This window comes from Elaeis guineensis, chromosome 3 (genome assembly GCF_000442705.2).
Source record: "Elaeis guineensis isolate ETL-2024a chromosome 3, EG11, whole genome shotgun sequence".
In the NCBI taxonomy this organism is placed as follows: Eukaryota; Viridiplantae; Streptophyta; class Magnoliopsida; order Arecales; family Arecaceae; genus Elaeis; species Elaeis guineensis.
Genome location: NC_025995.2, coordinates 106266191 through 106338279, shown reverse-complemented (window position 1 = coordinate 106338279; position 72089 = coordinate 106266191). Strand labels below are relative to the sequence as shown.

The window sequence follows — 72089 nt, the reverse complement described above, 5'->3', positions numbered from 1 at the left end:
ACGTAACAATAACTTTCTGAGGCAAAAAGCATGCATTTTAACTAGGGGTTAAGATTTGTTGTTTGCCATTCATTTTTATGAAGTGTTGTTACACTCTGCTGATGCAAGATCTTTCAAATTTGCTTTCACAGCCTGGACATGGCTTTTATAGTGCTTCCCGGTTTGTCTTCCTTCTCTACAAGAAACCAAATCCTTCACTTGGCAGGGCCTTTGCTGGTCTCTGTTTCATATGCCCTAAACATCTCTGTCAATTCTTGACCATACTACCATCTCTTGGTGGAATTCTTATGGTGAGTCTCTTCTGGTTCTTTCTTTCATAACATCATCAGACATGCTATTGATATATTTCACAAAAAGAAAAAGAAAAAGAAAAAAGAGTTGGCTAAGACATGTTAGTCCAAGGCCTTGATGTTGTAATTCCTTATAAATTTCATCATGTACATGTATATGTGGAGGCATTTTACTTGCTACTGTATATGATCTAATAAAAATATTTAACATGACATCATATGTGTTAGGATTGCTAGGAGTTCTGTCTTACAGCAATACTTCTGCATCTAATTAATGAGTTTGCAGTAGCCGTAGCACAATATAATTTTGGCCATGCACACATTAGCTACAATTACATGCTTTGTTATGGAGTTATTTCAGTTCACTTCATTTTGTTTATGATGTTGTTTATCTCCATACCAAAAGGTTGCCCTATCACTAAAATAAGCTTTATGCATCGTTTGTTAGAGCTATTAATAAAGTTTTTGATTTTGTCGTATATTCTTCTTATCCACAGTCAATTCCTCCACCTCCTTTTTCTTTTTCCCTCTTTTCCTTTTTTGGAGAAATGAATTTCCTATACCATGATGTGCCTGTTAAGTTCATTATTCTTCAGTGTTTGCCAAAATATCTTTTTCCAGTCTAGCATCCATCATACATTTCTCTATACCTCTTCTTTACAGTAATCTTACAGTTTATAAAGCTCTTTTCATTGTCTTCGAATATTCTTAGAAACAGAGAGCAATGTAGATAACACCATCTTGCTTATGACATGACCGTATATAAAGAAAAGCTTTCTTATAAGCGTTGTCTTCTTCAGTAATAGTTTAGTTTCACTGTTATTTCTCTTTGGCTGTCTTCCAGATAACTTGTTTTAGGGAAGTTATCAGGATAAGTGATATTTTGCTGCATATGGCTGTTCTTCTTGTTTTCTTCTGTGCACTATAGAGAACCCGAGCTTGTCATTGCCTTCTCTCAATAATAAATTTAGAATCTTAGATCTTTGTTGAGAGTACTCTGCTCTTAATGGACATCGCAAAGCTATCTGAACCTACCAAATTCCTGTTTGGTCCAATACCTAGTGTGTCATTTTCTTGGATGTTCCATGAGAGCTTTAGAAACAGTTTCAAGCCTCCTGCTTTGTCCTGTGCTTATGTGTGTAATGACTTATGAATCCATAATGGCCATCACATGGACGTTATGATTGTTATGAAAATGGAATCCCCATTGCAGGTCAAAAAGAAAAATGATCAAGGAATTAATTGACTACGTTACAAAGCAGCAAATCCCATAATTGTAACTAACAAGATTTGGTACTGTCTTTGGAGATTAAAAAAGGCTTTTTGACAAGTTTTGTGTCTTAGAGTAAAGAAAGGGTGTTAGAGCCAATACTTTATGGCACAGCTGAAGATATGGAGCGAGGAAAGTCTTGCTATTGGACATGTTCTTTTCCAAATTTGTCGATGTCTCCGGAAAGATATGGCCCAGCAGTCAGTAACGTGTTCTCTTTGGAGAATCAAGAGGAAATTGTGTAGATTCTTTTTCACTTGCTATGCACTCTTGCTTCTTTAACAATAGCCGAACTAGTTAGAGCATATACTTTATTAAAATTTCAGCATAAAGAGAAGTTTAGAGAGCATGGATAAAGCCCCAGAATAATTTCCATTACAACAGTAGAGATTATGGAGTAGATGTAAGTTCACTGCACTTGCTAGTCAGGCATATAAAACTGCTCACTGTGATAAGCTGCTTTTGTCTCCACGTGGAGGATCCCATGGTGTATGCTTGGAGCCATAATCTGTGAACGTGTTTGAGTTTTTTTAATTATTATTATTATTATTATTTTGAGAATATTGAACGTGGCTAGGTTATGTATAGGGGATCTTCCATGATTGTTGTGCGATCTTTTAGATGGAAGATCGTGATAATTTATTAATCGGAACCCAGATAATGAAAAAGGTATTCTGCTCTAATGCTTGTGATCATGGCAAAATTCGTTTTGCTAGGAGTGTTAGCAGACGTTGCCAAGTGCCTTTCCCATGTTCCTGTATGTCTGAAAAGGAGTAAAAATACTTGTACATTCTTTTAAATGACATATAATGCCAGTCTTTTTTTTTTTGTTGTTTTCATGGTGGGAATTATTCAATTCTTTTGATGATTAACCAATACTTAAAACTCTTTTTTTTTTTTTTTGGGACATCTGGAGGGGTTAATCCCTATCTTCTACTTATACCAATCGCATTTCTTAATGACTCCAACTGGAATTGGATCCAAAAATCTCTTGTTTATCTTAGCTTTTGGACTTTAAGCATATTGCGTAACATTATGTTGACAATAATGCAAACTTGTTAAGGCAACAATAGCACCATGTACTCTATGTTTTGTTGCGTATACCAAGTTGGTGGAATCTCTTGGTCTGAAGTTGAATCGGGGACGGGCTTTGGGCTGGGTTCTGAACACCACTTCCGGATGCTTTTTAAGACATTTCATCAACAAAAATGCTTTTAAGACCGGCGTGCCGCATTCTAGTTAAAGAGCCGAAACTACGCTTGACCAAGCCCGTTTGGGGTCTGGGTAAATTCTTATTTTCAGAAAAACAAATTGAGGTATGTCATTTCCTCCTAACCCAACTTCACGCCAAGGGATCCGTGCACGTTGAGTATTCTTGGGAAAAGTATGATACCTATAGGTTAGGTTAGCTGATTAAGCTAGGTCCAGTTCTCCAACCATATTGTATATTGGTTTGTATCCACCATGCACACCACATGGTCGCGTGCCACACCAATCAGTGACGCATTTTGGTTCCGTTTATCATGCACTTGTCTCAATTAAAAAATTATTTGACGTATTTGATCCACTATAGACTTAGGAGTTAAGATAATACCATCTTAGGCCATGTTGCTATTACATATAAAAAAAAGAAAAAAAAAAATTAAAAAACTTTCATCATCTCAATAATTAATTAATAATTTCTCATCTCAGTAATTAATTTATAATATTTTGATGATTAGTACGATGCATGACTACATAAGTGCACATTATATATATATATAAAATAAAATTTTATAAAAAAATATTGGAGTGTTGTCAACTCAATTTCTCAAATAAATTTTGTTATGCCACCTAGAAAAAATATTTATTCACATTACATTATGTTATTAATGTATGATGTTATTATATTTTAATAATTAAAATTTATTTATATAGATAATTGAGAATATGAAGTGTTTTTAAAAATTTCAATAAATATTATTTTATTATTTATATATAATTTTTTTTTTAATTTGATCAGATTTAAAAAAAAAAATTTATATATTCAGTGCATGTACTGATCTTCGATTAATTATATATGATATAAATATGGGACGGTGCTATGTGTACCCGTAAAAGCTCCCAGCAATTGATGTAAACCCGGATTTTTGTTGCGCCATGTGGCAGCTTTGTCTTTTTTTTTTTTTTTGGTAAAATATGACCGCTTTGCCTTTTTCTTTTTCTTTTTTTTATTGGGTAAAATATGGCAGCTCTTGCCTTTGATCCTTCAAGAAAAACCGGAACATTTTCCTTATACAACAAATGCATCTTATAAAATTCCATCGCGGTAATGGTTCGAAGGGAGAGACTTTTTCTAAAAACAGCCCCTGGAAATTATCTCATAATTCATGTCAAAAAAAAGCTGGCCGAATTTTTGCATTCACATCCTTCATAGAATGTGGCACGCTTTCAATGGGCCCGTGCCTGATGCCACGCATTCTGTATATCGTATCTGTCCTCGTGGACGGCAGGGACATTTGTCATGTGAAGCGCCGTGCAGGTGGCGTCCTGCTACATGCCTGTTTGATTGGAACATGTCAATCACAAGCTTCTAAAAAACAATATATCGCCTATCAGAGATAACTCTAAATGGACGTAATATTATTCAAATTATTATTATTATTATTTTGAACATCAGAGAGAGCAGACACATTATAAATGGAAGAAAGGTAATCCCACTGCATCGGCTCTAATGGACTCAGCTAATAAAGGAGGAAAAACTTGTAGCCACTTCAATACAAGTCATGTTTGCCAATCTATCAGTCACTTGATTTGCTTCCGAAGAACATGAGGGCAGGTAAAAGAATTCTAATATCTCTCAAGATTGGATGTTATGAATATTCCTTTCCATTGATTCATGTCATCATTTTATTTGAATCCTCTTCTGACACAATTTTGTCATGCTGAACCACAGTGATTGCTATTTTCATCTAGTGCCAGACAACCATTAATTCAGCTATAGTGATTGCTCTGATTTTAGGCACTTCATTTAACCCTTTTTTTTTTTTTGTCCAAACCCCGCGAACCAGTATAGTAGATTCAATCCACATGTATCAGCCTTCAGCTAAACCCATCCTTATTCGCCAAGTTTGAACGAGATCCATTGATCCAATTAGTCAGTTGGTGATAGCCTTATTTTCCACACAAAAATAAATGAAACCAAAGACTCTACTTTCCGATAACTAGATCTTATTCTTCCTTGCCTTTTTGCCATGAGATAAGGCCAACCCAATTATCCTCACCAAACCAATGCATTTTCCCTTTCTCAGTCCAAACTACATTAAAGGGATTGATGCAACAAGACATCTACTTTTTCGCAAGAAAGATGCTGGCTTTGTTTGAGAGTAGAGATATAGTTTTCATGCCCCAAAAGTATTCACCTCCCCATGGCCAACCAAAAGGAGAGAAAGATGCAATTGAACATTAAAATGAGAAAGTCAGTTAGACAGGGCTTTCATGAGGCCCACACCCCTACACCTACTGCTTTCCCACTAGGCTTGTCCCTTCTCGTGCCTGAAATTAGGCAGATTCTGTTGCCAAATTCAAACGCCGATCCCCTCTTTCCGGGCCTTATCTAGCAACACCATAATTCTGTCTCGGTTAAAGGTGGGGCGAAACTTTTGTTTGTGAAAGTTAGATGCTGCCGGCCCACTAGATGGTGGCACCACAAGAAGCTCCTTGGCCACGCTCAAACTTAGCTTGGTTGTCAAAGAAAATGAGACAAAGAGAAAGAAAGAAGAACAGGAAAAGAAATGAAGAATATTTTTCTATTTGATTTAACTGATTATTTTTTTCCTTCAATTAAGAATCAAGCCTAATAAATTATATATTTTTCAAAAAAAAATCAGCTTATCATAATTACACATTCCTTTGCAAATGCACAATAATGTTAATATGGTGGAAATGCATAAATAAACCATGCTTTGAAATGTGGTGACCATTGTCACCATTTCCATCAAGAAAAATAAAAAAACAAATCATTTATAAGATGTTTTTAAGGTATCCAATCTTGGTATATAAGCCTCCTATAGATTTTCCAGTACCGTGAGTTATAAAATTTTAAACAAATATTATTTTTTAAAAAAAATATAAATAAAAATAGAGATTGTTATTTATGTTACAATAGTAAATTATAATGAAAAATAATGACAAAAATCAAGATTATTATCTCTATATCTTTTCGATATTTAGCTCAATAACAAAATAAAGAATTGCCGAAATCATTATAGTAACCATTATAATGGTTATAATATCATTACTTGAAACCATGATTTGGACAGTAATACTGTTCTCCACAAGTGTTAATTTTGCAGGTTTTTAATTTAATTATCTTCTCAGAAATGCTAAAAGGTTTTTCCTCTTACCATCATCCACGGTTGTGCAATGTAGTTTATGATTACTTTGATAAAGCAATATGCTGGCCAAGTTCGATAATTCTACTAGTGACGTGGTTTTTTTTTTTTTTCCCGTGCAGTCCACTACCATGGGCCTCTTTTTCTCTGTTTTTTTTTTTTATTTTTATTTTTTTTTTTAACAGAAGGGAGGAAGGCCTGCGGCCTTGGGGAGTGAGGAACCCCACCAAACGCACCGCGGCTCATGGTGCGTTACGCCGTACGGAGATGATCATGCGGCGGGACCGTGGGGCCCACTGTTGACCGGTCAAACAGACAGAAGATCTATCGCTGGATTGTGGGCTCTGACGACACAGTAGTGGGCCTCGTTCGGGTCCCCACGTCACCGTGAAAGACGGGGAAACCGTGCGCCCGCCTGCTACTCCGGGCCCCACTCTTGTCTCGTCCCACAATTTTTTCTCACCTACTTTTTTTTTTTTTTCTCTCCTCCCTATTTCTGCTCTCGCCGTCAACTTCCGCCTTGTAGAGATGTCCTGCATGCATTAGGTAGACCATTACTCATGTACCTTCCATGCGCTTACTCCGGAACGGAACGGAGCATGTAGGATTCTGGGATGCGACAGAGCGGGATGGTTAGAATTAGATGAGATGGATCATAATACAATTTTTTCTACATGTACAAATTATTTTTTTATTTTTTAAAAAATTATAAAAAATAATATATATTCAAATAAGATTTTGGATGGACTTTACCTGCATACTGCTTAGATTAGATGCAAGTCAGTAAAATCTATCACAATAAATTTGATAAGATAAGTATCCGAAGGAGTAGAATAGATTATCACCTCTATCCATTTTTGATCTTAAAGATCAACATCCCGTCCGCAAGCAAGATTTAAAATAATGGCCATCTCATATGTATATTACACCAATCTATATATGAAAAATAGATAATATCCACTACAAGCCTCCGAGTTATACCAATCATATTGCCATATGGCAGATGCAGACATACATTTTTCATAATATATTTTTTTCAATAAATATGATGTATCTTTTAATATTATAAATGAAAAAATAATAATTTTAAAATCTAATTTTTTATCAAAATATTCATACCATCAAAAATAGTTTTTTTTTTATAAAATAAACAATTGGATCATAACCTGAAACAATATAACAAAAAAAACCAATGATGCTATTTCTTACTAATGAAATGATATATTTTTCTTGGATTCTACCATCTTGAAGAAAAAAAATTAAAATAAATATTATTTTACAGAAAAAAAAGTATGAGAAAAAATAAAGACCATTTATATATATATATATATATATATATATATATATATATATATATATATATATATATATATATGTTACAATAGTAATTTATAATAGAAAATAATAATAATAATAACCATCATTATATTTTCCACTATTTATCTCAAAAATGCAGTAGAGGATTGTCATAATCATTATAATAACATTGTGACTAAATGATTTGAATATTAATATCATCATCTGTTCAGATAGCATTTGATATCTTGATTATAATACCATTAGAATAATTTTAGGTTATTTCATATTTTATTTATTATCTTTATTATAGTATCATATATTATAATAGTATTTATGTCGTCACTAATAGAAATAAGAGTTTCACTGATGAATAATTCTATCAGAAAAATTTATAAAATCTATCAAAAATATATTTTTGATAGATTTTTTTATGGATTCTCATTTGTTAGAAAAAATGATGTTAGTAAATTTTTTCTGATAGATCGTATCCGTCAGAAATTATTCTGATAGATTTGTAACGGATAATCTATTAGAAATATACTTTTCATATTCTTTGATAAATATTAGTTTTTCGACAGAAATATAATTGTGATGGAATTTTTTGATAGATTGTCCGTCAAAAATTTTTTTGGCAAATAGATTTTTCATCAAAAAATTTTTTGACAAAATATCTATTAGAAATCTGTCATTATTATGTTTGAATTTATTCCCATTCATTAATAGATAATCCGTCACAAAATTTATAAATAAAAAATTAGTAAAAAATCCATCAAAAATTTATTAGAAATCCATCAAAATTTTACAAATTTGAAATGAATATCAAATTTAATAAAATAAAATATTAAAATTCACTTGTTAATATTCAAATCAAAAAGCATGATTCAAAAGTTCTCTACAAAATAACAAAACAGATATTTTAATCAATCCAAATCCTATCGCATTCATTGAACCATCCACCATACAAGATTCACATCCTCCCCAAATAGTACACAAATTTTTTGGGACATAAATATCAAAATTTTTTATGAAAAAGAAGAGAAAACTCGTACCAAGAATGGTGCGAAGGCACTTGATGTCCTCCGGGGTTGGAATGACGTTGGCTCCACAATCGGTGAATACCTCCTTGTAGGTATCAAACAACCTCTGGATGATAGTCAGTATCGACAACGACTTCTTTTGCCATCGCTTGCTAGCTCTTCTTCGCCGACTTGCTCTCCTCCTCGCCACCGCCTCCTCCCTCATCACCTCCTCCTTCCCCTTCCAGTTTGCCAACCTCCAGAAACTGGAAAGGGTGTGAGGCTTGGAGCGGCCAAATATAGATTCTTGGGATGGTGGGAGGCTTGGAGTGGCCGAATAGAGAAGCTGGGACATTGGCTAGGATTGTGGGCTGGTGAACAAATAAAAAATGTGACAGCCGAATAAAAAAGCACAGTTGGATTTTGAGACATATTTATAAGAGTTTAACTAGTATAAACAACTTATCAATCATCGTAGAAATAGATTTTGATTAGACCTAGATGGTTAAGATAGTGAATAGACTATCTAAGAATTTGAAGTTTAAATCTTTTCATTTATTTATTATAAATATATTTTATAAAAAAATTATAATATTAGTTTCTGATAAATTATTCATCATAAAATTTATTTTTATCTGTTAAAATATTTCTAATTATCTTTCCACCAAAAATAACTATTCTAATAATTTAAAAATTATTTAAATTATGCTTCTGAGATTTTATTTTCAAACTTGTAACGCCAATTTCTGACAGATTATTTATCACAAAATCTATTTTTATTGGTTAAAATATTTCTGACCATCTTTCCATCAGAAACAACTATTCTAATAATTTAAAAGTTATTGAAATTATGCTTCTGATGAAAATTTTTATCAAAAATATTACTGAGAAAAAAATATATCACAAAATCGATCACCAATATTTTTTTATATTTTTTTAGAATTATTTAAAAAAAAATTCTGATAGATTTTTTAATGAAGTTGTTTCTAATAAATAATCTATTAAAAATTTATTAAAAATTTTTAGATATATTAATTATATTTTATCACTCTTTTTGTGACAAAAATCTGTCAGTGATCCATCAGAAATTTCAGATGGATCATGTCCATCACAAAAGTTCGTCGGTAAAGTTCTTATTTTTAGTAGTGTATTTGCTATTACAATAACATACAGGATGAGATAAATAATAGTTGGTGTAAATATTGTAGTGGTCAAATTTATTTTGGGTGGTTTACGGTTAACTTATAACAAGATGATGTTGTTTTTTTTTTGGGGGGGGGGTTCATAAGAAACAAGATGATGTTGTGAGAAACCTTCTTCACAACAAAGAGTTACATCTCTAGTGAATTAATTATATCTTTTATTTTTTTTCTTTTTGAAAAAAAAATAGTGTCAAACTATCCTCTTATCGAACTAATGACAGGGGAAAACAATTTAATTAGGTTTACAATTTTGAACTTATGGATATGGTTGAAGCTAATCGAGCTGAAATTAAATTAGATTCCTATAGGTCCAGTTAATTTTGAAAATTAATTAAGAGGACCAATTCGACCCATGAGAACAGACTTCAAATATGTGAAAGATCCAAACTAGGGGGCCTAAAGCTATTTCTCATATTTACATAAAGCCACAAGTATTTATGCAATAATATATAGAAAAACTTAAAAGGCCATGAAGCAAATTAATAAATTGTCACTAACGTCATTGTAGTTTGTTACATGACTTTTGTTGTAGAATATGTTTAATTAGTTATAGTGCATCGTGAGGAAGGATTTGCAACTTTGCACATATCTTTAGAGTTTCTATATTTAGAAGTCATCTTATACATACTTCACAAATATTCTCTTGAGTAAAAAATCTCCTCTCATTATAAAATTATAATCTTTCAGTCTCTCAGCTAAAAAATCATTATTTCGCAATCCACCGATGGTTGGCAATGTCGAGATAGATTTATTTCAAACATGCATCAGAGAATCATTATCCACAACTCTACATCAATACTTAGAATGTAGATCCTTTGCTTCTTAGGGAGGGTAATCCCCTTCGAACCAATACTCAACTCATTCGTCTTCATATTATTTCATCGCGAGAGAAAAATGAATGGATTGGTTCATCTTGCTGCTCTAAAAATATCTGTTAATGAGATAACCTCGAAAAAAAAAAACTTTTTTAATTAATACCTTGGAACTTGTTAATGGCTAAGAAAATTAAATGCTCTCCTACATTCTCATCCACATATAATCAAACAAAAATCATATAGGGTGGGCATTATAACATATCATATGGGATGATCTTAATAGTGTATCACATGTCTTTTAATACTAATATTAATGAATAAGTCTAAAAGTCAAATTTTTTTCTACTAATGGAGTTATTACTCCCATGATTAAGGCATTCTCTTTCTCATTTTCAGTATATAGCAATACATACTATATGACCATATAATACACACTAAATGTATAACCAAGTGATATATACTATAAATTTTTTTGATACATATCCTGTAACGATTCAATACATATTTACAGTGAAATTGATACATATTTTATCAAACTTAATTTTATCAGTATACAGAGTATATAATTAGTTGATATACATCTGATAAAATATTCATCCAACATCCTAATACACATCTTTAGATAAAGTGTTATATAATTTTTAAAATATAGTATTTATCAGCACATAGCATGAGAGCAAATGATACATATTAGATAGCTTATTAATACATACTATAAGCTTTTTTGATACACATCTAGTAATGATCCATACTATAAGAATTTAGACTTTTATTGATAAATTTTTAGTAACGAAACATAAGTCTAGTCACTAAAATCTCATATTTAGTGATGATAATAAAAAATGATCATAACAAATTATTTTGATTAATATTTTTAATGATAAAATAAGATTTCATCATAAGATATATGTATTTTTGATTATTTTTAAATTTATCATAAATAATTCATCATTAAATAAAGCTTTTTATGGTAAAAAATACTTTTAATATCAAAATTAATTTTGATCAACTCATTAATGATAATTTTATAATTTATCACTAAAGCAATAACTAAAACTTATCTCTTTAGTGATGATATTTTAAAATGAACATTGTAGATATATACTTTTAATGATAAAATTTATAAAGTAGTCATTAAAAATTTATATTTTTAATAATAATATGTTATGTTATCATAATTTTAGTGTCAATATCAATACTGGTCAAATCACTAATCATAATTTTATAATTCATCACTAAAACTTATATCTTTAACGATGATATTTTAAAATGGTCATTATGCATATATCTTTTAATGATAAACTGATAAAATGGTCATTAAAATAAATATTAATCAGTGTATTAACAATAATTTTATGATTCATCACTAAAGCATATTCTTTTATGATGATATTTTAAAATAGTCATCATAAATATATAATATTAATATAAGACTATGGAGCGGTCATTAAAAATCTATGCTTTTAGTATCAATTATTATGTTATTAATAAAATCTTACATACTATGATGAAATAATGATATCATCAATAAAAATATTAATTATAATAAAATTTGAATGATGCATATATTAATCACTAAAATAAGATGTAGACCTTGACTTTTGTACATAATATACCATAAAATAAAGCCAATTATCATGAGAATTAGAGTAAGATTAGAAAATAATAAGATGTATCTAATATCACATGATTTTGATTAGAAACTTGATAGGTTTTTCAAATATATTAAACTATAAAAATTTATACACCATATTAGAATTTAATTTAATTTAATTGATTATATATTTTATATTTAGCTAGAATTTTTTGATGGATCAAATATTTATTTTCAACTTGATTTGATCTAATCTATTTAATGAATAAATTATATAAGTTAAAATAGTTTAACAAGTAGAGAAAAATAATTTTTGCTATGAAATATATCTTCAATATTAGAAGTAACATACAAAAATCATATAATAGTTTAAAACATAATTACTAAAAATTTTTATGAAAATCGATTAAACTAATGATTTAGATCACCAATCTAACTTAAATAAAATACATAATATAAAGTATTAAAAAATATTCTATATTAAATACTATTACTTGTTAATTACAGTATAAATAAAAAGAGTCATAAATTATCTATTTTTAAAGGATTTTAGAAAAAGAAGATGATTCAATTGTTCTCAAAAATTAACTAGTAACAAATAAAATATGCCATAATATATTTGAAATAAAAAAATTTATAACATAAAAAGTTTTAAATAGGTATAATAAGCTATGACTTCATACTAAAAGCTAATATTGTTATATTTGTTAGGTAGTAAGTAAATATCTAATAGATCTTAGATTCAATCCTTTATAGAGATTTATATATAAAATATATATATTTAACAGATTCATAAGATTTTATTTGAATCTAGTTGGAATAAATATAGATAGAAATGGTACAATCCTAATTTATAATAAATAATTTTTATTTTAGTGGGTTATTTATAAAAATTTTTAAATCTTTTATCATAAAAAAACATCACAAATGCTTGCCTTTAATGATTATTTTTGTTCCATCACTAATTATATCATCTTATTGTGATCAATAAAAATTCATCATTAAAAAATTTTAGCAATGATATTAAGTGCTCATTAAAATTTATTTTTGATCATTAATTCTTTATCAAGTCATCATTTTTTAGATCTTTAATAATCACTTTTTAATCTTTTGCTACAAATATAATCATCACTAATATTTATCTTTAATGATCATTTATATTTCATCATTAAATATAATAATTTTTTGATGATTTTATATTTTGGTCACTAAAATTTTTAACCATGGTACCTTTATCAATCACTGAGTGATAAAATATTTATGATCATTAAAAATTTTTACTGATGAAAATAGAAAGGTTGTGACCAAATTTTTCATCGTTAGAAATCTAAATTCTAGTAGTGTCAATACTCATCTATAAATAAATTAATATATAGTTTACTGAACTTAGTATACACTAGTACACAGTATATATATTCAGTTGATACACATCTAGTAAAATATTCATCCAACATCTCAATATATATTTTTAAATAAAATATATATTATTTTCATAAACTTTTAGATACAAAGATCTTTTAAAAAAAGAGAAATTTGAAAGAGGAGAAAGGATCTCGAAGTATGTATTGGGTCATTATCTGGTGTGTATCAAAAGAGCTTACAGTATGTATCAATAAACTATCTAGCATATATTATTTACTCATATACTATATACTGATGAGTGCTATATTTTAAAATCTATGTATCATTTTATCTAGAGGTGTGTATTAGAATGTTGGATAAATATTTTATTAGATATGTATTAACTAGTCACATACTGTGTATTGATATATTAAGTTTGGTAAACTATGCATCAATTTAGCTATAGGTGTGTATTGAATCATTGCTAAATGTGTATCAAAAAAGTTTGCAGTATATATCACCTGATTATATGTTTAGTGTGTATCATATGGTCATATAATATATAGCGCTATATATTGAAAATGAGGAAGATAGAGAATGCTTTAATCATAAAACTAATAACTCTGTCAAGAGAAAGAATCTTTGACTTTTAGACTTATTCTTTAATATTAGTATTAAAAGATATATGGCACGTTGTGAAGCCCACCCCGTATGATGTTTTATAGTGCCCGCCGCATATGATTTTTATCCCATATAATCTAGGAAAAAGAGGTTTTTTATTTTTTTAATGTGGCTTTGTTGGGGTGGAGATCTTAGGATCGACCAACTAATCAAAATAGACTCTCAAAAAATTGTCACCTCTTAAATTATTCAATACCCCTATGATATTTGAATTCAAGTACCTTATTGCAAAGCAATGGCCTAACAGCTGCATAAACCCAAAAAGTAAGACAACTCATCGCAATATATATAAAAATTGGGGCCTCCCAATGTGGGGACCCTTGAGATTTGCTTCCATAGCATCTTCACGAATAATCCTCTTTGAAAGCATGTCCGTTTAATTCACGATACTTGTTTTGGCAGGACTACCCGCCTAGTTATTAAATTGTGATTGACATAAGTATTATATGGATTCGATTAGGAATGGATTGGGGCGGCTAGTGATGGCATCAAACAATTATTTGTCACCTTCCTTTCTTGTTGTTAATCGCCAGCCTTGGAGTGTAGATTAGAGCATAAAATTTTCATTGCATGACTTTGAATCTGCTTATAGCTAAGGGCTATTGATATGATTTGGATTTATCAGCTTATGACTATTACTTATTAGAATGATCAGTTAGAACATCCGACTAGAATAGCTGATCAGTGCAATCGACTAGATTAGATCAATCGATGAGCAACAACAAGTCATATATCTTGGATTCAAATTGCTTTAAAATGATTAAAAAATCTATTAAAGAGATGGTTATAGTCTCATACACATATGAGGTACATTGCGTAGTGATTATCGTCCAACATATTGAGCAGTTATTTCATAACTAGACAGTTATTACATATTCGATGATTACAACATACCATACCAATCTTTTTGAATAATAGCTCTATGCCCTCATTACTGTATATATCAAATCTGAGGGACTTTCAGGTAAAGAAATTCTATGCTATTCTCTTTTACTCATAGCTCTATTAAATCTTTACTATTTCCTAAATCTTAATCTGATCTAGGTTCCATCAATTCAAGTAGCAACTTTCAATATTTTTCCTCCTAATTGCATCTCAAATCTTTAGCTCCAAGTAGATGATCTATTCGTTTAAGTAGACCAATCCATATAAAATCTCTAAATATAACCAAGCACTCGTAGTTTGTCAGCTCATCCAGTCTTGTCAGCCAAATTTTGGTGGCAACAACCATAAAATAATGATTATATATATATATATATATATATATATATATATATATATATATATATATATATATATATATATATATATATACACACACACACACACACACACACACACACACACACACACTGTAGAAGCTAGACAAGTCATTGTCATCTAATCTACTTACACCAATACTTTGAGTTTTTTCTCTTTTTTTCTTTGCCAACTTTTTTTTTGATAAAAAGGCAGGTTTTCCCACCCCCTTTTATTAATGAAAGATATTTATAATGAGGTGATTTACAAATAGATCTGGTTGTGCTGTTGCTAAGTTTACACAGTTATTACTAGATACGGTAAAAGAGAGACAAGGGGCTCATGGGTGAGAATAAGGTGTTCTCTGCTTTTGCCAAAGTTAAAAATCTTATTTAGTATACAAAAAGTCAGAATTAGATTTTATGCCGATATTGCTATGGAGCATGTCTCCTAGATAATATGGATACAAGGGGACTCTAGCACTCTATTTGACATGAAGATGAACTGGATAACAGATGGATAAGAGAGGGAGGATGTAAGAGAAAGAGGATAGATTGATTTTTCATTTATTCTTTCGTATTTTTGATGAAACATAAAAGCATAGATAAAAATAATTTTTTTTCTGTTTTATACAGGAGGAATAAAAAGAAGGATGAATGATATTTATATGTCATTTTTGCTAAATTATCTTTTGATAAAAAAATATTATTATTATCAATTTATAATATTTATTTATATGAAAGAAATTAAACAATATATAAATTTATAATCTTCATAATTTATAATCTTCATAATTTATTAATTAAAATTTAATAGATAATTTTATGAATCAATTATATATGAATACATTTATTTATATATTAATTATATAAAAAGCTAATTTATAATTAAATTTAAATAGTTAATTAATTTTATTCAAATAGATAATCAAAAAATAGTGAATATACAAAAATAGAAGGCAATTCTAATTATCTACTTATAATTATAAAAATTATGTGCTAAAATTAAAATAATTAATAATAAAATTTAATATTATATAGGGTAAATAGGATGGGTAATATATATATAGTGAATGAAAATGTAAAGTATTCAAAAAGTTAATATAGGATAATTTTATCAATATAAAAATTCACCTCCCATATGCTCCATCTATCCTAAATTGATAGATTTGGATAGATAGACAATCCCTTCTTTACATCTATTCTTTCTATTTTTTTTTTTTTGAACCAAACAATGGATGAGGGATATCCATTTTTTCAATCCCATCAATCATTCCTCTGATCAAATGCCAACTAAACATGATTGCAAGTTAAATCTTTTGCGCAAAAGAATGATCAACCTTCTTTCATGATATGAGCTATTAATTGTGTTTTGCATAGTTTTTAAGGTGCTACATATGCTTCATAATCTATACTAATAGATAGAAGGGAGAGGTTGGAGGATTTTAGAAGCTATATAAAGTGCAATCTAGTGATTCATGCTATGAAAAATGATCGATCGTTCCTTCGCATGAAAGAGACAACCCGAACCCATCAAGCATAGGGTAAGTATATCTAAGAGGAGGGTTGAAATTTACTTTTGTTTGGTTGGAGTTCCATTATTTCGGAGACTGAATTGGCTTCAAACCTGAATACTCTAGGCATTTTTTTCCTTCTACAAACACACATGGCCATAGAGGCTAAGCTGTCCCATAATTATTTTGATATGAGCTTCTTTTCTAATTATTCTTAACTTTGGTAGTATTTGGTTGGGTAATTATGGGTAGAATAAGGGCTTGTTCCATCTTATTCTCTCAAACAAGTGAAAAAATGGTGGTGGGCCATCCTGGTTTAGTAATTCTGGTAACCCTCCCTAATTCTAGAATATGATTCCATGATGGATCATGAAATTGGTAATTCCAGGTCATATTGAATATTAATTAGAATAACGCTACATTAATTTTACTAGAATAAAGGTGGAATACCAGATTTTTAATCAAACAGTAATCTAGAATAACAAGGATGAATAGCTATTCTCTGAGAATTCGTATTTCTATTTCAGAAATAAAATTTGAGTATCCAAATACTACCAAAGGGGAGAATTACAGGACTATCCAAGGTTGGTTTCACCCATATATTTGAATGAGAATAACAAAAAGTTTTCTCACATGTGCTATAATGTCGCATTTGCTAGAAGCTTGGGCCCAAGAAAAATAAATCAGATAGAAAGGCTACCTTGTTGTTTAGAATGTACTTAATTAATTAATATATTATTGTTTCTTAATTAATTTATATAGTATTAGTCTTGTTAGGCGGACTCTTGAACCACTCATCCACCTCCTATTTATCTCTCTTTTTTGTTCTCATTTTCTTAAAGACAAAACAATTTGGATGTTCTTCGAACATTCTATTGCTTTAATTATCACGCAATACATGATGGACCTTCCAAGAAGGATGAAACAAAAAAAAATTAACTCATCATAACTTTCATTTCTAATTTAGTCACTCTATGTACCAGAGAAGATTAGTATGGACAAAGAAGATAACCACGAGTGGAGTATATCACAAGATAGCTTTATTCTGCTGGAGTGGAAGTTTCTTTCTAGTAGTCCTAGTTCTTTGTATGCCAGATTCTTACAAGCAAAAAGCTAGTACACGCCGTCGTTACAGATATTTACGATTTATTTTAAACCCCTAGAACTTCCCACATGACGTTATAAATGGCAGACCATTGGCCAGACTACGTACAGAAATACCTGCCTACAACCCTACTCCCATCCAGAGAGAGAAGACAGGTAGATATGAGAGAAGAGTTAGGGATGTGGGAGTCCACCAGACATGTGAGTATGATCAGGAGGAAGTCAGAGGAATCTATTCAAGCCTCTCCCCGAGGCTCCCTCTAGATTTGAAGGGGGGGGGGGAGGGAAAGGTAAAGAATGACCCCCGGCCCTCCTCCACTCTTGCCAACCTTCCAAGCTCTACTCTTCTATAAGAACACCCCCTCTTCCCTCACTTTCCATCTCCCTATAATTAACTTCTACCAGCTGAATTAGTGCCTGCTTTGCGCTTTGTTCCCATGTGTTGGATTTAAGCTTGTCAACAGTTTGGATGATGATATCGCCTTCAGGGTTTCTGGCTTTTGGTTCTCTCTCTCTCTCTCTCTCTGGGTACAAGCTTTTGGTTCTCTTTACATATGTGCTAGCAACATGTTTGCTTTTCTTCTTTCTGAAAAACAAGTTGGCTTCTTTCTGGGTTTCTGGGGATATAGGCTTTGAGGTAGAGCTCCTTGAGATCCAAAGAAGGGGTCTTGGACGGGTGGATCTAGCTGCTGAGTCATGGATGCCACTCACCTATCCCATGGTTTTTTTTTTGGATGCCAACGATGATGGAGAGAGAGTTCTTTTGGAACCTGGAATAGGCTTGTGGTTTGCATGACCCAGGAGCTGCATTAGCCCTTCCTGATCTTTGTTTGGATTGAAGGGAGCTCTATGTCTACACCCTTCACCCCTTAATTACCACTCTCTTTCCACCCATTGTGGGTCTCCTTGTCCTATGCGCCTCTGTTTTGCAGGTTAATTTAGGACATGTTAGAGCCTATATATAGAGGACCAGATTCCATGGCAAACTTGCGCCTTGTTGCAGGACTTTGGCGTTTTATTTTTGTTGAGTGGGGGCTGGTGTGATGTTATGCTCACTAAACTACTGTGGCCCTACTGTTGCACTTGGTGGTGGAGCTCCCAATATTCCGATTTGTAGTCATTTTTCGACTATATTTCCAGCTACTGTTGGTCTGCGTACTAGATTTCTTGCATTCTTTCTGGCTGCTTAGATTTGAACATACGGATCTATATTTTTGGTTTAATAATAGAACATATATTTTGTGTGCAACTTTTACAGCTTTTTCCGCTGCTATAGGTTCGGCAAGGTTTTTTGCAATGGTTTTGCCTATTATATCTTTACTATTATATTATTGTTATATATATTTTTTCGAGAAATATTTTTGTAAGCTTTACACTATTAAGGCTTCACACACTGGGTTTGCTCGTGACCTTTATATGTTCCTGTTTACCCCCTAGCTTTGTATGAAGTATATAGTCTAATGTCTCACATGGATTATATATTGTTTGTTCCTTCTAATCATAAGTGCATTGTTTCATATAAAACTTTGAAACTGAGTGGAATATTAATTGTTGCTGCAAATTATACTTTTTCTCCGCTTTTTCTTAGTTCAAAACTGCAGATGGGATGAGGCCAGGTGCAAGTTGACGAAGCTAGCCAGCTTTTGTGCCAAGCCAAGGGATGCGTAGAGGCTATGCAGGAAATCAGTGCTGGTATCTAAACCATGGGAGTTATGTGTGCTCTTTTTTTGTTTCCTCCTAAGTTTTGCTTATTGTTTTGTTATTCTAGAAACCATGTAAACCGTGACTTGAGGTTGTGTTTGGTTTCCTTTCATCTTTTTTACCTTTTTTTATGTATGGAATTGGATTTTACAAATGCAGGAACTTTAGGAATGTTTTCCAATACTTTAGTCTGTTAAAATGGAATGTGCTAATTAACCTTTCTCCAAAAAGAATATTCTAACCATTTTGGCAACTTAATTAATTTGTATCCATCCACCTGTACTCAATTTTGGATTGTAGATTCAAGGTTGGACAAGAAAAATAATAGTGAAAGAAAGGTGCACGATGGTTAAAGTGTCATGCGTATCGGGGAATTGTACATGTTTATCGCTAATATATTATAAAGATTCCGTAATTTGATCCGTCTTGGGCTTCTCCTGGATGATGGACTGCAGGATGTAAGCTAAACTCTATGGATGCATTAAATGGGGAAGTTTGCAATTCCAGACACCCAGATGCTTTACAAAATGTAAGGGCAGGGCTGTCCATAGGGATTTATATATAAAAACATAAAAGAAAGAAAGAAAGCAAGCTCGCTGGTGCCTTTCTTCTTCTTCCTCTTCTTCATTTTTTTTCTCTTTTTTTTTTTAAAGAAAATGGTGCAACGTCACATTAGTTAAAGTAATTAGCCATCACAAAAGGACAATCTTATCAATTACATTCTTGGATCATACACACCCACCCCAATGGCATTCAACATAGGTGTGATGACTGGCCAGTCCATCTGGACTGAACGTAATCTATTTAGATGTGATAATTACTCCACTCCATCGGATATTCCATCCGACCCCATCTTGGTGCGGCAGGTTGTACTTGACCCACAGCAAATGCATGGTAGGTATGGGTAATAGTAAAATCCGATCTGGATATATATATATATATATATATATATATATACAATTCTTCACAATCCCCTCTTTGAAGCAAAAAAAAAAAAGCATTGTATGTCCAAAAAAAAGAAATTATAGTTTTACTCGGCCTAATCCGTCATACTCACTTTGTCTCACCCCAAGGCAAAAATAAAGCAGGTATGTAAACATGTTGCCATCCCTAGATCTATTTATTTGAGAGGGGTCTGGCCCTCTCATTAAACATCAAATAGGACAGAGGGCAGACAATTCCCAATTCCACCAATTCTAGAGAGGCCAATGATAGCATGGCCATCTGTTTGGCTGAGCATGGTCTTCTAGAGGGGTGTGCCCCTTGCTCTATTGCGCACGCGCTCTCTCTCTCTCTCTCTTTCTCTCACCTCCCCTCACCATCACCATTGCGATCTCTCCCGCTTCCCTTCTTTTTCTCTCTCTATCCATGCATAAACCATGAACTTTCCTCTCCCTCTATCTTCTACTTTTCTCTCCTCCTTTATCTTCTCTTATATCACCAATATTAAGATTTGATGTCTTGAGATTCAATCCATATTGAACCCACAATAAGATCTGCAACGACAAATGGAGTCCAAGAACCTAAGATCATCTTAAACAGAGTTCAGATGATCGAAATACGCTCGATTGAAATTAGCATAAAGTCCAAAACGGTGGAGGATCGGCGGCAGGCCTGCCCAGTGCGTGCACGGGCCGGTCCAGCGCGTGCAGGCGCCCAGGCCAGCATCCCTGCACGATCCACCATAGACCGCGGGGCACTGGTGGTCCATTAGAGCCGCGTGGACCAAAGTCACGGTCCACGCGCGGTTCAGATAGTTTTTTGTGTGATCCGATAGCCTAGATCGCAGCCGATCGTGATCCGATGGCTGAGGACAATTCCGAATTTGATCAGACATGATCAGAGACTATTTTGCACGATCGGACGGCTTTTGTGCGAGCCAGTCACGATCGGACGGTCACGGATGGTTTTAGACTTAATTGAGACTCTGTATTCATACTGAAATAATATTTTTATGATTCTGGAGCATATATAGCTCCGATTGACGAACCATTTGTTGCATTGGAGAGTTGGTGACGTCCTGGAGGTGCAAAAAAGCTTCAACAGAGATTTTAGAGAGATTTTGTGAGGATTTTGGAACTTTTTCTTGAGAGACCCTTATATAAGGATTGAGTGGTGAGTTCCTCTTGTATTGGTTTTATTTTATTCTTTCATAATGAAGTTTGCACGCCCCGTGGAGGTAGGCTTGAGATTGATCCATGTACTTATATTGTGTTTCTTATTTTATTTTTTCTTTCTTCCTATTGCATCTTGTGGTATCAGATCCTGGTGGCACAATAATTGGTATCAAAGCGAGGTGGTGCCAGAGCGTAGGTTGCAGCGGTGGTGATCGAGATAGAAAATAGAGAAGATAAGCACGATCAAGATGAAGATCAACAGATTTGATGGAAAGAGCAATTTTTTCTTATGGCAGACCAGGATGAAAGACGTGCTCATCCAATAAGAGTTGATCGATGCTCTCTTGTGCGACGAGAAGCCGACCACCATGGAGATGCAGGATTGGAAGCGGCTCCAGATACAGACGGTGAGTACGATTCACTTGTACCTAGCAGATGAGATAGTGATCCATATGCTTAGCAAGACTTTCCGACGATGCTGTGGTCGAAGCTCGAGGAGTTGTACATGGCGAAGTCTTTCACCAACACTCTATTCCTCTGAAGGCAGTTTCATTAGCTACGGATGATTGAGAGGCAGAGCATGCAGGAGCATCTCAGCCACTTTCAAAAGATCCTTACCGACCTCTTCAGCATTGTCGAGAAAGTTGAGGAGAAGACCAGAGCGCTGGTCTTGCTAGCATCGCTTTTTCCTTCGTATGAATCTTTGGTGACTGCTCTTTTAGTAGAGAAGAGCACCATCAAGATGGATGAGGTCACCGCGGCGATTCTCAAGAATGAGGTTCTCAGGAGGAAGAATCTAGCTTCGAGCTCAGGTGGCGATAGTTCAGCTTTGATGATTTCTAAAGGAGCAGGAGATGGTAAATGGAGCAACAGAAGATCGCGACGAAGGCGGTCCAAGTCTAAGATGAGGAACTTGAGCAAGATCAGATGTTATCGGTGTGACGAGTTGGGGCATCTAGCCAGAGATTGCTCTTAACTCATGGATCGGACTAGGGCTACTGCAGCGATGGCTAGTAACGATTCAGAGGATGATACTCTGAAGATATCTGACGAGGTATCTACTTCTTTCCAACAGTAGATTTTAGATTCTGCATACACCTATCACGTATGTTGCAGAAAGGAGTAGTTTGACTCTTTGGAGAACAGTGAGGGTACTGTTTATCTGTCGGATGGATCAAACTGTGCGATCAGAGGCATCGGGACGATCAGCTGAAGGATACATGATGGTGCAGTGAGGAGATTAGGGGAGGTCCGATACATATCCGATTTTATGCAGAATCTTATCTCATTGAACAGACTGGATTCGAGAGGCTCCAAGACAGTAGCTGGTGAAAGAATCCTGAAGGTGCTACGTGGTGATAAGATTATTCTGGAGGGAAAGAAGAAGATGAGAGGACATTACTATCTGGTGGGGAGCCCAGTGCGAGGTGGAGCTTCAGGATCCAGGAGAAGTCCAGAATGAGATGGAGCTCCAGGTGAAAGTGGATCGGACATGAGATGGAAGACTCGGGAGGATGATAGACGATATCGCAAGGTGAGATTTCTATTACCGTAGGATGATACCCCGAGCATGTCTCAGACCAGGAGGAGCACAGCATATGATGAAGATAGAATCGAGCGGCCTAGCTCGACTCTCATGTTTGCTCATCTATGATCAGCAGTTAATTGCCTCAGGGCATGGGGGTGAGGAGATCCAGAAGGTCTCAGAGTTAGGAGGAGATCAAATATTAAGTCAAGATGGAGATTGTTAGAATTTGATGTGTTAAGATTTGATTCACATTGAGCCCACAACGAGGTCTGCAATAACAAATGGAGTCCAACGAGTCCAAGATCACCTCAAACAAAATCCAGATGATCGAGATACACTCAATTGAAGTTGGCACGAAGTCTGGAATGGCGGAGGACCGACGACGGTTGGCGGCGGGCTGGCCCAGCGTGTGCGGGCGCCTAGGCCAGCATCCTCGCATGGTCCATGGTAGACCGCACGGCGCTGGCTGTCTATGGGAGCCACGTGGACTGATGTCGCGGTCCACGCACGGTTCGGATAGTTTTTTGCATGATCCAACAGTCCAGATCGCAGTCGGTCACGATCGGATGGTTGAAGATGATTTCGAGTTTGATCAGGTATGATCAGAGACTATTTTGCGTGATCAGATAGCTCTGCTGTGAGCCGATCATGATCGGACGGCTACGGATGATTTTAAACTTGATTAGGACTCTGTATTTTTACTGAAATAGTTTTTTTGTGATTCTGAAGCTTATATAGCTCCGATTGATGAATCGTTTGTTGCGTTAGAGAGTTGGTGACGTTTTGGAGGTGCAGAAAGGCTTTAACAAAAATTTTAGAGAGCTTTTATGAGAGTTTTGAGACTTTTTCTTTAGAAACTCTTGTACAAGAATTGAGTGGTGAGTTTTTCTTGTATTGATTTTATTTTATTCTCTTATAGTGAAATTTGCACGCCCTATGAAGGTAAGCTTGAGATCGATCTACGTATTTGTATTGTGTTTCTTATTTTATTTCTTCTTTTTTCTTACTGCATCTTATGGTATCGGATCCTGATGGCGTAACAGCCAGAGCCTCTAGACTCCACATGTAAAATGTGCGAAATATGGTTTGTGGTATGTCGGCCTTGACTAGTCTAATATCAAAAGGTCATTTCATGATAATAAATTATATTTAATTACAACACTAACTTATGAATAAATTGGATTTTATATAATCATAAGCTCGGACAAAAGGTGGTGGGGCATCTAAATTAATAGGCCACTTGTGAAACATTATATCCTTGGTGTGTTAGCTATGGATTGAGGTACGTATTTGGTGCGGACACCAGAGCCATCAAAAATCGGCAACATGATTTAAGTTCGATTTGGATCGAAGAAGCCTCATTAAATTGATTCTACTTCAGTTATTTATTTTCAGTCAATAAATTTTTAATGCATTTGGCTTTGGATCCATAGGGCCATACTTGGATTTGTTCACGTCACCTTTGGAGCCACCACTCTCCACATGCCAAGAGAAGAAATATGCATGCCAGCATGTGCCGTGCTCATGCCAAGTTGTGTCAAGCATCAAGCACCCACATGGAGTTTCATTTCTTCTTTAGAATTTCTTAAGAATTCTTGGTTACTTACTTATTTTGTTGAAGGCTGATTTCTTTCCTATAGTAGATTATAATGCTTTACTTTTTTGTGGAGGGTTGATTTCTTCCTTGTAAAGATAAGAGATTCCTAAACAAACAGGACCCTTAAAGTCTTATATAAATCCTTGTATCTTCCATAAAAAGAAAACAATGAATGATTTTACAAACTTCACAAATACTTGTGTCAATCACTCCGAGAGGGAGAGTGTGTGGACCCAAAATCATCCCACAAGGGGAGGGTGTGAGATCCACTTTCTATCCTATTCCTTCTACTTAAGATTCAGTATTCCTGCGACTCTGATTGACTCCACCATCTACCCACACAAGCCTATTCCGTCAAGGGAAGATCTGTCTCCTCCAGAATTTTCATCTGTCGTGCTGAGAGGAGTGATTTCTTATTCTACAGATCATATACTGTCAAGGACCTTCGTTCCTTAACAGTTGATCTTTGATTTTTTTTTTTATCTGATGTTGGTAAAGACCTAGTTCTTTATCGATGGATCTGTTTGGTTAAAAGATTAAGAGCCCTAATCAGAGTAGTTTCTTAACTACCACGATCCGAAATCTTATCATCTTCTTGGATTTTCTCACGGATTTAATATTTTATTTTCTCTCATTCCATTCTTTTTTTTTTTGCATTTACTCGTGAGCATGTTTAATTTCTGCTATCTGCTTATGAAATTCTCTATTACTAGTTGTTTACTGATCTCTCGAATGGTATTCATCTGTATCATTTAGATTGATCTCGCTTTAGTCTCGTATCAATCAATCACGCCTCCTGAGCAGAGTATAGGCAACTATACTATCTGTCCTGAAAATAATAAGTCCCTAGCTGGACGTGATTTATTGTTGATGAACAGAAGAGAGCTTGATCATTAGGATCGATTTTTTTTTCTCTCTTCTTTAGGGTTGTCCCGCATCAATTTGGTATCAGAGCCGGTTGATTAGGGCTTTAGTTTAAATTCAGTAATTTAAATTTTCGCAAGTTAAATTTTCGCACTCTAAATTTCATACTTTACTTTCAAGCATTTTAATTTTTATTGCACCTTATTTCTGCATCTTAGAGTTGCATGACCACTAGATCAGGTACCTAGTACCAACATCCTATTTTTTCACCCAACACCAATATGGATCCCAATATAGCAGCCATCATTAATGCTCTGACTGAAAAGTTTGATGACATAAAAAATTTTATGAAAGCCATGGATGAGAGAATAGTGGTATTAGAAGAAGCTAGGCAGAAACAACCTGAACCTGAGTCTCCCCGACTACCTATAGGACAAAGAGGTAGGAATCTAGAACTTGATCGACCTATAGGGGCACGCCCGCACCATAACCAGTTCGATCAAGATGAGCATATTCTAATGAATGTGAAAGTCGAATCCCCAAATTTTGATGGTTGTCTAGATCCGAGAGAGTACCTAGATTGGGAATCAGGTATGGACCACTATTTTGGATGGTACGAAATGTCTGAAGTAAGGAGAGTTAGGTTTGCTATGATGAAATTGGTGAGGCAAGCCCGACTTTATTGGAAAAGTGTTGAGCATCTTCTCAATCAGAGAAGACAAGATCCGATAGAAACCTGAGATGAGATGAAAGAAAAACTCAGAGAGAAGTACCTCCCCATCTCTTACCAACAAAGACTTTTAGATCAATGGCAGAGGCTTACTCAAGGGAATAGATCAGTCACCGAGTATATCACGAGATTTGATGAATACCTCATGAGATGTGGAGTAGCCGAAGATAGAGTTGTTACCTTATCTAGATTTAGAGATGGATTACGAGAGGATATTCAGCGTGAGCTCTTTCTGCGAGAGGTAACTACGTTGGAACAAGCTTATCAACTTGCCTTAGATTTTGAAAGATTTTCTAGATATTCGACTCTCCGTCGTCCTGAACCCAATCGAGTAACCCCTTCTGGATCAAGACCTAATATTAATCAAACTCCTAATAACGGACCTCCACTTACAAATCCTATTGGGAGAAAAGAAGATAAAGAAAAAGGAGCTATAGGAGAGTTATCAAAAGGAAGTAGTTCTCGATCTCATTGCTTCAAGTGCCATGGTTATGGTCACTTTGCTGCACAATGCCCCAACCGATCATTATTCGTAGAAGAATTAGAAGGAGAAACTCTAGAAAATATTGAGGAGGAAGTTTATGAAGCTGATCCAGATTTAGCTGAGCAATTTGAGAGTACCGAGGACATCCTAGGTTATGCCACACCTGAGTCAGACCTTAGGCTTGGAGTCGTTAGGTACGTCCTAGCCCAAACTAAGAAAAGTGAAGACTGGCATAGGACCTCTATTTTCCATACCTTCATAAAATTTGGCGATAAAATTTGTAAGGTGATCATTGATAGCGGTAGCTGTATCAACGCCATCTCCACCGACACGGTTAAACGATTAGGATTAACTCCTGTAGATCATCCAAGTCCATACCGTGTGTCTTGGATTGATTCTTTCTCTATTCCCATCAAATTTAGATGTCGTGTGCCCATCCAGTTTTATTCCTATCAGGATCATATGTGGTGCGATGTGTTACCTATGGAAGTCGGAAGTATCATATTAGGTCGGCCTTGGCTATTCGACAATGATGTTACGATTTATGACCGTACCAACTCCTGTAGCTTTACTCATCAGGGTAAGAAGATCACGATTAATCCTTCCCCACCTAAGGCTACTAATAGAAAGATAGGTGATGGACCAAAAGAAAATCTTAAGAAGAAAAGTCTCAATCTGATAGGTGCTAAAGAATTAGAGACGACCATGAGTGAAGGATTACCAGTTTGGATGCTTGTTGCTAGAGAAGTTCATGAGGATTCTAAGGTGGATTCTCCTAAGGAAGTAGCTAGCCTTCTTACTGAGTTTCATGATGTCTTTCCTGAGGATCTTCCAGATTACTTACCGCCTATGAGAAATATTCAACATGCCATTGATTTAGTTCCTGGATCTATCCTACCCAACTTGCCCCACTATAGGTTGAACCCTAATGAGCATGCCGAGCTACAAAGACAAGTTGGAGAGCTGATAAAAAAAAGATTTGTGAGGGAGAGTTTGAGTCCTTACGTGATTCCTGCACTACTGACTCCAAAGAAGGATGGTACATGGAGGATGTGCATAGATAGCCGTGCCATTAACAAGATCACCATTAAGTACCGCTTTCCCATCCCTAGGTTAGACGACATGTTAGATATGATGGCCGGATCCACTATCTTTTTTAAGATCGATCTTAAGAGTGGTTACCATCAAGTAAGGATTAGACCGGGAGATGAGTGAAAAATTGCTTTCAAGATAAAAAATGGTTTATATGAGTGGATGGTGATGCCATTTGGATTATCTAATGCCCCTAGTACCTTCATGAGGTTGATGACCCAAGTACTACGACCATTTATAGGAGTATTTGTAGTCGTATATTTTGATGACATTTTGATCTATAGTCGAACTAGGGAAGACCATTTAGATCACCTCTAAAGAGTGTGTCAAGTTCTTAAAACAGAAAGCTTGTATGCTAATCCTAAGAAGTGCGCTTTTATGACAGACCATATCATCTTTTTAAGTTTTATTGTTACCCCCAATGGTGTATTTGCTGATCCTGAAAAGATTAGAGCAATAGTTGAGTGGTCGGTGCCCAAGAGTGTGCATGACGTGCGGAGTTTTCATGGATTAGCAACCTTTTATCGTAGGTTCATAAAAGGGTTTAGCACCATAGTCGCTCCCATCACTGACTGCATTAGAAAGAAAAATTTTGAATGGACTAGGACAGCCAATAAAGCCTTTCTAGACATTAAGGACAAGATGACTCATGCCCCAATCTTGCGTCTCCCTGATTTTTCTAAGATTTTTGAAGTAGCGTGCGATGCGTCAGGAGTTGGGATTGGTGGTGTCCTTAGTCAAGAAGGTCATCCAGTAGCATACTTTAGCGAGAAACTTAACGATTCTAAACTCAAGTATTCTACCTATGATAAGAAGTTTTATGCGGTAATTCAAGCTTTAAGATATTGGAGGTATTACCTACTACCGCAAGAATTTATTTTGTACTTTGACCATGAGGCCCTTAGATTCCTGAATTCTCAAAAGAAATTGAATCATAGACACGGTAGGTGGGTCGAGTTTTTGCAAGCCTATACTTTTATTTTGAAACACCGTGCAGGTGTAGAGAATCGTGCTGCTGATGCCCTGAGTCATCGTCATACTTTGCTGTCCACCGTTAGTATAGAAGTTGTTGGTTTTGATAAGGTTAAAAAAAATTATGAGGAGTGTCTAGATTTTGGTGACATACTTACCGCTTTACGTAAGGGGCCATCTAGAGAACGTAGTGAATATACCCTTCAGGATGGTTACCTATTTAGAGAAGCTAGACTGTGTATCCCCCGTACATCTTTAAGAGATTTTTTAGTTTGAGAATTACATGCTGGAGGATTAGCTGGATACTTTGGTAGGAATAAAACTATAGAGTTGGTAGAAGCCCAGTTCTTTTGGCCAAGCTTGAAAAGAGATGTCACCCGAATTGTTGCCCAATGTAGAACATGTGCTGTGGCCAAGCAGAGAAAATAAAATACCGGCTTATATACACCCTTACCTATACCAGACTGTCCTTGGCAAGATGTTAGTATGGATTTTATTTTGGGATTACCTAGGACAGCTAGGAAGCATGATTCTATTCTAGTGGTTGTAGATAGATTTTCAAAAATGACCCATTTCTTGTCCTGTTGCCAAACGTCTGATGCGTCGAAAGTTGCAAGGATATACTTTGATGAGATTGTTAGACTACATGGATTGCCTAAAATCATTGTTTCTGATAGGGATGTTAGATTTATGAGCTATTTTTGGAAAATCCTATGACACCTTTTAGGCACAAAACTAAAGTTTTCTTCTGCCTATCATCCGCAAACAGACGGTCAGACCGAAGTGGTTAATAGGAGTCTTGAAAATCTTTTGCGTTGCTTGATTGGGGAACATATGGGTAACTGGAATCTTTTGCTGCCCCGAGCCGAATTTGCATATAATAGCTCTATTAATAGGTCCATTGGCATGAGTCCTTTTGAAGTAGTTCATGGATATCAACCTAGAAAACCAATAGACCTCATCCCACTACCCATGCATGCTAGGATTTTCAAATCTGCAGAGTCATTTGCACAGCATGTCAAGAGTCTGCATAAAGAGATCAGTAAAAAAATTAGTATGAGTAATAAAGTTTATAAACAGAATGCAGATTCTCATCGACGTGTTTAAGAGTTTGCAAAGAGAGACTATGTGATGGTTCGATTGAGGCCTGAACGGTTCTCCCCCGGAACCGTGAAGAAGTTACATGCCCGAGGAGCAGGTCCGTTTAAGATCATAAAGAAAATCGGATCAAATGCGTATGTTGTGGACCTACCTTCTGATTTTGGGATTAGCTCTACTTTTAACATTACAGATCTTGTCACCTATAAAAAACCAACTCGGATACCTAGTGAGCCATTTGAGCCTGAACCAACCTTTGAGAGCGAACCTATCCCTGAGTGTCCACCAGCCAAAATGTCAGCAAAACACGATCAGATTGAGAGAATTTTGGATGAGCAGATCCTTTCCACCCAGAGTCGAGGCTATCAGCGGTATCTGGTCAGATGGCGAGGTCGACCGGAGTCTGAAGATACCTGGATCACTCGAGAAGAGCTGCAATGCATTGATCCCGATCTACTTGAGCATCACTAGAGCGGAATCGACCCACACTCGACAGGGTCGAGTTTTTTCCACCCCGGGAGAATTGGTGCGGACACCAGAGCCATCAAAAATCGGCAACATGATTTAAGTTCGATTTGGATCGAAGAAGCCTCATTAAATTGATTCTACTTCAGTTATTTATTTTCAGTCAATAAATTTTTAATGCATTTGGCTTTGGGTCCATAGGGCCATACTTGGATTTATCCACGTCATCTTTGGAGCCACCACTCTCCACATGCCAAGAGAAGAAATATGCATGCCAGCATGTGCCATGCTCATGCCAAGTTGTGTCAAGCATCAAGCACCCACATGGAGTTCCATTTCTTCCTTAGAATTTCTTAAGAGTTCTTGGCTACTTACTTATTTTGTTGAAGGCTGATTTCTTTCCTATGGTAGATTATAATGCTTTACTTTTTTGTGGAGGGTTGATTTCTTCCTTGTAAAGATAAGAGATTCCTAAACAAACAGAACCCTTAGAGTCCTATATAAATTCTTGTGTCTTCCATGAAAAGAAAACAATGAATGATTTTACAAACTCCACAAATACTTGTGTCAATCGCTCCGAGAGGGAGAGGGTGTGAGACCCAAAATCGTCCCACAAGGGGAGGGTGTGAGGCCCACTTTCTATCATATTCCTTCTACTTAAGATTTAGTGTTCCTGCGACTCTGATCGACTCCACCATCTACCCACGCAAGCCTATTCCGTCAAGAGAAGATCTGTCTCCTTCAGAATTTTCATTTGTCGTGCTGAGAGGAGTGATTTCTTATTCTACAGATCATATGCTGTCAAGGACCTTCGTTCCTTAACAGTTGATCTTTGATTTTTTTTTTATCCGATGTTGGTAAAGACCTAGTTCTTTATCGATGAATCTGTTTGGTTAAAAGATTAAGAGCCCTAATCAGAGTAGTTTCTTAACTACCACGATCCGAAATCTTATCATCTTCTTGGATTTTCTCACGGGTTTAATGTTTTATTTTCTCTCGTTCCATTCTTATTTTTTTTTGTATTTACTCGTGAGCATGTTTAATTTCTGCTATCTGTTTATGAAATTCTCTATTACTAGTTGTTTACTGATCTCTCGAATGGCATTCATCTGTATCATTTAGATTGATCTCGCTTTAGTCTCGTATCAATCAATCAAGCCTCCTGAGTAGAGTATAGGCAACTATACTGTCTGTCCTAGGAATAATAAGCCCCTGGCTGGACGTGATTTGTTGTTGATGAACAGAAGAGAGCTTGATCATTAGGATCGATTTTTTTTTTCTCTCTTCTTTAGGGTTGTTCCGCATCAGTATTATAGTTTCCAACCATGATAAAAGCATGGTGTGTGATGGCTTGTTGATGCCTAATATTGTTGGACCCATCTTCTGCTAATCCGACTATAAAAAATAATTAATTAATTTGAAATTACTGTGGAATGGAACTACTGATATGAAGATATATGATATGTATATCAGAACGACTATTTTAGTGATATGATGTATGTATTAGAACTATTGTACTAATGATACACGATATGCATGTTGGCATTGCTAATTGGTTCATATGTGAAATGCATACTTGATCTCATAGATTACCGAATTGTTGGCAGATGAATTTTATAATAGCGGTCAGCAGTTATATTTGGCTAAAAGATGTTATCTTATCTTTGGTGGTGTGCATGCATATGGGATTCTTATTGAGCTTTAAGCTCATATATTTATTATATCACTTTTTTCAAAGCCATAAGATGCCCAGCTTCTCATATATAACCTGAGATTTTTGGTGAGAATGATGGTTAGATTTCTGTATTGGAACTTTATAATCGAACAACTTCATTTTCAGCTTTTAATGAATATATTTTGTTAATAATATCTCCCATTACTAAATAAGTTGGTTCAGATCATTCGGCAATGCATATTCTCCAAAGGAAATATCCTAGGGAGCATGCGATGGTACCATGAGCCCAGCCAGAGTGGTGGGTTCAGGGCATGACAAAAAGGACGTGGCCAAACATCCATGGATTATATTTGCTCTCGAGTAAATAAAATTATATCTTCAGAAAATGCCAGCATGCATGAAACATTTAATTGATCATGGTGAACGCCTAATTAGGGAGAAAAAAAAAAGATCAAAAACTTGATGTGACGCATGGATTAGCCGGCAAACTCTAGTTCCAACCCAAATGCTTTAGATCGTGCATAAAAAGGGAATCGACTCAAAGTACTTTCTTTCTAAAGGAACTACTACTTCATTCTTACAAAGGCTCTTGCCAGGCTGACACTGGTTTTAATTAAGTGGTATTAATGTTATATATATATATTTCATAAACTTAATGCAATGGATTGTGCTTATGTTCTTAAAAACCAAATTTAATTATAAAGTTGATTTTGGAATAAGCTTGATCCAGTACATCCCATGTTCTCATAATTTCACTAGTTATAGAATGTCAGTTTTGATACTGGATAAGGACTAATACACCAAGATTCTCCATCTCGTTCCGTGGCTAGGAGGATGCGTTTGCGGTTTGCACCGTTGGTTGGCTTCAGGTCACACGAACGAGACGGTTGTTGCTGCAAACCTACCGTGAATGAGAAAGATGGCTTTGGTAATCGGCAAAGAAAATAGAATGTATACTTAGAGGAAAAACGTGTTATTAACTATGTGGTCGTGCCGGAGTGGTTATCGGGCATGACTAGAAATCATGTGGGCTCTGCCCGCGCAGGTTCGAATCCTGCCGACCACGTTTCATGTTGTTATCCATCTTTTTGAGTTTTTCTCAAATAAGCTGATTTTTTTTCTTTTTTTTTTTCAGTATTTCAGACTTTTTTATCCCATTTTTCCTATTTTTATCCCCACTCACTCAAGGATTTTTTCCATCCTTTTCGGCCTTTCTTTATCATTGTCCATTTCCCCTTTTTTTTAATCCTCTCTCAATCAAAATTTCTTCTACTATTTTTTGATTTTTTTCCCTCCCATGTTCCATAATAAAATGATTTATATTTTTTCTATTTTCTCCAATTCTATCTTCTCTCACTCAAAGGTTTTTTCCAACCTTTTTACCCTTTTTTATCGTTCCCATTTTTTCCTTTTTATCCATTTTATTTATCCTCTATCAATCAAAGTTTTTTCCACCATTTCTTTTGATTTTTTACCTTTTTTTATCTACACTCCTTGTTTAAGATTGCCATCTTTTTTTAATTATCTTTTTTTTCTTCTTATCTTTTTTCATTTTTTCTATTGTTTATTCCCCCTCACTCAAAGTCTTTTTATCTTTTACCTCTTTAATTTTTTATCTATTTCCAAATTTCATTTTTATTACCTCTAAAATAAATAGATTTTTCCTTATCTCCTCCCCCTCCTTTTATCTTTTTTTTTCTATTTTTTATCTCCTCTCAATCAAAGATTCTTTCCATCTTTTTTACTTTTCTTTATCTTTTTTCTTTTTCAAATTTCCTCTCAAATAAACTAATTGTTGATGGCTGCCACGACAATGTTGCTTTGCATTTCCAACAAAGATTTTTCCATCCTTCCCCATTTCTTTTACCTCTTTAATTTTTTATCTATTTCCAAATTCTATTTTTATTATCTCTAAAATAAATAGATTTTTCCCTATCTTTTCCCCCCCCTTTTATCTTTTTTTTCCTATTTTTTATCCCCTCTCGATCAAAGGTTCTTCCCATCTTTTTTACTTTTCCTTATCTTTTTTTTTTTTTCAATTTTTTTTTAAAATAAACTAATTGTTGATGGCTGCCACGACAATCTTGCTTTGCATTTCCAACAAAGATTTTTCCGTCCTTCCCCATTTTATATTTTTCCTTTTTTTTTTTTTTTTGTCCCTTCTCAAATAAACTGACCGTTGATTGGCAATACTAATACAAAATAAGACCGAATCAACAATAACATATTGGATCATCAAGTAATGTTATGGGGTCTTGATTCATCTGCAAAGTTCTTTTGTTCCCATCTTCTTTTTCTCCCTTTTCCTATCGCCTCTCAAAATGAACCGATTGTCAGAATGAGTCACATAAAATCAATGACATGATAGCAAATCATGGATTAATGTTTTGGTGACCTCGGCTCATGCATGAAAAATTTTTCCATCTTTTTTTCTCATTTTTTATCCCCTCTGGCAATAAACTGATTGTTGACGGTACAGAACTAGTATAAAGATAGAATCAGCAAGAGAATGATAAATCTTCAAGCAATGTTATTGGGAACTTAGTTCATGAGTAAAGTTTTTCCATTTTATTTTCTTTCTCTGCTTTCTACCCCCTCTTAAAATGAACTGATTATTGATGGTTAGCGACTAATGTAAAGTAAGGTGGACTCAACAATATGACAGCAAATTATCAAGTAATGTTATGTGGATCTCAGCTCCTGCACACAAAAAGTTCTTTATGCTGCATGATAAAAAAATAAAAATAAAAAAACTGATTTAACTCTCGGGAATTGATTGTTACCGTTGATTAAGTCTTTATTTTTCAGATTAGTTTGCTTCCATTAAGCTGAGCCTCCTCTCATCTCTATAACGTAGACTTAACCCTCTTTCCTAACTTATTTAATATTCGGGGTGGAACCTCTACTCTCTTGTCTTTTTTTTGTTTTCTTTTCTCGAGAAATTCTCTATTAAACAATGAAGAGGCATCCTAGAGCACTCTTCGAAATCTATTTTACATATATCAAAAAAATAATGGGATGCTGATTGTTTAACAAATATATTTTGCAGTAACTAATGCTGCACTCAAGCAAAGCCTGAGACTAGTGGCTGGCCCATGGCCCGGCCCGCGTGCATCCACAGTGAAGAGGTTGGGTGAGGACTTTGCTTGCTCATGGATGGGGATGTGGGAGACGCCCTTGTTGATATTGATCATCCCTTCTTGTAGCGTCGCTTTACCGGTTCTTTTCATCATAATTTCAAATGTGATGTGTCATGACCCATCTCGACCAACAAATTCAAAGAAAACATCTGTTGCACTATGGGCTATGGAGTCAAATTCTTGTGACATTACTCATGCGCCAAGGTTAAACAAGAAAAACATTTATGTACCAAAATTTAAAAAAAAAAATCAAAATTATATCCTACACTGTGTGCATCATATATCCATGTATCATGCCAATCAGCTCATCTCTTTTTTATAGACCTCATTCATCATGTACTCATCTTGATGATTGACCCATAGAAAGGAGACGAGCTAGTTGGTGTAGCAATACAGCCACATGCCAATATCTTTGAGACATTAAAATGAGGAAAGTGAGAAAGAATATCAAGAAACATGAATTGCTAGAGTGTTTTTTCTAGGAAAAAAAAAATTAAATTGAGATAAGAGGCAGAATGATAACGAGGATGGGATTTGAACCTGGATTATTAGCATCCAACAAACTGTGATTTATGAGGTCGGCTAGTTGCCTCCCTCTACTATCATAACATGGATAGAGTGGTGTTCTATTCCTCAAACAAAAGCACCGCAGATCAAAAAAAATTCTGCACGCTGTACCATATGTAAGATTTAATAATAGACAAGCATATCTGTCCTCCTCCCAAACAACAAAACAAAAAAAAAAAAAAAAAAGGCAAATATATTCATCAAACATATTAGATTTTGATAGGTATATATTATGTACATGCAAGATGTTGTATATGTATGGAGCGTAGTGAGGCTCTTCTAAACTCCATCCACGAATGTTTTTTTACCAGAATTGGAATGAAGGAGTGATTTAATTACCTCATTGGCGTGAAATTAAACAACTAAAATTTTGCACAGGTGGCGTCTGGCGTCAGTACTCTTTAAAAAGGATCTCTGGCCTATGTGGAACAATAAAGCAAGATTTTGTTTTTTTTATTTGCTAATATAGACATGGATATTTCATCGCAACTCTGTGGATTCTCATGTATTTTTTTTTTAAAAAAGGACAGTAGAAAAGCTGTTGGGAAAACCCACAATACATATTAGTTAAAACAACGATGCATGCCTAGCTCCTGTGAAGTTTGCAGCGGCTTTGAGAAATCCAAGATGATGGAAGAAAGTAGGTTTATTAATCTACGGTCTATTTGCACCTAGTTTCTCCAACCCAGTACTCCATCAATGAGTTCGCCAGTTAGAGAATGCTCTGACTCGATCAAACTTTTGCTGCCAAAGACAACTACCGTTCTCCAAAATGGACCCAAACAATCGTCAAATTAATAGTGATTCCACGCAGAAGAAAACGTGAAAAATTTCCTACAATGAATGGATGGCTTAAGAAAACTACTCAAACATCGAATTAGTCCAGGTACATGGAAACATGCATGCCATGATCTGAAGAACTCCAATCATGCACGTACTTATGATGCACCACTGCGTGCAAGAACCGACATGGCCGCCACCAACAAATGGAACACCATCACGATTACCGATGCCGGCACGGCCACGGTGATGATTGCCACCAGCCCAAAGGCCAAGCCAGGCCGAGTACTCAACAAGAAAGCCTGCAACATCCCCACCAATTCCGATACGTCCGATCCATAGCTTGCGTGGTAGCATCGCTTCTCCCACTCCATCCACTCGGACGGAGCCTCGTAGCTCCCCTCAGCCACTTTCATCTCATGGATCCTCTTTCGAAGCACCACCATGTTCTCGTCGACAAGCCGGCCGTCGGAATCCCGGTCGTAAGCATCCCTCTTGCGAGAGAAGCCGATGAGTACTGGTGTTCTTCTCTTGTGATGATCATGGTGGAGTTTGGTTTTTTGGAGCGGAAGAAATCCAAAGGAGGAAGGGAAAGCGGAGGAGGACATCAAAGAATAAGAGGTTTCCATTGCTTTAAAAGAAACTGGCACCAAATTAAAGAGACTGTCGAGTTATTGCGATGATGGAGTTGGTGAGATCCTCGATTTATACGTGCATATATACAGGCACGGGTGACGTATAAGCTAACGTGAGAACGTTAATGGGGCAAACGTGTGAAGATTAATCCCCACGTGACATTACCTGGCTTGGAAGATCCCGTACGTCTATATATTGCCACTATTACATCTAATGACGAATAGTCAAAGGAGGTGTTAATGCATTGTATCACTATAATATTATTTTACAAACTAGCATATATAGATCTACATTGGAAAGTATGAGTTTGGATCTTCGGTGGTATGCAATAATTTGTGACATAAAATACTATGGAATAACAATCATCATCTAGAGATAGTTATCAATAAATTAGCCTAACATCTTATACACAATGTGTTGTTATGGATAAGTCATCCATCTTCTGCCAGTTCATGCTGCATGCTATTCTGTAGTGCAGAAGAAAATATTCGTTACAACAATGATAGCAATGATGTTTCGTACTAATCATCATTTTTAAAATTTTTATTAAATTATAATAATTTTGATATAGTATCATCGTTGCAATGAATATTTTGCCGTAGTACAGATCATGCGCGTTGAGTTTTTTTTATTATTTTAATCAAATGTACGGTCAAAATGCCAGCCAAAGACAGATATTTTCGTTATATAATTTGTATCAGTACCAGATGATGGCTTAAGTGCTGATGTTATTTAAGTACCCATCAAAACTTTTAAATAACCTAATCTGCCTCCATGGCCGTCATAAGGAATTAACAAATCGTGAGTCCAATCGTGACTTTGGCACTCTCTTGTTAAAATCGTAGAAGAGAGTTCTACGTTGTTGTCGGCCACAATATTAGACATGAGAGCTGTAGCTTTTCAGGTAAGAGCCGTACTTTCAAAGAGATGAATCATTCCAAAAAAAAAAAGAGGGGGGCGGGGGGATTGAATCATTCCAAGAAGAAAGCGGCTTCTTTCTCGATAACGCTTTCTCACGAAGAGACGCTGTTCTTTAGAACACTTTCTTCGTAGGAAGAGGCACTGCAGGGTGCGCCGTAGACCATGGGCGCTTTCAATTTTTAAATCGTCCCCTAGTATCTATATTAATTAATTAAATTTTTAATTACTAAACAGAAAATAAAAGACAATAATAATGCAAAGACAATAATAAAGTTTCATTCTTTAGTCGCATTGACTTGTATGTTTTAATACTTCACTCTTCGTACATTATAAAAAATTTAATTATTAATAATAATTAATTACTATCACTAATAATCAATTTGTCATTACTAATATCATTAGCGACGACTCCACATTACTAATTAATGATCAAAAAAATCTTAATCACTAATTGTTATTATTAGCGATGAAATTTTTAACCGTCCGTAATAAGACTATTAGCGACGGCTAAATTTCGTCGTTATTTATTTTCTTATTTTTAAATAAAAATTTAAAAAAAAATAAAATTAATTAGCGACAATTTTTTTTATCGCTAATAATTATTAGCAACGGCTAAAATCATCGCTTTAGCCGTCAGTAATAATTAATTTTATTTTTTTTAAAATTTGTTATAATATTTTGTTATTAGCGATGGTTAAAATCATTGATAATAATTAATTTTATTTTTTAAAAAAAATTAATAATATTTTTAAAAATTTATTTTAATTAATCACAATCAATTATGGTTCCTAACATCTGTTATAATTAAAATCTAAAGATAATATGACAATCACAAATAAAAAACTAATTATATTATATTAAAAATATAAATTATATATTTTACGTACAGTATTAAAAAAATATAATACATCAAAATAAAAAAAAAATCAGCCTAGATCCTCCTTATCATCCTCCTCCTCATCCTCCTGCTCCTCTCCAGCAGTTGATGGATGAGAGCCGGATGTCCCAGTATCCTGAAATGAAGAAAAATAAAATATTATTAATAAGTTTTAATACGAAAGTGTTTGTGTCGATACGGAGATATATATTTTGATATACTACTCTGATTCTCGAACAGATTATTTCTAAATATTTCATTCGATGATATAGAGCTATAGACACCTCCGGCCCATCGTTTAGATGGTTAGATTGAATTTTTACCTCTTAGGTTCCATTCTCGAATTATTAATAAGTTTCGATACGAAAGCATATATGTCGATACGGAGGCATATATTTCGATATGCTACTCTGATTCTTCAACAGATTGTTTCTACATATTTCATTCGATGATACGGAGCTATAGACACATCCGGTTTATCATTTAGATCGTTAGATTGAATTTTTATCTCCTATATCTTCTTTTCAAACTTAAGTTTCGATATAGAGGCGTATCTTTCAATACACTTCTCCAATTATCGAACAGATTATTTCTACATGTTCCACTCAATGATACGGAGCTATAGACATCCCTAGCCCATCAATTGGATGGTTAGATTAAATTTATAGCTTCTAGATCTCTTTTTCCAACTCAAGCCTAAATATGTAAAGTTTCTAAATATAAAAACTTAAAATAAGTAAAAGAGTTTACTAATAGAATTACCTGATATGATGGCTGGGATAACGAGCCTAGCTAATCGCGTAGCTACGGGTCTTGAAGAATCTTTATGACCATATCACGAATGACATCTAGGAAGCTCTAAGGTCGCTGGCTCAAAAGCTTCTGCATGACCTCCTCCACATGCACATCGCTCCAAATCTGAGATATCGAGGCCTGTGAGGACGTCGAGGGTCAAAGCTATAGCCAAATCCTATGATCCGGCTCCTACTCACCTCTCCAATGATCCTGAGCCATCCCTCAAGATCAAGGAGGGGCTGACTGGATGTGTTATTGCTGTGCCGCGCAACGACGTACTCCACGTAATTCATCTACACAGTTCAAAAATATATTAGTTCTAATATATATATATATATATATATCAGACCTGTAACAACTTAAAAAATATAGTTTGAAATTTTTATCGTGATCTGCCATAACTTAGAATCTAAGTAATCATTAGCCCTTCTAGACTAGTGTGTGACCTCCCACAACCGCAGCTGGCTTGGTGGATGATCCAGTTGTCGTATCTGCAATAAGTAAATAATAAAATTAAATTAATTAAAGTATACATATAAAAATTTTTACAGTTCTAGTAAAAAATTTTATTATAGATTTCTTACCAATCTGTCAGTCACAATATGTGTGCCAACAGAGCCGCCCATGCGTCTGATTGGATCCTCCTGGATGGTCTGATTCTATCAGGCCCTCTGCCACCTACTGGAGTACTCCTTACTACTCCACTGATCGTAGAGAGCCTCCCATACGTCCACCCTATCCAGTGATCCTTGTAGGACCTTCAGTCCGATGGTGACTGAGAATTGGAATGTTCGATGGCGGACTGTCTGAGGCTGTAGAGGCCATCTCGAAGCCTTAGTGTAGCCATCTTATCGAAGGTTCGACGGCCAACCTCCTTATCCTGGAGAGTCTCGAATTGATAGTACTCCTGCAAGATAGAATCGAAGTATGTATTAATAAGTAAAATATAAATATATTATGAATTTAAAAATTAAATATTTCTGACTTATCCAAAACATCTCTTAGGTTGCATCACGAGCTCCAGACGGTCAGCTGGAGAACTTGTTTACAGACCCCAGCATCAAGCATCAGATGATGCCAGTAACCACACGAGATACTCTAGACTCTCTAAACGTGCTGCAAAATTGATTTTGAAAAATAAATATTAACTCTAGAATGATTAAATTCTAAACATATTAATTAAAATTGTAGTACTTACGAGCAGCTCTGAACGTGGATGAGCTCTCTATCCTCCGATCGAGTTGGAGGTATCGCGAATCGGATGGATCCTCGACCACGGCTCTATGTCTGGGAGCCGATTGCTTCTACATATGATTGTGGGGTCAGTAGTGACCCCCTATCGTCTGAACCTGAATACAAAACATCTAATATAAAGAATATTATATTAATTAGCAAAGGATAAAATAATATAAATAAGAATATCTTAAGTGTTAGAACTTATCATCTAGTATGAGAGATGCAGAACCATACGAGCTGACTGCATGAGAGCTCTCTCCTCGGCTGTGATGGCTTCGGCCTCAGGAAGACATGATTTATAATCTCTGAAAATAAAAATAATTATATATCACATTGGATTAATTGTGTATCAGAATAAAATAATTATGTATCATATTGGATTAACTATATATCAGAATAAAATAACTATGTATTATATTTATTTAACTATATATCATGATACCTTAACTTTATATGCATAAAAATAACATGATATTTTGTATGCTTGGAGTAAGAAATAACATTATAATGGTTTGATTAGGAACTGTGGTTGGCATAATTTATCTAGTTTTTAAAATAATTTTATATCAATTTATCTATATTTTATTTTTATTCACGAGACCAGCAGACCCGCGGATCAAAAAATAGGAGTAAAAATTTTTTAAAAAAATAAAATAAAAACTTTAAAACAATACTTAAATCAGAGACCAACAAAGTAAACAAGAGAAAGAGGAAAAGAAGAAGGCTCAGATCTCCTAATGAACATAAGGCATTACAAGTTCCTCTACACCTTTAAGCATGAGATGGCTACAAGCAGTTGTCTATGATGTAACAAACCATCTAAGCTTGCCCTGCAACTACAACAACAAGAAAATAAATGCATCACCTCCATCGATCTCTCTCTAGGCTCTTTAGGTGCATCTCACACAAGCAGTCATCATAGCCTCCTCGAGCCTCTAATCACCTCTCCGAGTCTCCGAGTCATCACAACATTTTTAGGGCATGCTCTGGCTCTGTGTTCACAATGCCAACTGGCACCTTCCCTCAATCCGAGTGCACAGGATGCACAGGGGCTGGATATCTTGGACGCCAGCTGGGATCCGAGGTTCGAGCATGCAGGGCATGCTTCGGCTCCATGTTTGGAATGTTGCCCGACACCTTCCCTTGATCCGAGCACTCTATATGTCGAGACTCAAGTCCTGTGCTTCTAATTAATTAATTAATTAATTATCTAATTAATTAAATTAAATTAATATTTAATTAATTAATTTTTTTAAATATCTAATTATACTTAATTAACATAATTTAAATTTAAAAAATTAATTTTTGGTGACCGCATTAGCCATCGCTAATACTCACAACAAAAGTAACTCGAGGATGGGATGCCGGCTCGGGGATGCGACTGTGGAGATGAGGGCATGGGGCCGCAAGGTCGAGCCGGTAGGGCAGGGGCCATAGGATCAGGGCCGCAAGCTGGGGGCGGTAGGGCAGGTGCCACGAGGTCGGACTAGCGGGGTCGGGGCAATAGCTCAGGGACACAGCCACGAAAATGAAGGCATGGGGACGGGGCCATGGGGTCAGGCCGATGGGGCTGGGGGCGTGGGTTGGGGGCCATGGGGTCGGGCCGACGACGTCGGGGCCAGCGGGGTCGGGGCGGCCGCGGGTATGAAGGGGCACGCGGTCGGGCCAGCGGGGTCGGGGCGGCCGTTGGTGTGAAGGAGCACGGGCTTGAGGCCACAAGGTCGAGCCGGCGGGATCAGGCCAACGACGTCAGGGCCGACGGGGACGGGGTGGCCACGGGCGTGGAGGGGCATAGGCTCGGGGCCACAGGATTGGGTGAAAACATCGGGGCCGGCAGGGTCGGGGCAGCCACGGGCATAGAGGGATGCAGTCTCGGGGCTGTGGGATGCCGGAGGGATGGGATGGGGGGGACGGGGCATTTGGGTGCTGGCGAGAGGATGAGGCACCAGCGAGAGGATGAGGCATTTGGGCACCAATGAGAGGAGAGGATGAGGGAAAGGGGGTTGGGGGGAGGGTTGAGGGGGATTTGGGTGCCCGTAAGAGGAGGGAAGGGGAGAGGGAGGATAAGGAGGATTTGAGCTCGCAAAGGAAAATTCCCCCTTGCACATGGTTATATGTAGAGTATTAGCGACGGCAATGCAGCCGTCGCTAATACCGTCGATAAAAGTATTAGCGACGACAAAATTCATCGCTACAAAAGGATAGCCGTCGCTAATACTTTTATCAAAAAAATATTTTTTCACAATTTTTTAAATAATTTTTTTTCAAAATTATTGACGACAGCAAACATGCCGTCTCTAATGCTATCGGTAAAAATATTAGCGACGGCAAAATCCATCGCTAAAAACTTATAGCCATCGCTAATATTTTTATCAGAAAAAATATTTTTTTATAATTTTTTAAATATTTTTTTTAAAAATTATTAGCGATGGCTAACATGCTATCTCTAATACCGTCAGTAAAAGTATTAGCGACGATGAAATTTGTCACTAAAAATTTATAGCCGTCGCTAATATTTTTATCAAAAAAAATATTTTTTTATTTTTTTCTGAATATGATATAATTTTAAAATTTAAAATTCATCTTCTCTATTTATTATCTAAATAATTATTGTTAGAGTAGCATCACAAAAGACCATCTCGATCCAGTAGCCCTAGCTATGTTGATCTATAAAATTCGATTTCGACAGCCACAAATAATCGTATAATGATCTGATAGATAGAGACCACTGATGGGTCTGAAAATTTATAACGATAGTTTTGACAATATTTATAGCACACTATCAAAATTTTACTTTAATCGAACATTATTATCATGATCAATTTAGCATAGAATGATTTTGACTGTGAAATAAAAAATAAACGATCAAAAGGCCAAATAACGTCCGATTAAAGTAATTTTTTAGATAAATAATCTTTGCTACTATTTTAATCATTTGTATGGTGATGATCATAAAATCTAAATCATACATATATGAATCATCTATGTTAAGTAGATTTTACAAAAATATAAGTATAATTACTTAAGGACTTTAAAAATGAGTATTAAGAGACATATACTTTTGGATCGTTCATATATGTGCGATTTAAATTTTATGATCACTATTATATAAATGATTAAAATAATAATAAAGATCATTTATCTAAAAAATTATCTTATAATCGGATGCCATTTGGCCTTTTGATCATTTATTTTTTATTAACGGTTCAAATTATTTCGTGCTAAATTGATCATGATAATGATATCCGATTGAAGTAAAATTTTGATAGTATACTATAAATATCATCGAAATCATTGTTACAAATTTTTAGATCCATTGATAATCTCTATCTATCATATCATCATGCGGTCGTTTGTGATCATCGATTTGAATTTCATTGATCGATATAGCTAGGACTACCATATCAAGGCGGTCTTTTGTAACGATATTCTAACGATAATTATTTAGATAATGAACGGTGAAGATGAATTTTAAATGATAAAATTATACCATATTCAGAGCAAAATAATCTACCTCTTATTAGCGACGACATATGTCGTCGCTAATAATTTTACTGTTGTTCTCGCTAATAAATTTAATAAATAAAAAAATTATTATTTGTGATGAAAAATTTCATCGCTAATATAGCCGTCGCTAATGATTATTACGGATGAACCATTGCTAAAACTCTTTCTATGGTCATTAATGAGTTTAATAAATATTTTTTTTTTTACCACGGCTAGTTCCATCACTAATACTACTATTGCTAATGATCATTACCATCATTAGCGATGGTAATTACCATCTCTAATACTCTTTTCACGTCGCTAATAATTTTAATAAATTTTTTTTTGCATCGACTTATTTTTTTATCGCTATTGATCATTGATAAAAAGTGCTATTAGTAACGGTTATTTTGCCATCACTAACAGCCATCGATAAAAAAATTATTAATGATAGAAAAATTATCATCGGTAATGTTATTGTTAATATCTTGCATTAGCGATGGTGAAAATACTAATAGTTAAATTTTTTAATAGTGATGTGTATTAGATAATGCCTCAGGATGTTTATCTCTAAATAATTATATATATATATATATATATATATTTGTTTTTAGAATTATAGTTACAGTGTTATAGACTTGTAGCATCATAATCATTAAAGAAAAGACAAGGTTCACAATTATTCTATAGGAAAGGTGGCAAAGCTATCCATCCATGGAACCATGGAAAAACTTTGAAAGACACCTTTTGTAACGGGAATAAAACGTTCTCAACGTACATGAGATACAACAAGTGGGCTATACTCATTTTTGCTTTTTTAAAATATATTTGATTCACAATCGAAATCAAAATTAAAATTAGAATAGATGGAAATGAGAATCGAAATGGTGATATTTTTTGATATATTTGGTTCGTAATCGAAATCAGAATCGAAATTCGAATGAAAATGAGACTTCCTCCGATCAAATGGTTAGAATGGATGTCATATTAGAATAGATGTGAATGAGAATCGAAATAGTGATATTTCTTGATATATTTGGTTCGTGACCGAAATCAGAATCAAAATTCGAATGAAAATAAGATTTCCTCCAATCAAATGGCTGGAGTGGATGTCATTCATTTAACTATCCTCATTTTAGAGTCCAATTCCCCCCCAATCAAAATGCCCTAAATTTCTTCAACCCATTTAGATCAAGATAAGCCAATATCTTGGTTCGTCTCAATTTCTCATCATTCACTAAAATGAACAAGATATTACCTTTTCATCACATTGTGTATCACACAATTGGATATGTACTAGGGCCCTTCGTTAGCCAAATTGAGCACACAGTGCAATAAAACCAGCAGACATGCAAATGGATCAGGCCAATGTTGGCAATTTGCAAAGTCTTCAGCAAGGTCGATCAAAAAACGTGGCCCAAACAAAATAGAAGCGCCAAAAAGGCTATTAGCATCGCTGCGGAGACGGTGAGGGCTGATGCACATCTCACGAGCACAATATAGGGTTGACGTCATGCATGTTTGACGATCAAATGGAGGAGATATGTTGGACATGCCCCACCTGTTATCCACTCCGAACATTAATTATCTGTTTTGCCACTCGAAGATTGGGTGTTGCATGAATTTGTTGCGGACTCTAGTAGGGAGGGAGTAGATCTAAAACTCTTGATGGAAAACGAGACGATGTTACCAAGCAGTTTGGCAAGAGTACGAGTTTATGTGTTACGTTTGTTTGTTTATTTATTTATTTATTTATTTATTTATTTATTTATTTATCATATTATATTTGGCTATGATTCCTACCATAATCATGTTTTGAATATCTATGCTCCATAATTTTTATATATTGATGACCATGACAAAAGAACATATCATTTTCTTTGGTAGACATATTTCATAAATTTTCATCGTTACACACCATTCATTTTGTTATGGTGGTACCGTAAATATCTCAGATCAGTATATTATCATGAAATTTCTCAGACAGTCGAGCAATTGCAGTGGCTATCGACTAAGAGCAGAGCAAAAAAATGCAGAGCCGAGCTACTAATTTATAGCCTACCGTGTGGTCTTCCTGGCACGTGAGTGCGTGAGCTATCTCCATTACCTCGATCGACTTATTTCTTAACATGTGCAACCGCTGCCTATCCTGAGTGGATAGGTTCAGAAGTAACTGTCTCCCCTAATTTCGCAGGAATGATCAAATACTAAAATATCTCGTCCATAATAGCATATTCAATGGCTCTGCAATCTCAGAATCGCAAGATCTCATAGCTATTTAACAACATTCTATATAAGCAACCAAAGCTTCGAAGACTAAGGTAAGCCAATCAATTCATTTCAGAGAATTCATTACTGTTCCTATTGTTCTCTAAATTTGACTTGAGCATCGAAAGGTCTTCGTCAGAGCAAAAATCTCTGGTTGAGACTAGTTTTATAGGTCACTTCAGTACCAGCATCCCTGCTCGAGACTTAGTCGCCTTCTCTCTGACCTCGATCGAATCAAGCGGCAACAAATAAAAGAAGGCTGTAATCTTTATTATGCCTTCGAAATGAGTATCATCTCGATTCTCTAACATCGCCGCCTCTCGTCGGATGGAGAGCCAAGCCAATAGCCGGGCATAGCAACTGACGATTGAGACCCCCGCCAGTCTAGCCAACGCTGGTCATGCGCATCGATTCAGTCTGCTCTTCCAACAGGTGCAAAACTTGATGGCCACCATTCAAGCGGTCCAGACTATTCTAACGCCTCCCCCAATGACACCGCAGCCTGTTCAAGCCGCCCCTACACCTCCTTCAGTGGTGCAACCAAGGGCCTTCTCGACGGCATGCACCATGGACGCCTCCCGCGGTGGTGCCTCCATCAAATCCGATTCCACACTTGGCTCCTCAGCTGCCACCACAATTGGAGCCGCATATGCCTTCTCAGAGCTCAGAGAGGAGATATACTCATCAGAGCCATTCTAGGGCCCAGTAGTCAGCCAAACGAAGATCTCCTAGTCTGCAATCAGGGCATGATTCAACCCCCGATCGTCATTCTCTATAGCATTCCAAGGCCTGCACCATCCAAGATCTTGATATCGAAAGGTGGTTCCAGGTGCTCGGCAAACAGATAAAAAAGAGAATTGAGAATGCACTCAACAATAATCACTTCTCAGTGCAATCCTACGAGGGATTTAATAGTGAGCCGCCCTTCATCCCAAGGATAGTGCAGCAGCTACTCCCTCGATACTTCAAGCTTCCTCAGCTAGAGGTTTACGATGGGACCGTCGACTCTATCAATCACTTGGAAACCTTCAAGGCGGCAATATTCCTTCAGAGAGCATCTGATGCAATCCTCTATTGAGCATTTCCTCCGACTCTCAAAGAGGCAATTCGATAGTGGTACTCAAGTTTGAAGCCAGCTTCCATCCACTTCTTTGAGGATCTGTATCGATCTTTCATCGGCCACTTTATTAACAGTCGACAGTAGCAGAAGCGGTCTGATTACCTCCACACCACCAAGCAGAAGGAGGCCAAGTCGATCTATATTTATGTCAACCATTTCAACGCAGCAACTTTGGAGGTCCATGATCTGGAGCAGTCGACCGTGATGGCCACGATGATGGGTGGCCTACTGAAGAATAACTTGAAGAAGTCGTTGACCAAGACTTATCCTCAAAAATTTTCAGACATGCTTATTCGTATGGAGAAGTATGCTCGCATGGAAGAGGTTTTTGCAGAAGAGATCCCTATCAGTTCTGTTGCGGTAGGGTAGAATAAGGAGCACTCTCCAAGGTAGGAGAGGAGAAACTGCCAGCGCTCCCAATCCCCATTTCAAAGATGGAGGAACAGGGATCGAAACCGTCGATCTCGAAGTCCTCAAAGAAGGGATCGACGACCCTCACCCCTCGAGTATTATAATAATTATATGCCCTTAATTATTTCCAAGGCGAGGTGTTGATGGAGGTCTGGGCCAAGCTGCCCCAGCCTCCACAGATGCGGATGAAGCCAGAGCACCACTGTGATCCAAATAAGTATTGCCTCTATCATCATGACCACGATCAAGATACTGAAAATTATCTGCAGCTTCGAGATGAGATAGAAAGGCTCATCAGGCAGAGGAGACTGAACTATTTTATCCGGAGGGTGGCACCTCAATGTTAACCTCCAAGAGCTTAGCAACCGTCTCCTTTGCATTAGCAACCGTTCCTTCTGCCTCAATCACAGTCGGTACCAATGCAGCAAGGGAGACAGGAAGCAGGGAGATAGGTGATGGTGGAAGATCGACCCATCTGAGGAGAAATCCATATGATAACTGGAGGGTCATCTGGATCGACAGAACCTCTAGAGGTGAAAAGGCTAAGACTTGAAGATGAAGGCAAGGATGCCATTATCTTCACCTGGTGGGATGCTGAAGGTATACTTGCCCCGCACAATGATATGATGGTTGTAATGACAAATATTATCGATTTTAATGTACACTGTATTTTTATTGATAATAGAAGCTCGATCCTCATCTGACGAGGAAGTCTCCTCATCATTATTTTTGGATTGAAAGGATTGGAGCTCCAAATACGGCATCATCTGTAGCAGACGGGCCTTGTAGTCCTCAAAGTCAAGGATAAAGCCACTAGCAGCGATGTCGACAGCCTACTCAAACTCCATGGAGGCCCAAGACTCCTTGGCGTAGCATGTTCGAACATCAGGTGAAATCAACCTAGACTAGAGGGTACATCCACTCTTAGGAGACGGTGGGACTCGAGAGCTGGAGGGTACCCTACGAGAGGAAGACGGACCAGTGCGTCTGGTTCTTGCTCTCTCCCGGGCCACTCTCATCAGAGCCCTCTGCTCCTTTACTCTGGCCTTGATCGCTGACAAGGGTGGATGTAGAGGTGGTGTCATTGCGACCAAGGAGAGAAAGAAAAGAAAGTTTTTGCAAGAAGAGAAAGATGAAAGATAGGATTCAACTGGCTTTCAGCCCCAAAGCTTTCAGCCCCTATTTATAGACGCCAGTGCCCACATTAATCACCAATCGACGATTTGAAGGAATACAGCTGTCTATTAGGTGGTAAATGGTGTGATTTCTAACTGCCAGAAACAAATCTAAGTGACACATTGTGAATCAGGGCATGGCTATGTGGCATTTTTCTACAGGCATGGCATACTCCTATAAGTCTTACATTCTTTTTCAGGCCTTATCCTATCAAAAGAGTCAGCAAGCATCGTTCTCCATAACTACCCACATTAAAAGAGATGAGGTAAAGATCCTGCCCAAACAATTGCCTCAGATCGAAAAGTGCAAATAATTACCTCAGATCGGCAAGCGCAAACAATTATTACAAAGCCTAGTGTCCTAAATCCGCCTGCATGCTGAATAAGAGTGTGCGATTACAAATGAAAGGCGGGAAGTAAGAAGAAGAACAGATTCTATTCATTCATTCTTTATAAAATATTTACAATAAGAGTTTTTACAATGACCTTGGAAGGTCTGGGTATAAAGCAAAAAAAGAAGGAGAAAGGTAAAAGCCTAAGAGGCGGTGCTTGGAGTTGGAGTGTCCATCACAGGTACGTCGACCATAGTGGATTTTCAAAGCTCATCCAAAAAATTTAGATTTAGCTCTAGATATTTAGTAGCAATCCTATCTTGAATCAGCTACTTCCCACTGACATAAGCATCAGTAGAAAACTCGATCTTCTCATTCTCATATGCCACTAATGCTCGAAAGTCCGCAACGGCCCTAGAAGTGGCCTCTGTTACCTCCAATTGAACTTCAAGCTCCTTAATTCTCCTCAACAGTCAAAAATTCTCCTCAATAGCTTCTCTTAATGCCGCTTCAGCATCTTCAGCTCTTCTTTCAGCTACGTCGGCCCTTATGGAGGCCTCTCCAGCCTCCCTCACGGCTTTATCCCTGGTGCCCTTGAGCATCTCGATGTCGGCTTGGTGCTTTCTCACCTCAGTCGAAAGGTCGCGATAGCTCTCTATATAACCATTTAGATAATGAGTGAGCTGTCAAGAAAAATCTCTTTTCGATGCACATGATAAGTGGTTGTTTAAGGTAAACATAACTGCAGAAATTCGAACTCCCCTGGATGAAGCTTTCCACAGCCTTTCTTCGCACCTCCTTGCATGGCTTGGCCAGCAACTTGATTGCATCAGCTGGGAGGAGCATTTCGATGAATAGCTCGTGCACCATCCGATAGTCCTCTAAGGCCAAAGCCTCAAGCTTCAGTATAGCTGGTGCAGCCCTAAAAGTCCCAGCCTCATTGGCCGACTCATCTTTCGAGGAGAATACAGTGATGAGAGGAGCTGGCAAGCTCGAAATTGCCTCCTCTAGGGTCGGTAGGCTTAGAACTGCCTCCTCTATGGCTCGACTGGTTTGGCTTCTTCGATCTCCATCAGAAACCGATGAAGTCGAGTCAGGATGGATCCACATGATTCTAAAGTCGTCAGCACGAGGAGGTTTAGGATCTTTGGACCCAAGAGTTGACAGTGTGGGAGGGGGTGCATAATCCTGCTATGGGTGCTCTGACCACCCGCAAGCTCAGCTACTCTCTTTTTACGGGCCTTCTTCAATTTTTTCATCTCATTCAGGCTCATCTTCACAACTATTTCTGCAGCTAAGGCAACTAAATGGTTAGCATAGGAGTAAAGTAGAAATTAAAAAATATGAAGCCTTGAGACAGGTGACCCATGCATACCTTGAGGGACTGCCTGGCTGATGCCGGCGTTGAACAGCATTTGTGCTGACAATAGCTCTTTCAGCATCAGAATCTTGAAGTTATGTAGGACTCTCGCCTCCTCCCTTTGGCTCTGATTCAAAAGAGGCTTCTTTATTATGGCCTCTTGAGGTTTGCCTCAGGCGACAAACCCCAAATCATCACCAGATGTCTGGGAGACAAAGAGAAACCGCTCTTTCCAACCGTGGACAGTGGTAGGAGCATCCTGTATCAGCAGACGGATGTTCTTCTTTCTTTGCATTGACACATACCACCACCCATGCAAATCTAGATGCCTTTTGAGACTGAAGAAGGAGAGAAAAAATGCAATGCTAGGATTGATCTCAGCCAACATGCACACTGCGGTGAATCCACTGATATGTCATCAAGAGTTTCGGACTATAGAATAGGATGACGTCTCGAGGTGTTGAAGAAGAGCCACGAAGAAGGGGTGGGGAAGAAGCATCAGCCAAGCCTAGAAATATTCTTCGTAGAGACTCATCCGGCCTAGGGGAGGGCGGCAAACTCGATCATTTGGCCTTAAAATTTTCAACTAAAATTTAGGAGGGATTTGAAACTGTTCATGAAGCAGTATCACGTTCTTTTCCATCAGCTCGGACTGAAATCCCAATGGAGCAAAATCAGAGTCTCCAGAGGCCATCTCCCTTACAGGAAAAAGTTTGAAAGTGATAGCCGAAAGAAGAGAAAGACTTGCGATGCAAAGAGATAAGGGTGAACCCTAAAAGCATACGCCCAATCTCGTCTGAGATTTTAAATAGCCCCATAGTTTTAATTATCACCAAGCGATGTTTTCTTCCAGAGCATTGATTATTCTAGGCTTTAATCGATGGACCGAGAGTGGATGTTCGATGCATGGCAGCCCTCGATGGGATGCAACTCCTACAGTCGATATAGTAGTTAATGCAAGCGACAAGTGAAACATACTCTGCACCACTTTCGAGGAGCCATGTGAGAACGTGCGATGGTACATGCCACGTAGAGGTAATTTGAATTCCAACTATTTTAATGTCTGCACAACATGTATGAACTATATTGCTCGAACTACAGCTCAGATTGTGGCTCGAGTTGTGCTCTACTTAGAATGTTGCTCCGATCATTTTTTTGTTGAATTATATCTCAGATCATATTTTATGATTATAGCTAAGTTATTAGTTAATACAGATCAAAATTTGATTAATTCAGCTCAGAATGTAATTTATATTAATCCATTCAAACACTACGAGCACTAGCAACAAAATAAACTTTATTCATTCACATCAAAATGATTACAAAGTTCGGATTATTAAAAAAAAAGAGAAAAAAAAATGCAAGTCACTGTCTTGGAACACCACCAGGATGCACTCTAGAACAGCCTTCCTAGACATCGGTAACCTCTTCAGTTTGGATGGCAGCGTCGATTTTATTTACCTCAGTGGAATAATGAGATGCTCTTGCAAATCTCTCTGCACTATCCATCGTCATGGCCTTCAAGCTTTCATCTAAAAAATTGACTCATAGAAGTTCGGTACTATCAGCAGGAAGATGTGCCTAAGCCATTATCTTGCACCTTTTGAAGCCCAAGGAGAACGCTATCTTGCAAGCCTGATTTATGCTCTCAGCTCCCTTTTTTGCTAGTCGGCTTTTCCTTCTTTCTGCAATCGTAGTCAGAAGCTCCTGATCTACGAGCCAATGCTAGAGAAGACTTTGGCTCTCTCTTTTCTCCTTCAGCTTCTTCTTCAAGTACTTTGCTTCTGGCGAAGCTTCCTGAAGCTCGGCAGGCGGCTTTGGGGATGCTTGGATCCCTTTGGAAGCAGAGCCTTTACCCCTCATAGGTGTTCTCTCCCTGTGCCTCGCTCTTTCTAAGGTCCTGATCATCTTAGCTGAGCTTCCGTTGGGACTCCTTCAAAAATGAACTTCGAAGGGGATATAATCTTGGCTCTTTTTTTCCCCGAGTGTCCTCCTCAGGGATGACGAGTTCGGTGGTATTCTCTTTCAACTTTAGACCTCTGCATCTCGAGGTCTTCGATCTTCTTTTCAACTCTAGATCTCTATCACTCAAGATCTTCAATCCTCTTCTCTATGCTCCTCAATTTGTCATCCTGACAGTCAATCATTTCTCAAGCTTCTCAAAGAGCTTCTTCAGAAGAGTTAGTTTCTTTGACCAATTCAAAATTGGCTGACTCTACCTACGTCAAATGATATTTCAGTGAGTCTATCTTCTCTCTCGTTGCAACAAGTTCTAACATTGAGACTTTGGGGGTAGAGCCCATGAAACTGGCTAAAGAATGCCCAACCCATACAAATTTGTATGTAATCATTAGGTGCTGCAAGTCACAAAAATTAAAAAAAGAGATTTGAAGATACTCCACCTAAAAAAGAGATCTTAGAGCACCCATTATCCGTTGTTGGGCCCTTTGCTCATCCGTGTACTGCTTCTCAATACGAAAGAGAAAGTTTTCCAAAAGTTCTATCGCGGACATGAGATTCTCTACTGTGGACGGAGCAAAAGGCACCGGCTATGAGGTCCTCATCTAAGTTACGACTGGGGGGAGGCATTGAAGTGAGAGCACCTATTCCAAAGGCTCCCCAATTTTTGTCACCATCATCGGAGCCTTCTCAAAACGACCACCTGCATCCTCTACCTGCTTGGCCACCGTCGGGACCACCTCGGGGCGGTCGGTCGAGCCCATCGATTATGCCTTCTCCATCGATCTCTCTTCTATCAAAACCCCTTTCGACAGAGATTTTACCATGACTTCTGATAGGGCAACTGTCGGCTCACCGATTGAGGGAGGATTTTCGTTCCTTATGATCGCAGCAGTTGGGTCAACGGTCAAAATCCTCCCATCGCCACCCGACAGGACCGAAGGACCGAAGGACCGACGGATGAAACTTTGGCCTGCCTCTTTTTGGCTAGCACCAACTCAAGCTTTCTCAAATGCTCTGGATCCATCTTGTCTCTCAGAATCATCGAGAGTCGCAATAAAAGTTTGGAGCAGAAAAGTCTTGCGGTTGTCTTCCCTGTACACCCAAGGGACAGATTTAAAAGAGGATAAGCATGAAGACAAAAAGCCATCATCTGGAGAAATTCAATTCTCGAGAAAATCACCAGTTATGTGGTCCTATCAGTCGCAATCATTCGCTGCATGCTTCCACCTATCAGGTTGATGTCATCACCTTTAAATGCTGGGGGCCCATACGAAAGCATCAGCGCATGCATCCTCTGATCCGAGGTACAACTTTTGAGATACTCTTTTCGTCTGATCCTCAGACTCAAAAGTAGGAGGTAGTGTTATGGTGGTACCGTGAATACCTCGGATCAGCATAGTGTCATGGGATTCCTCAAACTGTCGAGCTATGGCAGCGGCTGTCGACCTAAGAGTATAATAGAGGAATGCAGAGTCGAGCTACTAATTTATAGCCTGCCACGTGATCTTCTTGGCATGTGAGCGTGTGAGCTGTCTCCATTACCTCGGTCGACTCATTTCTTAACGTGTGCAATAGTTGTCCACCTCGAGTGGATAGGTTCAAAGGTAACCATCTCTCTTGATTTTGCGGAAAAGATTAAAAATTAAAATATCTCACCTGTAATGACATGTTCAACGGCTCTGCAATCTCGAGATCGCACGATCTCACAGCTATTTGACCAGCTGTTCGACAGCCTTCTATATAAGTAACTAAAGTCTCGAGGATCAAGATAAGTCAATCAATCCCTCTCAGAGAATTCATTGCTATTTTTATTATTTTCTAAATCTGACTTGAGTGTCGAGGGATCCTCATCGAAATGAAAACCTCCGATTTGAATTTATTTTGCAGATCACTCTAGTACCAGTATCCTTGCTCAAGGCTAAGCCGTCTTCTCTCTGACTTCAATCAAACCGAGCAGTAACATATTCTATCATTGAAAATGATTGCAAAGGAAATTTCCATGTAATAAGCTTCCTTCAAAAAGAGAACTAACGAGCCCTGATCTCTTGGGGTGATGGAGTCCGATCTTTTTGGAGTAAAGGAGAACCAAAGTAGAAGGCACGAGGGAGAAGGGCGGTGCAAAGGATCAAAGGATAAAAGGTTTCCGTTGCTTTAATTGGAAACACAGAAGAGATTGTCTAGTAATTGAAATTAATTTGGAGAGATGGACAGAGTTGGCGAACACTCTTAAAGGCATGGTAAGGAAGCTGTAACACCCGGCCCATTGGGCCTTAAACCATAAAGCCAAAAAAAAAAATTGAAGAAGACTCCCTGTGGGAGTCTTCTTCCATCATCGATGACTCCTAATCGAAGTCGGAAAGGCCACCGGGGAGGAGTCAAACTCCTTCCCTCTATCTCTATTTAAGAGGGAGACCCTTCTCCCTTCTTCCTATCAAAGAATCCTAGAGCAAAATAGCGAAGATCGTCAGAAATCGCTCGCGAAAACCGTCACCGTGCTCGCCGCAATTTCTCGTCGGAGAGATCGTCGGAGCTCGAGATAAGCATATGGTTCTCTTTCTCTCTTCTCTCCCTTCCTTTCCATGCCGGTGTGCACGTTCGTTGGGGATCGGAGTCATCGGATTTTATCGTAGGAGAGGTTTCGATTTTTTCTGGTTTTCGAGTGCTGGTGGTCATCACCGGCCACTGGTTTGGGTTCCTTCGGATGGCAGTGCGCTCTTTTTCGACTGCCGGCCATTTTTGTGCCAGTCGACCGTCGGTCGGCCAACCTTATAAGGAGACCATTCGGTCCCCTATTTCACCTATTTTCACCCATGGGAGGCCACGTGAAGAAGTAAAAGAAGGAAGAAAAAGAAAAAGAAAAAAAGAAAAAGAAAAAAAAAAGAAAAGAAAAAGGAAAAGAAAAGAAAAGAAAAATAAATAAATAAATATGAGAGAAAGTTTTTCTCTCTGTTCCTTCAGCCTGAACCATTGCTTTCTCTCTCTAGAATTGAACTTTCTTTCTCTAGAATTTTTTCTCTAGATTGTTTATCTCTAGTGATGGATTTCTCTCTCCAAAGTTATCCTTCTAAAATTAGCGTAGTGAAAGGTTTCATTTTGATGATTTTGATCGAGTTTAGTGAAGAGTCCGATCTCATGTAAAATTTTGATTTAAAATTTATTTAAATTTAATTTTGAATTAAAATTAATATAAGAATATAATTTTGAATAATAGGTACTGAAGAATCTCCTAGAGATTAATCGATCTATTCGTTCAGTGGTCTGTGAAAGGTAAGTAATGAATCATCTTTTCGAGATATTTCATATTTATTCTGAAGATTAAATAATTATTCTTTGAAATTATGCATGATTTATGAAATTATGTTTTGAACAAAAAGTGATTTCGAAATACTATGATTTATTGATTATGCATATGTTCAGTGAAAATTATGATATGTTATGATACAAAAATATTTTGACACATATCGAATTTATGCTCTCAGCCTAACTATGTTTCAGTGGACCCCGTCAATGGTGATTTTACGTTGGTACTCAGTGGACCCTGCCAGTGGGGGTTATGCGCTGGTACTTAGTGGATCCTGCCAGTGAGGGTTGTGCGCTGATGTTTGTAGACCCTGCCAGTGGGGGTTGTGCACTGGTATTCAGTGAACCCCGTCAATGGAGGTTAAACGTTGGTCATAGTTGAGACTGTTGAGTTACAAGTATTTTAATTCGAATCGAATTTATGATTATATTATATGTGAATATTTGAAAAGATTGAATTTGCATTGAATCAGTATGAAATATATTTTTATATTTATTCATAGCATTGTTCTTAAAAATTATATAAATATCTAAAATATCTAGTTGAGATATTTGTTACTTACTGGGCTGTCTAGCTTATTTCTTTTCTTTTTATTTTTCAGATTCATATAATTAATTGTGAGCGTGGAAAATAATATTAGGACAAAGCTTTTAGAGGCGAGATTTGGCATTGTCAACTTAATTGAACTTAAATCTATTGTTTTATTTTGAGTAAAATTTTATTGGATGTAAGATTTTGATTTAATTATTTAAAATAAAGTTGAATAATAATTATTTGAATTTATTCTATTGTGATGCATTGATATCGTGATGAGATGCCTTGCATGTTTATGGAGAGAGTTCTTCATAAGTATGCGGTAATTATCGCGACCTTCTACTCGCGATCTCGGGCTGAGGGTATGGCAGAAGCCAAAGAAGCAAACAACTGGCTTAGAGGACTAATTTCCACTTGATTTTTATGTGCACTTTCTAGTTCTGATCCTGGTTTCCACCAACTCCACTATTATAATTAGCAAGACTCCAATAAAACACATCATTTCATTTACTGTTATAATGAAAACAACAGCCCTTCGAAACTTTGATCCGAAGAAATGGTATAATTTTCTCTTATGCAAATAATTAATTATTTGACATTCAATAATGCATACAATGATGTGAACAATATCTAGCTATTAATATCTTTTGACAGCATAACAGCGTATATATCTTAAACTCAACAGATAAAATTTTTATAATTATATCGATTATGAAAAAAATTATGATCGGATATGCTTCGAAAATATCCATCAAAGGATGGATGATCATGCATGCTTCATCCGTACGTTAAAATATTAAGAAAAGATGAATAAATAAATTTTTAAAATATTTAAATAATTTAAATAAATATTATATAATTATTTTTTTATGAATTTTTTAATATATATATATATATATGATAGACAATAATGATCTTACTATAATTTTTTTCATGATCGTTCCAACCATAGATTAACAACATTCTAAATGCAGATTTGGTGCGTTATGTACATACTATTTGGGAGGACACGGTGTGACGCCGTTGTCAGCCATAATGATAGAACTTTGGAGGAGATGAATTGTTGAGAAGTGATCCGATGTCTCTTTCATAACAAAGACATGCTGCGGGGTGTGCAATGTATACGATCAAATGCTTATATTTCCATCATGTTTTAAGGATGGTTGAAGACGAATGGGCTCTTTGGGTTCTCGACGGATGCCTAAATCATGGTTTTCTCCTGCCGCCTGACGTGTGGTGGTATCTATTTTTCTTATTAAACCGAGGACAGTGGACAATATTGAGTCTTCCAAACCTTGGCATAACCTGACTCGATTATTAGGTTCTTTGATATCTCTGTCTTTGAACATATACTGCAATTCAATCAGTCATGTTTTTCAAACAACCTTTTCTTTTATTTTTTAAACTACGAAAGAGTTTTTAGTTTAAAAATCCAAGGCAATAGATACTCCTTTATTTGTCTAATTGACTGGACTTGAAGAATATTTTAATGTTTCAATATTTATATGCAAATATTTCATGATAATTCAATCTATCATAACCTAATATCTTATCCAAAAATACTAGTCATAAGGTATTAATTTCTTCGATCCTATATAAGTATTCAAGATTTTTTCAACGAATAATAAATATGAGATTGAATACATACTACATAAATTCTCGTATATTCCGTCTGTTTAAATCTTGACATCCTGCCATGCTAAGGATTCAAATCTATATATGCAAACACATTCATAAATATCATGATTGGCTTATGGTCATCTCAATGAACTCATGCTACAATACCTTCCTAGTTCACAAAGATTATGGACCGAATCAACTTAGATATCATTTGTCAAAACCTAAGACCTCACATAGTATGCTATCTGAAGCCCACTTGATATCGATCATCTACCAAGGAGGTAGAGATATTGTATTTTATTAACTTTATAATGCATTCTAATATTTTGTGCCTAACTAACAAGGTTGTGGTTTCTCTGCTAGCGCCAATAGTTTAACAAATTAACAGTAGTGCATCTAATAGTTTCAGTGCATTAGATCAATCTAATTGCTTTTTACTGGAAGTTTGAATTTAAAAAGCCAAGAAATATGTCAATGCATGTTTTGAGAACATAATATATAGTTAACATTGCATTTGACGATCAAATGCTCAAACCTAGATGGACATATGTAACAACCTAGACTCAAAATCTACCAAGTACATAGTCAATGTGAAACTAAATACACATCTGCATGGTTCCTCACATACTCTCTCGATTTAATTTCTGACATCATTGTCAGACTAAAAATCCGAATTCATTTAAATCCAATCATAAATACCACAAATTTAATCTAAATCTATGTTGCAGTGTTCTCTACTTCATATAGGTTATGGACGGGATTCACTCTGATATCATTTGTAACAATTTAAAATTTTATCCAAAAAGACTAATCAAAATGTATTATTTGGATTTCTTCATCTTGTACAAATATCTAAAATCTACCTAACACATAGTTAATGTGAGACTAAATGTATGCCTGCATGAATTCTTAAAACATATCTTTGTTGCTATTTGACCATTGGAAAGACATTAAAAGGTCACATGCTTCACTGGTCTTTTTCTTCTAGGTATATCCTTAAGCTAAATTTAAACATTATTATGATCACATTTCCCACCTGATGAGTTCCCCTAACGCGAGATGGATTCACAGTCTGTCTCAAACTTGTGGTGTCTAACTTATGCATGGGCAGGTTGAATCAACTGGTTAAAGGCCAGCGCAAGACCAACCAGCCTAATAAAATAGCTAGCCGGAACTGACCCCATCAGCAACAACATGACCAAGAAAGCCCACCTAAAGACCCAATCCGACAACAAAATTTTAAAACCGAACCCAATCTGAATTGGGCCTGGTTAGGTTGGGTCACAATGGTAAGCAAAGCTCAACCCGAACCCATATGGGAACTTAATTGTGGAAATATGGTTTAGCTTGGGAGCCCTAACACTATGCATTTTTTTTGGGGGGTTAGAGTATATAGTGTTTCATGAAAATTTGAATTGACTTGGGTTGTGCAAACCATAACCAACAGGTCACACATGATCTAATTTGTAATGCGGTCGTCATTTTCAACTCAAGCAAACGTAAGTTATGAGCTTAGAGATATCTCGAGCCAAGTTGCATCTATGTTTGCACAACTCTAGATATCCTATTTATTCTCAAAAAAAAAAAAAGTTTTCCTCCTCTTAATCTACCAAAAAAAATCCATAATATTTGTCGGTCTAGTCACCTGGAGATGGTGCCCACACTTGAAAAATAAATTTCAATAAAATGAAAGTAAAGCTTCATGCCACCCACTTGAGTGTTGTCTCAATGGACAGGACGGCCAATGTTTACGGTCCAAGGTCACGTAGCAGAGCTGTGATGGGGAATTAAAAACTAGTACCGTGTGGACTCTTTTGGTCTCTTATGCACTGTTCTTGGGTCCCGAAGTCTGGGCTCTCTGGACTTTTTCGGATTCAATTATCCAAATCTGCACTCCTAGGCCGGGAAAGCTGAAAGCGGTTCCTGCTTCTTAGATCACTAAGGCAGGGCTCTCTGTACTTGTTCTGGTTCCTATTTACGAAAACTGCACTCCCTGTTCCTTAGAGGGGTAACAGCAGCACTGTACGACTTATCTTACCGGAAGCATACATACATGCACATGTTCGGTCTTGGGGACGGTGAACCCGATAGACTCCCAAAACATTTTCCACATCGGTGAAATTACCAAGTAATGCGCGGAGTTTCTTGCTTCTTTGGTGTGCGTCGTCTCCATAAAGCTTATAGTTCTTCTTAGAGTCCAAAAGAGGATAAAAAAAAAATATATATTTTATGATCTATTTTTTTATAAATAAATATTATAAAAAAATTTAATTAATTTTTTTATTAACTAATTTATCTATATTTTTATATTTTTTTAAAATAGATAAATTATTTTCTATGGATAATATTTATCTATAAAATAAAAAAAAATCTTATCCACGTAGAAAATGATTAAATCATTTTTTTATTGAACAGTAAAATAAGTATTTAATTTTATTTTTAAAATATTCTATCCTCATTTTTAATGTCTCTATCATTCAATGTCTAATAATTTATTATTTATTTTTTTAAATCTAAAAAAAATAAAAAATATTATGAAAAATATGAATAAATTTTAACAAATTATTCAAAAAAATAATATTATAGGAGAACATGAATTACAAATTTCGAAATCATTTTTTTATATATAAAAAAATATAAATAAATTATTTTTTTAAAATTATAAAAAATATTTATTTAAAAAATATAAATTTATAGATAAATTTTTTATCTTTAAAAAAAAGACGAACTTTAATATTTCCTTAATTTCACCGTATAATTCAACTCAAGTCAGGGTCCAAAGAACGCTTTATTTCATGTCAACGTAGTAAAGTGCTGCCACTAAGGTAGAACTAAAGAAAAAACATATGCAAGTGGGGATATGAAGCTTAAATATACTCAATCAGGATAGTTAGCATGAGAATGATCACTGAAGCGACGAAATTTATTAGAACAGAAAGACATTTCAAACAATGAGTTTAAAAAAATCTAGTTTTTCATGTCAAGCCTGAGTTCAATACACTGGATCCGAAGAGAGCTGCAGTCAAGAAAAACTAATATTGAAATTTAGCTCGGATCTGAATAGACTCAGAGAAAGCTCATTCGGATTTGGGTCAGGCCAGACCTCACCCATCTACAGTTCCAGCATCTGGCTAATTGGCTTATAACATCGTCCAATCCCCCTGATGCCACGTCAGAGGAAGAACGTTTCGAGTGCGGGCGACCCCAGACACCGCTCCGCGCGAAGCGGTTCAGCGAAGGCGACGGTGTGGGTTAATTCCATAACCCATACAAAAATACACGTTCTTACCAAAAGAAAAAACACTACACCGAGCCTAGATTGCCGCCACGCGTGCGCCTCGTCTAATCACGACCGCCCGCGAGAATCCACCGACACGGCGAATCTTCCCCACTACGCCAAAGTCACGCCGATGGCCGTGATTGGAAGTAAATGATTACGTGGCGAATATCCGTACATTTTCTTTATAGCTTTAGCCCACGCCCGTCGCCAACAAAGCAAATGTCGCGGCCCTCTGGCCCATTAAAGCCCCCTTCCCGTCTCATCCCTCGCTCTCGGTGTCTTCAAGAAGGCCCGACGAAGAGTGGAAGGCTGCGACCCATCGAACCCCGCGCCCCCACCTCCCTCCGCAATAAGGCCATAGAAGGACTCAGTCCCATTAAACCCTCTTTCTGTCCCTCCAAGAAGGCCAAAGAAAGACTGATGCTGGAAGAACTGCGCCCAAATCGGTACTCGTCTTTCTTTCTTGTTAACCTTCTCTTATTCTGTTTTTTCCCCCAATCTTTCGTTTATTTGATCGGTACCTTGAAAACCCGACTATTTACCGAGCAATCTGCTCTTTCTTTTGATCTTTCCCCAAGAAAAGCAACATCACTTTCTAGCTTAATCGAATTCTTGTGCACTACATGTTCTTTTTCTTTTCTAGTTCTTGTTCTTGAATTTGCGTACAATATTTACTTTTTTTATGTTTTTCAATCATCAGATCATATTTTTCCCCTTCTTTTATTTTCGGTATTCGATTTTGCATTGCAATCCTCGTGGGCGAATCTTTTTGTGCTGTCAAATTTGTAGTTACAGATGGAGAAGCAGGAGTTTCTGAAACTTTTGTCACTAGTAGTTTCTATGAACGTTTGCATTCTTTACTGTCTTCTACAACTTCACTACTTGCGGATTCTTGATGTGCGTGATTGCTAAATTTTGCACAAACTTCTTCTATTACTTGTAGTGCCTGCCGTCAAATTTTAGGTTGTCACTAAAGATAGGTCTAGAAGAAATTTCTCAGTGCATCTCTCCGTGATGCACGATGACCTGGCTTGTGATTTGCTTGGATTTCAGCCAATCATTGGATGCAAATTGTCAAGTTGCCTACTTCTTTCTCCATTATATTGAGTTTTTTTTTCGTTGCCTCTCCAATTGAATGACTGATACATTTGATGACTGCAATGAACTCTAGGTGTCCTTTCACCGGTGAAAAAACTGGTCTGCTGTAATTTGAAAACCCTTTTCTTGAGTGAGCTTATTGATCTTTTTAATCACTTAACGTTGATATAAAAGATATGTAATTTACTGGTTATGAAGATTTCCTCCCTTTCTTTTTAGTGTAGTCCTCATATTCTATATGGCTTTATCTGAATAGGTTGTAACTTATTCTTTTTTCACCTTCCTGAGAGGGAGCAGAAAACCATTTATTTGTTTAGTTAAAGAAAACAGTATTACAGGAGTTTATATTCTTTGAGGATTACATCAGAGGAGATAAGAGGTTACAAATATTAGAATGAGATTTCCAAGAGGTTGGATTACACAAACCCCCCTATCTCTATGAATCTGCAAAGCGTTTGCAAGAACATCTTGTAAATTGCCTTTTCTTTCCAAGGAGAACTCTGTTGTTCCTTTTCTTCCACAGTGTCCTGCAGATCGCAACTGTTAATTGATCCCAGGTAGTTTCCAATCTTTTGGTGCTCTTTTCTGCTTCCAATCTGATAAAAGAGAAGATGTTGACCTGGGTAAATCCATTATGCTCAACTTTTGTAGAATGAGTAACTGCTTAATGATATCTTTCTTTTGTTGTACTGAGAAGAAACAGAACAGTTAGGATTAATAATTTCCTGAAGGATATTAGGTTGCATTTGGTGCATCCAGGAAATCTTGGATGGTAATGTGGATTGCTTAGATTGCCACCATTAAATTGCCAGTAATGTTGATTACTGTGTTTGGTACACACAGATAATATTGTAGTAAAATTACTGAAAATCTTGATTGACATATTTGGTATGACAGTCAGATTATTGATAATATAAAATCAAATTTCTAAAATACCCTCAATAATTTTGTCTCGATGCTCTTCTTTTTTTCTGGTGAGAAGTAACGAGAGTGATGTGGATGTGGTGGTGGTGCGAAGAAGTGGCGGGCCGAGGGGTGTAGGGAACCACGGTCACTAGGGGGTGGGGAGGGGTGGGGCACGTGTGGAGCTGTGGGGGTGGTGGGGACGAATGTGGAGGAGTCACGAGGGGTGGTGGGGGATAAAGGCGGAGGAGCCGCAGGCAGACAAAGGGAGATGGAAGAGCCGTGGGCCGGGGATGCATGCGGAGGGGGGTGGGGGAGGAGGGAGGGTTGGACAATGGGTTTTGTGTGATTTTTGTGAGGAATAATTTTGTCCAAAATTTTTATTACAATATTGCCAAAGAAGTGGTAATCTGGATAGCTACCCCTTCGCAAGATAATCCAGATTACCTTTTACGAGACAATCTGGATTGTCAAGATAATTTAGATTACCATCCAAAAAGTATATCAAACGCAGTAATCCGGATTACCACATTAAATTGCCAACAATCTGGATGGATTGTCAGCTACCAAACACAACTTTAGGAACTAACCAATTGAGACAAGTATTTTCCGGCCAAGGATCTTGCCAAAGCGGATATCTCTTCCATTCCCAAGACGAATCTGATGCTATTCTACAGAGCTGGTAAGGTTTTGATCTCTTCTTTTTAAACACTCGAGACTTTCCTTATGTCACAATTGCAAAGCGATCTCAATTGCAATCGTTTATGGTAAGCCTGCTTGACAAAGTAACTTATTTTGTATCTATAGGTATGTTGGATAATATGCCCATGTAACAAAAACAGTGGACTTTGTGAATGATAGGTAATTTATTTGATTTAAGTGTATGGCCATATCATGGTACTTTATTGTGTGAACGCGTGTTAGCTTTCATCAAATTAAACTTCACATCTGTTTATATATATATATTTCCAGCTGATGGACAAGAATGACTGACTTCTGATGCATTTGCAATATCTTGAACATTGACTATAATTTTTGTTTTTCGGACCTTGATTGGTAGTTCTCATTTTGGGTTACAAGTACAACCTTTTTCGTATTTGTTGGTATGAGATCCTATTATCTTACTGTAATTGACATTTAACAGAAGTGAGTGTTGTTTGTGACCAAGAAAGAAAGAACACGGTGGATTTTATTTTCTTGGCTTCGTGAGCAAATTTTCTAGTAATGAATAGTCTTTCAAATACCTTCTCGCTTCTTCATTTGGATGCTGAAGATGATAAGGAACAAATAGCCTCACTTACAGTTGCCAAGGATAAGAATCATGCCACAAACTCAGGTTGGTTTTCTTCTATGAAAATACCAGCTTTACAAGTGCACTTGTGGAATATTCAAAATAATATCTGGGCATTGCAGGATTTAGATGCAAGTTCTAATTGCTTATCATTTCATAGCTGAATGATTTCATTTTGGCCTGCGGAGATATGTTCTGCCAGTTTATAAAGGACCTCTATGCACATCTGGATGCATTTAATGCACCCGCAAATGACCAACATGCATTTTGGCATTTTCCATTCCATTTCAATAATGCTAAAGGCTATATTGGCCATTTCACCAATATTTATAAAATTTCCAAGGCAAATATGCCTATTTCTATAACCCTACTCTTGTATAGGTATGTATATAAATAATGTTAGAAATATGTACAGGACTATTGCACTTATGGAGATCTTTGTGATGTATAAAGTAGAGCATATTTGATTATAGTTGATTATGGACAAGCTAATAGTTTTTCGATGAATGTTCCTTGAACGAATTACTAACTTGATTTAAACCAAAGATTCCTTAGCTTGTTTGTAGGATGGTATATAAAATGCTTCAAATTGAAGGGATCTTTAGGAGTACTGTTTACCTTGGAATTGCATATCCTTTAGCTTTTTGTGTTTTTTGTACCTTAATGATAACTTCCGATATCAGAATTTCTCATCTTCTCCTTTTGTCTAGACTTTTTCAAAGTCTAGGGGTGGTTGCTCCTTGGTTGCATGAGCCTAATCTGTGATTTAGTCAACTATTTCCATAAGCAATCTATGAAAGATTTTGTTAACATTTGTGATCTAATGAAATCTGACTTTTCCAACTTTTCCTCCTTCCCTCTATCTATTTGTGTATGTGTTTTTGTGTATGCTCTATCAATAGAATTCCTGGTGTTATTCAATAAAGAAAATTACACTTTGATCTATTGAAGCTTGAAGGATGTATTAATATATTTTCTCAAGCCAATGTGTGCTACACTGCCTCTTATAGGATGTATTTGTTGATTTGGAGGTCTGTGACAGGTTTTTTTGCACCTAAAATTGTTATCCATTGGTGACTTGCTGCATCACTAAATACATGATGTTTGGATGTATTCTATCTGCAGATAAAGATAAGAAGACAGGCGAATTGTCAGGGAAAACCACAACTCTGAAAATTGATAAAATAAATGAGGAAAGCTTTTCATCATCTTCGGGAAACTACAGAATGCCCCTTGTGTGGATTGACTTGGAAATGACAGGTGTCCTTGTACTTTAATTGCTGCATTAGAGGTTGTGTACCATTAGTATCTAGAAGTTAATGAGATATTCATTTATGTTTCTGTTTGATGTTAAAGTATGTCTTATTGTTATATAAACAGAGTTGTTGTAGTTTATATCATTCAGCATTATTGCTTTAACATAGATTAATAGTTTGTATTGTGGATACAATAGCTCATTTTTTTTTCTATGGATCTATAAAATAACTTAATTATAGATGAAACCAGACATAAATTATATGATTGGAATATTTTTACTGTTGTTATCTTCTCTAATGACAGCATTTATGTGGGTTGGATGTCCTTGAATAAGTTTTTGCACTTCTCTTCATCTAGAACGAGTTCTTGTTCCTTGCTTATATATTCACTATGATTTGGCCAAAAGTTTTATTTGCTAATTCCGATGTGTCAAGCAAACCAATTGGCTATTTCAAAAGAGTGGTGGGAATAAGGAAACTCGTAAGGAACACAAACTCGAGGTGCTAAAGCTAAGATACTTAAACTTTTTAATAGTTTGAGGATAATGAAGGAGCCCTGATAAAACTGGCAGACTACACAAATGCATGCCAAGGAAAAGTAGCCAAATTATAACAGATAATACATCTTGTGGACCTTCACAGATGTTTGCGGTGCAACATAGGCTACATGTCTTGTGGCATTTTCCCAGTAACTAAGCTTCAAGAGAACTTGACAATTCCCAGGTATCAGGAGCTTATAAATTTGTAGGTGAAGCACTTGATGTAGGTGATCTTGTTTGAGCATGAAACACGGGAAGAAGATGAGGAAAAAGAGAGATTGAAAAAGAGGGAACATATAGAATGAAACATGCAGTAGAAAAGGGAAAGGGAGAAAAAGAAGAAAAGTAACAGAAAATACAAATTGAAAGGGAAAGTAACAGGGACAAGGATGAACAAGGAAAATGAAAGGCCAGTTCTGTTCTGGTTGGGATGGACAAGATTGTAAACCAAGGAATATTGATATTATTATGGTAGACTTACAGGAATGTTTCCAAGTCAATTTTAAAATATTCTGATTTTTTAATATTAGTGTTTGAAGGTATAATACTTTACTTTCTAGAAGTGCATTGCGATTTGCTTGCTGGTAATTTATTGGAAAATTTTATCTTGTCTTGAGTAGGCTATAAATACTATTTTTGCTTCTGTCAATAACTTCATTTCTAATTGCGTTAACTACTTCTCATGTCTTTTTACCGTCTGCTTTGTGCACCACTAGGTTTGAATATTGAAGTTGATCGGATATTGGAGATTGCTTGTGTTATAACAGATGGTAAACTAGCCAAATCAGTAGAGGTGATTTATTTGCTATGGATGTTTATCTTCTTTAAACTCATGCTTTGTCATCTTCTTTTTCATCATATCAATGATGTGCTTGCATTTACACCATGTTTTATTTCTCTTTTAATCCCAGCCTTTTTTTTCTTGCATAGAGATCTGATATATAACAAGTGCAAGATCTAAAAATAAGTTGCTAAAACTTCGTATTTTATCTTTAACTGTCTGAACCTGAAGATTTTTTTTGTAGTTAAATGTTATTTAAACAAATCATTCTACTTAGCATCTAGCATCAAGCTGTACACCTGAGAAACTAATTAACTGCATTTTTTATCCCACATATTTGTCCATGGAAATATGACAGTTAACAGTGATGTGAAAGTCAACCCTTAAATATGTGATTACAGCTTTGAGGAAAAACAAGCAGGTTAGGTTTAACAGCAGTTAAGTACGCTAGGGTCCATGGAAATGCAAGTAGGGGTCAAAGATGTGTTAATGACTTATGGGTTCTTGGCAACTAAAAGATTTGATCGACTTTCAATGTGTTCAGTCCCCCTTTGATAATCTTTATGCAACCCTTTCCATTATTTTCATGCATTTTTCATTATCTCCTCTCTCTCTTTTTTTTTTCTTTTTTTTTTCTTTTTTTTTGTATGTCTATTGTGCACAGCTCTTAATTGCACCTGGGAGTTTTTCTTTTTGATGTATTTCATTCCTTAAACTATATGACTTCAAACACGATTTAGCTACTTCCTCTACCCAGGGTCCAGATTTGGTTATTAGCCAGACTAAGGAGTCCTTGGATAACATGGGCCAATGGTGTCGGGACCATCATGCAGCTAGTGGTATGTCTGTGATATGATATGCTTCATTTTAGATGCAAAGGTATTCTATCTTAATTATTTTTCTTCTGTGAAACTGAGTTTAACTTGAGTACAATATAGGTTTGACTGAGAGAGTGCTACAGAGTACTATTACTGAAAAAGATGCAGAGACCCAGGTATTTGAATCTCCACAAAGGCTTATTTTCTGCTTGTGTACCTTTTTTTCACGGGAGAACAATACATAAAGATATATGCTGGTGTTATATTGCTGTTCCAATTTCATACTCTGTATGCCTAACTGCCTCCAGTTGTAGAATAAGGTCCCAGGATGTCAGGTTTTAGTTCTGGTCCTATCTCCTCTAACACATATGGCACACACATGCACGTGCCATCCACTGCATATATGAGTGTAAGTATCTTAAATGTTTTTAGTGTTGATGATGAACAATGTGGACATTCAGTTTGAATGAGACTTTTTTTTTTTTTGGCACAATGGAGCAAGTCTATCCAACACTAATTTTGCTTTGTGATTTTGATGAAAAATAGATACAAAAATGTAAATAATTTCGCATCTTGTAGAGCATTCCTTGTTGGTTAAGTTATATCAAGTAACTAAAAAATTGAAATTTCGTATTATTTATGTCAGCAAAATGCTATAAAAAATTGCAGAAATAATTGGTCCTTGTGGATAAATAATAATCACCATGGTTCCCAAAATTTTAAAAACATCAAAGGAAGAATAATGCTTACTCGAGATATATGTATTTTGTTCTTTGATCTGGTATCTGTTGGGATATGTCGAAAATATTGGAAAGCAACTACCCTACAGGATACTACCATGGGCTCCTAGAATATTGTCCTGTCCACAATGTTTTCAGGATGGAAAATATTGGGCTGGTTGAAATAACTGGTGATGTAAGAGTGCCGTGATAACATTCAAAAGGAATGCACTTCTAGAGGTAACTATAAACATCTGTGACAACTACCACACATACAATGAAAAACTGGCCAGTTTGTGTAATCTAACTCCAAACGTCTGCCCAAACATATGTTCTAGCTGATGACATTATGATAAATGACAGTGAACTGCATTTCAGTCAGCAGAATATTGGTTTCAACTTTCAGACAGTGAAGATAATCTCGAATTTTATGGGAACCTTTTATCTGAGTGCAACTTTTGTCTTTTTGATGAATCTGGGAACAATCTTGTTTATGAGCGACCTGTCCATATGGTCAAGGGAAATGATTAGCAAGTAATGATGCCATTAGCTTTTAACTTTTGGGTAAATAAGATTAAATATATAACTCAAACTAAAGTTTCTAGAATATCAATTTCAATGGATTTATTGTTATTTTTCTTAAAGAAAATGAGAGGAACACCGAACACTCGTTGTGAATGTAGTTTTTTTTTTAGTTGGGGGTGGGGTGGTGGAGAAGAGGGAGCCGAGGTTACCAAAACTTTCTAAAGAAAGCCTTCAACTTTCTCAATGACACCTGAGAAAGGGGCTAATGGGCTCCCAGCGAAACCTCATAGGAAGGATTCAGTTGAGTTCTTTTTTTTCTTTTATTGGATGCGTTTCTTGCTAGGTGCTAGTTACCCCTTTTCGTGATATCCAATTGTTCCATGCCAAGCATGCAATGTCATAAGTGAAGTGGTTTTATCGTGGCTAAACTTGAAAATGGTAAGTTGGTAATCTCCTGCAATTTAAATTAAAAGCTTCCTCTTGAAAACTACAAACTGGCAAAAATATGATAACTTGTATATCTGCTCTACGAAATGATTGTGATAATGCTAATATATTATTTAAAAAAAAAAAAACCTGTTTTATCAGTTGTCCTTCTTGAAATGAGATCTTGTCCACAGGAAACAAATGAACAACAAAAAAAAAAAAAAATGCAAAAAGCATTCTCATATTAGTTTATAGGAGTAAGGACAACATACAAAACTGCAGAAGCTGCATTGTGAAACCATAGGAGTGAATTTTGGCACGAATATTAAGACAAAATGTAAGGATATTAAAAAAGTTGATACTAACTGGAAGCATGAAAAGTAGTGGGAGAATGTAGGTACCGTCATCAATAATTGGAAGAAGGATGCAAGAAGGTTCTTAGATGGCTATAGCTTCATGATCATTGAGAATAAAAGCAGTTTCGAATGGATATATTTGACAAATTCTGGGGCATGTTATAAGGAGTGCTGATGAGTTTACGAACTAAAACTGCAACTATGTTTTGCCAAACAAATTCAAACCATTCTTTGAGGGCTTCTAATGATATAATCCTTTTGTACCTGCAATAATTGAACTCATCAAAGAGGATATCAGAGTATTTGTATGTAATAAGATTTGATTTAGAAAGACTCTAATGATTTTTTGGCATGTTGACTCACTGTTGGCATTTATGATTGAGTCATTTGTCACATCTTATGCTACTGAAAGTTTGCTACTTTTGTTCTTGCTATTATCATGGACAATATTTGCAAAATTGCTACAGGCCATATATGTTTTCCTGAATGTTTCTTTACATTATTTGTTCTTCAAGTCACTGCATATTTGCAGGTATCCTATGTTTGTATATGTTATTTGTAGGGAATGCAAGTGGGAATGCTACAAGACATGATTTTTTCCTCTTTATGCAATTTTATACCTAGCTGTTTGTAACTAAACTGCAAGTATTAAATGAAAGAAATCCCTGACATGTTGCAGGTTATTGACTTTGTCAAGAAACATGTAGGCTCAGATACACCACTTTTAGCTGGAAATTCTATCTATGTGGACTTTTTGTTCTTAAAGGTTAGTAAGTCATTAATCATTTGCCTTGTTTCACGTCTGTTTGATGATTCTTATGTACAATGTTAAATTTTGGAAGATAAAAAAATTATTATCCACTTTATAAGTATGTAAAAATAGATAAAGACTTTTCCTGTCATGTTTGCAGTGGAGCAGTTCATGGAAGCGAGCATGACAAAAATGATAAACCTGAGGTGGATATTTTATGACACTAGGATTAGGGGACATGAGCTGAGCTTGAGTGAGCTCGGCCATGCTCATGCTTTGCTCATTTTACAATTCTTAGCCAAATTCAAGCTCAGGTTAATGACACAAGTAATTCTAAGCTGAGCTCAAGCTGTTAATGTGCAACTAGTTTAAGGGGTCAATGAGAGCTTAGCATCCCTTAAAGGCTTCGATATGCATTCTTTGAGCATAAAAATAGTAACATATGTTTTAGATCCAATAACATAAATATTGTAGTATACTTATATTTTCTTGATTGTTAGCAAAACACAAGGAATTGGGCAAATTTACATTTCAAGCTCAGCTTGTTTACTAATTGAATGAGCACTATTGAGCTGTGCTGCTCATCAATGACTTGCTCATATGACTGTCTAGGGAGGACATGGTAAGAAATGAATATTAACTTATCCATTTCATGACTTTCTTTTAGTTTCTCTAATATAGACCATCTTGGATCACTGACTTTTTCTAATAAAATTGGAAAAGTCTAAACAATGAACGAGCTCTAGAAGAAAGAAGATACAGATC

At 36.3% G+C, this 72089-nt stretch overlaps 2 protein-coding genes, 1 long non-coding RNA gene, 1 other non-coding gene and 1 pseudogene across 6 annotated transcripts in view; 4 read left to right on the top strand and 1 right to left on the bottom strand.

Annotated features, from left to right (window-relative positions):
- The first annotated feature begins 17704 nt into the window (after positions 1–17704).
- On the top strand, positions 17705–19619 carry LOC105041164 (uncharacterized). Its single transcript, XR_831353.4, has 2 exons — positions 17705–18265; positions 19326–19619. It is a non-coding gene; the product is annotated as an uncharacterized lncRNA (long non-coding RNA).
- Positions 19620–22561: 2942 nt separating this feature from the next.
- LOC140856306 (uncharacterized) lies at positions 22562–32232 on the top strand (annotated as a pseudogene).
- An 812-nt stretch (positions 32233–33044) lies between these two features.
- TRNAS-AGA (transfer RNA serine (anticodon AGA)) lies at positions 33045–33126 on the top strand. Its single transcript has one exon. It is a non-coding gene; the product is annotated as a tRNA-Ser (tRNA).
- A 3063-nt stretch (positions 33127–36189) lies between these two features.
- On the bottom strand, positions 36190–37220 carry LOC105041165 (uncharacterized). The gene has a single exon (XM_010918016.4). It carries the CDS (start codon positions 37174–37176, stop codon positions 36706–36708), a length of 471 nt encoding a protein of 156 aa, XP_010916318.1. The 5' UTR covers positions 37177–37220; the 3' UTR covers positions 36190–36705.
- A 24886-nt stretch (positions 37221–62106) lies between these two features.
- LOC105041166 (oligoribonuclease) overlaps positions 62107–72089 on the top strand; it is a 12991-nt gene continuing 3008 nt past the window's right edge. The window contains exons 1-7 of one of the 3 annotated variants that reach the window (XM_010918019.4): positions 62107–62307; positions 65007–65198; positions 66279–66413; positions 67665–67741; positions 68487–68568; positions 68668–68723; positions 71253–71339. In XM_010918019.4, the coding sequence (XP_010916321.1) occupies positions 65087–65198; positions 66279–66413; positions 67665–67741; positions 68487–68568; positions 68668–68723; positions 71253–71339 (549 nt within the window). In that variant the 5' untranslated portion in view covers positions 62107–62307; positions 65007–65086. The remainder of the gene's footprint in view (positions 62308–65006; positions 65199–66278; positions 66414–67664; positions 67742–68486; positions 68569–68667; positions 68724–71252; positions 71340–72089) is intronic. The other 2 variants (XM_010918020.4, XM_010918018.4) reach the window with 2 other exon arrangements.

Coding starts and splice junctions, on each gene's coding strand:
- LOC105041165 (XM_010918016.4), bottom strand. CDS start 37,176: ATGGAAACCTCTTATTCTTTGATGTCCTCCTCCGCTTTCCCTTCCTCC.